The sequence below is a fragment of the Aegilops tauschii genome, chromosome 3 (assembly GCF_002575655.3).
Source record: "Aegilops tauschii subsp. strangulata cultivar AL8/78 chromosome 3, Aet v6.0, whole genome shotgun sequence".
NCBI lineage: Eukaryota > Viridiplantae > Streptophyta > Magnoliopsida > Poales > Poaceae > Aegilops > Aegilops tauschii.
In genome coordinates, this window is record NC_053037.3 from 51,398,100 (window position 1) to 51,461,031 (window position 62,932).

At 45.5% G+C, this 62,932-nt stretch overlaps 3 protein-coding genes and 4 non-coding genes across 7 annotated transcripts; 5 read left to right on the top strand and 2 right to left on the bottom strand.

The window, feature by feature from the left end:
* Window positions 1–13,949: 13,949 nt before the first annotated feature.
* Window positions 13,950–15,669, top strand: LOC109777595 (uncharacterized). The gene is made up of 2 exons (XM_020336211.4): window positions 13,950–14,882; window positions 15,197–15,669. Exons 1-2 carry the CDS (start codon window positions 14,205–14,207, stop codon window positions 15,497–15,499), a joined length of 981 nt encoding a protein of 326 aa, XP_020191800.1. The 5' UTR covers window positions 13,950–14,204; the 3' UTR covers window positions 15,500–15,669.
* Window positions 15,670–15,850: 181 nt separating this feature from the next.
* TRNAC-GCA (transfer RNA cysteine (anticodon GCA)) lies at window positions 15,851–15,922 on the top strand. Its single transcript has one exon. It is a non-coding gene; the product is annotated as a tRNA-Cys (tRNA).
* A 21,766-nt stretch (window positions 15,923–37,688) lies between these two features.
* On the top strand, window positions 37,689–37,760 carry TRNAC-GCA (transfer RNA cysteine (anticodon GCA)). Its single transcript has one exon. It is a non-coding gene; the product is annotated as a tRNA-Cys (tRNA).
* Window positions 37,761–39,606: 1,846 nt separating this feature from the next.
* On the top strand, window positions 39,607–39,678 carry TRNAC-GCA (transfer RNA cysteine (anticodon GCA)). The gene has a single exon. It is a non-coding gene; the product is annotated as a tRNA-Cys (tRNA).
* A 6,023-nt stretch (window positions 39,679–45,701) lies between these two features.
* TRNAC-GCA (transfer RNA cysteine (anticodon GCA)) lies at window positions 45,702–45,773 on the top strand. Its single transcript has one exon. It is a non-coding gene; the product is annotated as a tRNA-Cys (tRNA).
* A 1,034-nt stretch (window positions 45,774–46,807) lies between these two features.
* On the bottom strand, window positions 46,808–50,583 carry LOC109756938 (rhamnogalacturonan I rhamnosyltransferase 1). Its single transcript, XM_020315777.4, has 8 exons — window positions 49,981–50,583; window positions 49,196–49,263; window positions 49,016–49,104; window positions 48,632–48,794; window positions 48,244–48,533; window positions 47,961–48,165; window positions 47,720–47,877; window positions 46,808–47,554 (listed from the first exon to the last, which is right to left on the bottom strand). The coding sequence occupies exons 1-8, from the start codon at window positions 50,225–50,227 to the stop codon at window positions 47,302–47,304; spliced, it is 1,473 nt and encodes a 490-aa protein (XP_020171366.1). The 5' UTR covers window positions 50,228–50,583; the 3' UTR covers window positions 46,808–47,301.
* A 6,483-nt stretch (window positions 50,584–57,066) lies between these two features.
* Window positions 57,067–60,996, bottom strand: LOC109756937 (autophagy-related protein 18d). Its single transcript, XM_020315776.4, has 5 exons — window positions 60,797–60,996; window positions 59,023–59,900; window positions 58,580–58,838; window positions 57,909–58,032; window positions 57,067–57,538 (listed from the first exon to the last, which is right to left on the bottom strand). The coding sequence occupies exons 2-5, from the start codon at window positions 59,782–59,784 to the stop codon at window positions 57,430–57,432; spliced, it is 1,254 nt and encodes a 417-aa protein (XP_020171365.1). The 5' UTR covers window positions 59,785–59,900; window positions 60,797–60,996; the 3' UTR covers window positions 57,067–57,429.
* Between the last annotated feature and the right edge of the window lie 1,936 nt (window positions 60,997–62,932).

Below are 62,932 nucleotides of genomic sequence, written 5' to 3' on the forward strand. Positions count from 1 at the left end.
AAAATGGAATACAAATAGTTTCTATATAGGAATCATATCATCCAAAATTCATGTGTTTTTCTTTTGTTACCGACGGGGCCTAATTTTAAGGGCATCTTCAATGCCGACCCTCAAACTGTCCGCAACCGTCTGGACCGCGTGATTTGGACATGTTTTGTCATCCAATGTGATACTGTATCAGTCTGTCGACCGGTCTGAACCGTTGCCACGCAAGCGTCCGACAAACCTGGCCCACCCCCCCCCCCCCCCCCCCCGCACGTGCGCTTTCCCGCCTGAAGCCAGCTACTAGCATTCATGCCGCTCCGCACTGATGTCGGCCCACTGGGAGCGTTACCTCTCCTGGCGCCGACATTGAAGTTGCTCGCCGGCTGAGGGCGCCCCCCAGGCCGCATCCCCAGTGTTCGTGCCTGTTCGATGCTGGAGAGGCATTTACTGGACGGGACGTGAGGTATATCTACGGTGTCGTTCAATGCCCGTTCGCCCGTCGACAACCATTGAACAGACTCACCGGCCAAGGAACCAATTCCGACGCCCGCGCATTGACGCACCCGGACGCTTGGCCTCATCGGAAACCGCTATTTAAAGGAGGCCACACCAAGCTCACAACACACCACAACACTTCCGCTCCACATCTTTCTCCCGTGCGCGACATCCGCCATTATCGCGTTCAGGAAAGCTCTGTGGGAGGGCCTCTCGATGGAGCAGAAGCACGAGGTGGCCGCCTGGCAGCGCCGCCATCCCAGGAGGATCGAGGCCAGCATGCCGGCCAGCTCCCCTGAGGTCTCCGACGACGACCCCACGATGGAGACAGGCTCCGACGATGACACGACGCTAGAGCCCGCACCGGTGAATGCCGGCTGGACCACGGAGCAGGCGCATGCGCACTTCAAAAGGAACAACGGGACAACATGTTCCTCCTCGAGAAGCACCAGCTGGCAAAGGGCCAAATCTACGGCGAGCGCGCGAGTGAGGAGGCCGTGGCGGCCATGGCCACGGTGAACCCGATTCTGTCGCCGAGCAGCGGGCACTCTATGAGGCCGCCCGTGCTCAAGCAGCCGCTCACAACGCCGAGGCGGCGCAGTTGGACACGGAGGCGGCACTGGTGATTGAGGATGAGAACGCCGCCAGTTGGGTGTCCTGCACACCGCTGTCAAACTTTCAGGGGCGCGTGTGGCAAGAGGACAGTGTCGGACCGTCCATGTCCATCGTCGACCTGACTTCCACCAGCGACGGACAGGTTGTGGATTCCAACGAGAAGGAGTAGAGCATGGTAGGCGGCGGGGCCCCGAGTCCCAAGTGGGCCGGCCCGTCTCCCATATTCTACTCTTTCTCACCAGCAACCGCACATTCACTTCACAGGCCTTGCAGCCGCCGCTCATGAACACGGTAGATGAAGGACGTGGTCGCCGAAAAGGGAACAACAAGGACTTGGACGACAGGCGAGCGCCATTGTACCTCTTGAGCATGCGTTGCCTTGAAGAGGAAAGGATGATGCAAGAAAGTAGCGTATGTATTTCCCTCAGTTTTTGAGAACCAAGGTATCAATCCAGTAGAAGGCCACACACAAGTCTCTCGTACCTACACAAACAAATAAGAACCTTGCAACCAACGCGATAAAGGGGTTGTCAATCCCTACACAGCCACTTGCAAAAGTGAGATCTGATAGAGATGATAAGATAATATTTTTGGTATTTTTATGATAAAGATTAAAAAGTAAAGATTGCAAAATAAACGGCGACAGAAATAGCTAGTTGATGGGAGATTAATATGATGGAAAATAGACCCGGGGGCCATATGTTTCACTAGTGGCTTCTCTCAAAATAGCATAAGTATTACGGTGGGTGAACAAATTACTGTCGAGCAATAGATAGAAAAGTGCTTAGTTATGAGAATATCTAGGCATGATCATGTATATAGGCATCACGTCCGCGCAAGTAGACCGAAACGATTCTGCATCTACTACTATTACTCCACACATCGACCGCTATCCAGCATGCATCTAGAGTATTAAGTCCATAAGAACAGAGTAACGCATTAGGCAAGATGACATGATGTAGAGGGATAAACTCAAGCAATATGATATAAACCCCATCTTTTTATCCTCGATGGCAACAATACAATACGTGCCTTGCTGCCCCTGCTGTCACTGGGAAAGGACACCGCAAGATTGAACCCAAAGCTAAGCGCTTCTCCTGTTGCAAGAAAGATCAATCTAGTAGGCCAAAGCAAACTGATAATTCGAAGAGACTTGCAAAGATAACCAATCATACATAAAAGAATTCATAGAAGATTCAAATATTGTTCATAGATAATCTTGATCATAAACCCACAATTCATTGGATCTCGACAAACACACCACAAAAAGAGTTACATCGGATAGATCTCCAAGAAGATCGAGGAGAACTTTGTATTGAGATCCAAAGAGAGAGAAGAAGCCATCTAGCTAATAACTATGGACCCGAAGGTCTGAGGTAAACTACTCACACATCATCGGAGAGGCTATGGTGTTGATGTAGAAGCCCTCCGTGATCGATTCCCCCTTCGGCGGAGCGCCGGAAAAGGCCCCAAGATGGGATCTCATGGGTACAGGAGGTTGCGGCGGTGGAAATAGGGTTTCGTGGTGCTCCTGGATGTTTTCGGGGTACATGGGTGTATATATAGGAGTAAGAAGTAGGTCGGTGGACCTGCAAGGGGCCCATGAGGGTGGGGGCGTGCCGGGGGGGGGGGGGGGGCAGGCGCGCCTCCCTGCCTTGTGGCCTCCTCGCTTCTTTCTTGATGTCCACTCCAAGTCCTCTGGATCACGTTTGTTCCGAAAATCCCTCTCCCTAAGGTTTCATTCCGTTTGGATTCTGTTTGATATTCCTTTTCTGCAAAACACTGAAATAGGCAAAAAAAACAGCAAGTTGCATCGGGCCTTGGGTTCGTAGGTTAGTCCCAAAAATAATATTAAATTTTATAATAAAGCCCATTAAACATCCAAAACAGATAATATAATAGCATGGAACAATCAAAAATTATAGATACGTTGGAGACGTATCAAGCATCCCCAAGCTTAATTCCTGCTCGTCCTCGAGTAGATAAATGATAAAAACAGAATTTTTGATGTGGAATGCTACCTAGCATATTTCTGAATGTAATTTTCTTTATTGTGGCATGAATGTTCAGATCCGAAAGATTCAAGATAAAAGTTTAACATTGACATAAAAATAATAATACTTCAAGCATACTAACTAAGCAATCATGTCTTCTCAAGATAACCAAAGAAAGTTCATCCCTACAAAATCATATAGTTTGGTCATGCTCCATTTTCGTCACACGAGAATGCTCTAATCATGCACAACCCCGATGACAAGCCAAGCAATTGTTTCATACTTTAGTAATCCCAAACTTTTTTCAACTTTCACGCAATACATGAGCGTGAGCCATGGATATAGCACTATGGGTGGAATAGAATATAATGATGGGGGTTATGTGGAGAAGACAAAAAAGGAGAAAGTCTCACAATGATCCAGCTAATCAACGGGCTAGGGAGATGCCCATCAATTTATGTCAATGCAAGGAGTAGGGATTGCCATGCAACGGATGCACTAGAGCTATAAATGTATAAAAGCTCAACAAAAGAAACTAAGTGGGTCTGCATCCAACTTGCTTGCTCACGAAGACCTAGGGCATTTGAGGAAGCCCATTGTTGGAATATACAAGCCAAGTTCTATAATGAAAAATTCCCACTAGTATCTGAAAATGACAAAACAAGAGACTCTCTATCATAAAGATCATAGTGCTACTTTGAAGCACAAGTGTGGAAAAAGGATAGTAGCATTGTCCCTTTTTATTTCTTTTTATTTCTTTTTTTTGGGCCCCCTTTTTTTATTTGGCCTTTTTTTTGGGACAATGCTCTATTAATGATGATCATCACACTTCTATTTATTTATAACTCAATGATTACAACTCGATTCTAGAACAAAATATGACTCTATATGAATGCCTCCGGCGGTGTACCGGGATGGGCAATGAATCAAGAGTGACATGTATGCAATAATATGCATGGTGGCCTTGCCACAAATACGATGTCAACTACATGATCATGCAAGGCAATATGACAATGATGAAGCGCGTCATAATAAATGAAACGGTGGAAATTTGCATGGCAATATATCTCGGAATGGCTATGGAAATGCCATAATAGGTAGGTATGATGGCTGTTTTGAGGAAGATATAAGGAGGTTTATGTGTGATAGAGCGTATCGTATCACGGGGTTTGGATGCACCGGCGAAGTTTGCACCAACTCTCAAGGTGAGAAAGGGCAATGCACGGTACCGAAGAGGCTAGCAATGATGGAAAGGTGAGAGTGCGTATAATCCATGGACTCAATATTAGTCATAAAGAACTCACATACTTATTGCAAAAATCTACAAGTCATCAAAAACCAAGCACTACGCGCATGCTCCTAGGGGGATAGATTGGTAGGAAAAGACCATCGCTCGTCCCCGACCGCCACTCATAAGGATGACAATCAAAGAACACCTCATGTTTCAAATTTGTTACACAACGTTTACCATACGTGCATGCTACGGGACTTGCAAACTTCAACACAAGTATTTCTCAAATTCACAACTACTCAACTAGCACAAATTTAATATCACTATCTCCATATCTCAAAACAATCATCAAGTATCAAACTTCTCTTGGTATTCAATGCACTTATATGAAAGTTTTTATTATATCCATCTTGGATGCCAATCATATTAGGACTAATTTTATAGCCAAAGCAAATAACCATGTTGTTCCAAAAGACTCTCAAAATAATATAAGTGAGGCATGAGAGATCAATAATTTCTATAAAATAAAACCACCACCGTGCTCTAAAAGATATAAGTGAAGCACTAGAGCAAAATTATTTAGCTCAAAAGATATAAGTGAAGCACATAGAGTATTCTAATAAATTCCAATTCATGCGTGTCTCTCCCAAAAGGTTTGTACAGCAAGGATGATTGTGGTTTACTAAAAAGCAAAGACTCAAATCATACAAGACGCTCCAAGAAAAACACATATCATGTGATGAATAAAAATATAGCATCAAGTAAAGTTACCGATAGATGAAGACGAAAAAGGGGATGCCTTCCGGGGCATCCCGAAGCTTAGGCTTTTGGTTGTCCTTGGATTTTACCTTGGGGTGACTTGGGCATCCCCAACCTTAGGCTCTTGCCACTCCTTGTTCCATAATCCATCAAATCTTTACCCAAAAACTTGAAAACTTCACAACACAAAACTCAACAGAAAATCTCATGAGCTCCGTTAGCAAAAGAAAACAAACCACCACTTCAAGGTACTGTAATAAACTCATTCTTTATTTACATTGGTGTTAACCTACTGTATTCCAACTTCTCTATGATTCATAACCTCCGATACTAGCTATAGATTCATCATAATAAGCAAACAACACACGAAAAACAGAATCTGTCAAAAACAGAACAGTCTGTAGTAATCTGTATCAAACGTATTCTTCTGGAACTCGAAAAATTCTGAAATAAACTTATGGACGTGAGTAATTTATCTATTAATCATCTGCAAAAAGAATCAACTAAATAGCACTCTCCAGTAAAAAGCTGTAGCAAATCTCGTGAGCGCTAAAGTTTCTGTTTTTTACAGCAAGATCAAAAAAACTTCACCCAAGTCTTCCCAAAGGTTCTACTTGGCACAAACACTAATTAAAACATGAAAACACATCTAACCAGAGGCTATATCAAATACTTATTACTAAACAGAACCAAAAAGCAAGAAAAAAAATAAAATTGGGTTGCCTCCCAACAAGCGCTATCGTTTAACGCCCCTAGCTAGGCATAAAGGCAAGTATAGATCTAGGTATTATCATCTTTGGCATGCAATCCATAAGTGGCTCTCATAATAGATTCATAAGGTAATTTTATTTTCTTTCTAGGAAAGTGTTTCATGCCTTTCAGAAATTCTAATATTCCCTTCTTTCATATCAATAATTGCACCAATCGTTTTAAGGAAAGGTCTACCAAGAATAATAGGACATGAAGGATTGCAATCTATATCAAGGACAATGAAATATACGGGCACATAATTCCTATTTGCAACAATAAGAACATCATTAATTCTTCCCATAGTTTTCTTAATGGTGAAATCCGTAAGGTGCAAGTTTAAAGAACAATCATCAAATTCACGGAAACCTAACACATCACACAAAGTTTTTGAAATCGTGGAAACACTAGCAACCAAATCACACAAAGCATAGAATTCATGATCTTTAATTTTAATTTTAATAGTAGGTTCCCACTCATCATAAAGTTTTCTAGGGATAGAAACTTCTAATTCAAGCTTTTCTTCATAAGATTGCATTAGAGCATCAACGATATGTTTGGTAAAAGCTTTATTTTGACTATAAGCATGCGGAGAATTTAGCACGGATTGCAACAAGGAAATACAATCTATTAAAGAACAATTATCATAATTAAATTCCTTGAAATCCAAAATAGTGGGTTCATTGCTATGTAAAGTTTTGACCTCTTCAATCCCACTTTTACCAATTTTTGCATCAAGATCTAAAAACTCCGAATCATTGGGACGCCTTTTAACTAAAGTTGACTCATCTCTGTTGGGGAACGTAGTAATAATTCAAAATTTTCCTACGTATCACCAAGATCAATCTAGGAGATGCTAGCAACGAGAGAGAGGGAGTGCATCTTCATACCCTTGAAGATCGCTAAACGGAAGCGTTACAAGAACGCGGTTGATGGGGTCGTACTCGCGGCGATTCAAATCGCGGAAGATCCGATCTAGCGCCGAACGGACGGCGCCTCCGCGTTCAACACACGTACAGCCCGGGGACGTCTCCTCCTTCTTGATCCATCAAGGGGAGAGGAGAAGTTGAGGAAGGACTCCGGCAGCACGACGGCGTGGTGGTGGAGCTTGTGGTATTCCTGCTGGGCTTCGCCAAGCTCTACGGAGGAGAAGGAAGAGTTGGAGGAGGGAGGGGCTGCGCCAGGGAAGGGGTGCGGCTGCCCTCTCTCTCCCTCACTATATATAGGGGGAAGGGGGTGGAGGAGGCGCCCTAGGTTTCCCTAGGGGAGGGGTGGCGGCCACAGGGGAAACCCTAGATGGGTTTGGGCGCCCCCACCCCTAGGAAACTTGCCCCCCAAGCCGGGAGGGGCGGCTGCCCTAGGGGAGGCGCCGCCACCTCTCCAAGTTACGTGAGAGGGGTTGGGAGGGGCGCACAGCCCCTTAGTGGGCTGGTGTGCCCCCTCCCCTTGGCCCATAAGGCCCCCCAACGCTTGCCGGGGCCTCCGAAACACCTTTCGGTCACGCTGGTCGTCACCCGGTACTCCCAGAACAATTCCGGACTCCAATACCCTTCGTCCAATATATCGATCTTCACCTCCGGACCATTCCGGAGTTCCTCGTCACGTCCGGGATCTCATCCGGGACTCCGAACAACCTTCGGTAACCACATAGTATTTCCCATAACAACTCTAGCGTCACCGAACCTTAAGTGTGTAGACCCTACGGGTTCGGGAACCATGCAGACATGACCGAGACAACCTCCGGCCAATAACCAATAGCGGGATCTGGATACCCATATTGGCTCCCACATGTTCCATGATGATCTCATCAGATGAACCACGATGTTGGGGATTCAATCAATCCCATATACAATTCCCTTTGTCTATCGGTATGTTACTTGCCCGAGATTCGATCGTCGGTATCCCCATACCTCGTTCAATCTCGTTACCGGCAAGTCTCTTTACTCGTTACGTAACGCATGATCCCGCGACTAACTCCTTAGTCACATTGAGCTCATTATGATGATGCATTACCGAGTGGGCCCGGAGATACCTCCCCGTCATACGGAGTGACAAATCCCAGTCTCGATTCGTGCCAACTCAACAGATACTTTCGGAGATACCTGTAGTGCACCTTTATAGCCACCCAGTTACGTTGTGACGTTTGGTACACCCAAAGCATTCCTACGGTATCCGGGAGTTGCACAATCTCATGGTCTAAGGAAATGATACTTGACATTAGAAAAGCTCTTAGCAAACGAACTACACGATCTTGTGCTATGCTTAGGATTGGGTCTTGTCCATCACATCATTCTCCTAATGATGTGATCCCGTTATCAGTGACATCCAATGTCCATGGTTAGGAAACCATAACCATCTATTGATCAACGAGCTAGTCAACTAGAGGCTTATTAGGGACATGTTGTGGTCTATGTATTCACACATGTATTACGGTTTCCAGTTAATACAATTATAGCATGAACAATAGACAATTATCATGAACAAGGAAATACAATAATAACAATTTTATTATTGCCTCTAGGGCATATTTCCAACAATCTCCAGTCCCATCATTATCAACATTCATATTGCAAAACAAAGATTTAATAGGAGACACATCAATCACTTTTAGATCTTCATCCCTATTATCATAAAAACTAGAAGAACACGCTTTTACAAAGCAATCTTTCTTAGCACGCATCCTAGCGGTTCTTTGTTTGCACTCATCAATGGAAATTCTCATAGCTTTGAGAGACTCATTGATATCATGCTTAGGTGGAATAGATCTAACTTTCAAAGAATCAACATCAAGAGAAATTCTATCCACGTTCCTAGCCAATTCATCAATCTTAGGCAATTTTTCTTCAAGCAAAGCATTGAAATTATTTTGAGAAATCATAAATTCTTTAACACTAGTCTCGAAATCAGAGGGCGTCTTATTAAAATTTCCATACGAGTTGTTGTAGGAATTACTATAATTATTAGAGGAATTACTAGGGTACGGCCTAGGATTAAAGTTTCCTCTATTAGCGTTGTTACCAAAATTGTTCCTACCAACAAAATTCACATCCATAGATTCATTATTATTCTCAATCAAAGTAGACAAAGGCATACCATTGGGATCAGAAGAAACACTCTTATTAGACAACAATTTCATAAGTTCATCCATCTTTCCACTCAAAACATTAATCTCTTCAATTGCATGCACCTTTTTACTAGTAGATCTTTCAGTGTGCCATTGAGAATAATTAACCATAATATTATCTAGGAGTTTAGTAGCTTCTCCTAAGGTGATTTCCATAAAAGTGCCTCCCGCGGCCGAATCTAAAAGATTTCTAGAAGCAAAATTCAATCCGGGATAAAACTTTTGTATAATCATCCATAAATTCAAACCATGTGTAGGGCAATTACGTATCATTAATTTCATCCTCTCCCAAGCTTGTGCAACATGTTCATGATCAAGTTGCTTAAAATTCATAATATCGTTTCTAAGAGAGATGATCTTAACGGGAGGAAAATACTTAGAGATAAAAGCATCTTTGCACTTATTCCATGAATCAATACTATTTTTAGGCAAAGACGAAAACCAAGTTTTAGCACGATCTCTAAGTAAAAAGGAAATAGCTTCAATTTAACAATATCATTATCCACATCTTTCTTCTTTTGCATATCACATAAATCAAGAAAGCTGTTTAGATGGGTAGCGGCATCTTCACTAGGAAGGCCGGCGAATTGATCTTTCATGACAAGATTCAACAAAGCAGCATTGATTTCACAAGATTCAGCATCGGTAATAGGAGCAATCGGGGTGCTAAGAAAATCATTGGTGTTGGTATAGAAAAAGTCACACAATTTAGTATTATCTTGAGCCATCGTGACAAGCAAGCAGTACAACACAAAAGCACACAAGAAGCGAGCGAAAAAGAGGCGAACGGAAAGAGAGGGCGAATAAAATGACAAGGGTGAAGTGGGGGAGAGGAAAACGAGAGACGAATGTCAAATAATGTAATGCGAGGGATAAGAGTTTGTGATGGGTACTTGGCATGTCTTGACTTGTGCGTAGACTCCCCGGCAACGGCGCCAGAAATCCTTCTTGCTACCTCTTGAACATGCGTTGGTTTTCCCTTGAAGAGGAAAGGGTGATGCAGCAAAGTAGCGTAAGTATTTCCCTCAGTTTTTGAGAACCAAGGTATCAATCCAGTAGGAGGCCACACGCAAGTCCCTCGTACCTACACAAACAAATAAGAAACTTGCAACCAACGCGATAAAGGGGTTGTCAATCCCTTCATGGCCACTCGCAAAAGTGAGATCTGGTAGAGATGATAAGATAATATTTTTGGTATTTTTATGATAAAGATTAAAAGTAAAGATTGCAAAATAAACGGCGACAGAAATAGCTAGTTGATGGGAGATTAATATGATGGAAAATAGACCCGGGGGCCATAGGTTTCACTAGTGGCTTCTCTCAAAATAGTATAAGTATTACGGTGGGTGAACAAATTACTGTCGAGCAATTGATAGAAAAGTGCTTAGTTATGAGAATATCTAGGCATGATCATGTATATAGGCATCACGTCCGCGACAAGTAGACCGAAACGATTCTGCATCTACTACTATTACTCCACACATCGACCGCTATCCAACATGCATATAAAGTATTAAGTTCATAAGAACAGAGTAACGCATTAGGCAAGATGACATGATGTAGAGGGATAAAATCACGCAATATGATATAAACCCCATCTTTTTATCCTTGATGGCAACAATACAATACGTGCCTTGCTGCCTCTGCTGTCACTGGGAAAGGACACCGCAAGATTGAACCCAAAGCTAAGCGCTTCTCTCATTGCAAGAAAGATCAATCTAGTAGGTCAAACCAAACTGATAATTCGAAAACACTTGCAAAGATAACCACTAATACATAAAAGAATTCATAGAAGATTCAAATATTGTTCATAGATAATCTTGATCATAAACCCACAATTCATCGGATCTCGACAAACACACCGCAAAAAGAGTTACATCGCATAGATCTCCAAGAAGATCGAGGAGAACTTTGTATTGAGATCCAAAGAGAGAGAAGAAGACATCTAGCTAATAACTATGGACCCGAAGGTCTGAGGTAAACTACTCACACATCATCGGAGAGGCTATGGTGTTGATGTAGAAGCCCTCCATGATCGATTCCCCCTCCGGCGGAGCGCCGGAAAAGGCCCCAAGATGGGATCTCATGGGTACAGAAGGTTACGGCGGTGGAAATAGGGTTTCATGGTGCTCCTGGATGTTTTCGGGGTACATGGTTATATATAGGAGGAAGAAGTAGGTCGGTGGAGCTGCGAGGGGCCCACGAGGGTGGGGGGCGCGCCCGGGGGGCAGACGCGCCTCCCTGCCTCGTGGCCTCCTCGCTTCTTTCTTGACGTCCACTCCAAGTCCTCTGGATCACGTTTGTTCCGAAAATCACTCTCCCGAAGGTTTCATTACGTTTGGATTCCGTTTGATATTCCTTTTTTGCGAAACACTGAAATAGGCAAAAAAACAGCAATTTGCACTGGGCCTTGGGTTAGTAGGTTAGTCCCAAAAATAATATAAAAGTGTATAATAAAGCCCATTAAACATCCAAAACAGATAATATAACAGCATGGAACAATAAAAAATTATAGATACGTTGGAGACGTATCAAGCATCCCCAAGCTTAATTCCTGCTCGTCCTCGAGTAGGTAAATGATAAAAACAGAATTTTTGATGTGGAATGCTACCTAGCATATTTCTCAATGTAATTTTATTTATTGTGGCATAAATGTTCAAATCCGAGAGATTCAAGATAAAAGTTTAATATTGACATAAAAATAATAATATTTTAAGCATACTAACTAAGCAATCATGTCTTCTCAAAATAACATGGCCAAAGAAAGTTCATCCCTACAAAATCATATAGTTTGGTCATGCTCCATTTTCGTCACACAAGAATGCTCTCATCATGCACAACCCCGATGACAAGCCAAGCAATTGTTTCATACTTTAGTAATCTTAAACTTTTTTCAACTTTCACGCAATACATGAGCGTGAGCCATGGATATAGCACTATGGGTGGAATAGAATATAATGATAGGGGTTATGTGGAGAAGACAAAAAAGGAGAAAGTCTCACATTGACGCGGCTAATCAACGGGCTAGGGAGATGCCCATCAATTGATGTCAATGGAAGGAGTAGGGATTGCCATGCAATGGATGCACTAGAGCTATAAATGTATGAAAGCTCAACAAAAGAAACTAAGTGGGTGTGCATCCAACTTGCTTGCTCACGAAAACCTAGGGCATTTGAGGAAGCCCATTTTTGAATATACAAGCCAAGTTCTATAATGAAAAATTCCCAGTAGTATCTGAAAATGACAAAACAAGAGACTCTCTATCATAAAGATCATGGTGCTACTTTGAAGCTCAAGTGTGGAAAAAGGATGGTAGCATTGTCCCTTTTTATTTATTTTTATTTCTTTTTTTTTGGCCCCCTTTTTTTATTTGGCCTTTCTCTTTTTTTATTTGGGACAATGCTCTATTAATGATGATCATCACACTTCTATTTATTTACAACTCAATGATTACAACTCGATACTAGAACAAAATATGACTCTATATGAATGCCTCCGGCGGTGTAATGGGATGGGCAATGAATCAAGAGTGACATGTATGAAATAATATGCATGGTGGCCTTGCCACAAATACGATGTCAACTACATGATCATTCAAGGCAATATGACAATGATGAAGCGCGTCATAATAAACGAAACGGTGGAAAATTGCATGACAATATATCTCGGAATGGCTATGGAAATGCCATAATAGGTAGGTATGGTGACTGTTTTGAGGAAGATATAAGGAGGTTTATGTGTGGTAGAGTGTATCGTATCACGGGGTTTGGATGCACCGGCGAAGTTTGCACCAACTCTCAAGGTGAGAAAGGGCTATCACGGTACCGAAGAGGCTAGCAATGATGGAAAGGTGAGAGTGCGTATAATCCATGAACTCGACATTAGTCATAAAGAACTCACATACTTATTGTAAAAAATCTACAAGTCATCAAAAACCAAGCACTACGCGCATGCACCTAGGGGGATAGATTGGTAGGAAAAGACCATTGCTCGTCCCCGACCGCCATTCATAAGGATGACAATCAAAGAACACCTCATGTTTCAAATTTGTTACACAACGTTTACCATACGTGCATGCTACGGGACTTGCAAACTTCAACACAAGTATTTCTCAAATTCACAACTACTCAACTAGCACAACTTTAATATCACTATCTCCATATCTCAAAACAATCATCAAGTATCAAACTTCTCTTAGTATTCAATGCACTTATATGAAAGTTTAAATTATATCCATCTTGGATGCCAATCATATTAGGACTAATTTTATAGTCAAAGCAAATTACCATGCTGTTCTAAAAGACTCTCAAAATAATATTAGGACTAATTTCTTGACGTCCACTCCAAGTTCTCTGGATCACGTTTGTTCCGAAAATCAATCTCCCGAAGGTTTCATTCCGTTTGGATTCCGTTTGATATTTCTTTTCTGCAAAACACTGAAATAGGCAAAAAAACAGCAATTTGCACTGGGCCTTGGGTTAGTAGGTTAGTCCCAAAAATAATATAAAAGTGTATAATAAAGTCCATCAAACATCCAAAATAGATAATATAATAGCATGGAACAAATAAAAATTATAGATACGTTGGAGACTTATCACGCCGTTGTACGCTAGGTTTGGGGCCGGTCCTTTTCTCTAATGATGTCTGAAATATAATAAATGAGCTTCGGTTTGTATGAAAATCATCCGGTTTGCATATAATTCGTCTAAAACCTGGCTTGAAATGTATGCGTATAGCTTTGAATGGCCGACCCCCGGACTGGTCTCCTCATCCGCGCTGTTCACTTTGTGGGGCAGCGTTGGAGGATGCCCTAAAGAAATATCGAACCGGCGGATGATCGCGTGGCAGGCGAGGAAAAACCAGTCAATTTTGTAGAAGATTGACCCAAGATTACATCCAATTTCGTACTAAAAAAAAGCAGAGCATTCCATGGTCACTCCTCCATACTCTGCATCCCCATCTGAGTCGCATTCTAGTCAGCTTTTCTCTCCCAACTCTCTCTAGAAGCAGCAGAAACGATCCAGTCGACACACTTGAACCAACCATGCTTGCATGCTCACCTACCTCTACCTGGAATAACATCACAAAGTACACTAGTAGTTAAGCAACAAAACCTAATACTACTATTGGACGGGAACAAGCAGACACACAGACTATAAGACGCACGTCGAGGCAGACAGACATCGCAGAAGAAGCAGAGCTTGACAGAGCTGAGCAGAGCGAGAGAGAGACAGACAGACACATAGAGAGAGCAATGGGGTTCGGCGTGGTGTCCCTCCTCAACGCGGTGTTCCGCCGGGCCTTCACCTCGGCCGGCCTCCGGCCAAGCTCCGTCGCCGTCGACGCCGACACCACGCTCCACTTCTGGGCGCACCCCTCCCTCCTCTCCTCCCCCGACGCCGAATCCAAGCAGCAGCGGGGGCGGCGGCCGGTGGTGGTGCTGATCCACGGCTTCGGCCCGGACCCGACGTGGCAGTGGGCGGCGCAGGCGGGCCCGCTGTCCAAGCACTTCGACCTCATCGTGCCCACGCTGCTCTTCTTCGGCGCGTCCACCACGCGGGCCCCGGGCCGCTCCGACGCGTTCCAGGCGGCCGCCATCGCCCAGCTCCTCGCCAGCGACAGCCTCGTCGGCGGGGAGGGGCGCGTCGTGCACGTGGTGGGCACCAGCTACGGCGGGCTGGTGGCGTACCACCTGGCGCGGGCGCTGCAGCAGGGAGGAGGGGCGTGGACGGTGGGGAAGGTGGCGGTGTGCAGCTCGGACCTGGCCAAGGGGCCCGAGGACGACCGGGCGCTGGCGGCCAAGGGCGGCGTGGCGGACGTGACGGAGCTGATGGTGCCGGCGGACACCAAGGCGCTGCGGCGGCTGATGGACATCTGCGCCCACGGCCCGCCCAAGTACCTCCCCGAGTGCCTCGCCCGCGACCTCCTCCGGGTACGTACGAACTCCCACGTCACACTGAGGCCATGCATACGTGATACGTGGGTAACACTTCAATTGGAAAGGTAGGAGTAGTGTGCATCATTCGCCGCCATGATTAAAAAGCTAAGAAAATGATGGATCGCCCCAACGATTTGGTGGCGAATCACATCTGCCACCGACCGATCAGTTGGTGGAGAATGTGCGTGTGTGACACAGCAAGCATGCATGTAGCCACGATAAAATATCAAGTTAGAGTAGGGGTACTAGTACTAGATTGCAACTAATTGATTAACAATTAACCAAAGTACGTACGCTTTATTGTGCAGAAGTGCTTCGCCGTCCAGAGAGAGGGGAAGATCGAGCTGATCAAGGGGATCGCCTCCGGGCACGGCTTCCAGATCACCCCTCTCCCTCAGGAGGTGCTGATCGTGTGGGGCGAGTTCGACCAGATCTTCCCGGTGGCCAAGGCGCACAAGGTGAAGGAGAAGCTCGGCGAGAAGGCGACGGTGAGGATCATCCCCAACACGGGCCACCTGCCGCAGCAGGAGGACTCCAAGCTCTTCAACCAGATCCTCCTCGACTTCCTCCTCCCTCCGCCTTCCTCCTCCAATGGCAACGCCGCCAAATAGTAGTAGCTAGCTAGAGAGGCTGCCGCTTGATTTCATGCAGGTGTGTCACGTATGTGGTGTAAGTGGCACTGTGGCAGCACTGCCGCTTGATCGGTACGAGACTCTTTCGTCTTTATTTTACTTTGAAATGAGAGGATCAGTACGTATTGACAGTTTGAGTGTCATGCATATATCCGCCGGCATCTGGTCTTCTCTCATTTCATGTCGAGTTCTTCTTGGGTTGGACTTGGAGCACGTGATTTCGAACATACGTTGCACGTTGGCCGTAGTTAAGTAAGCTCAGGTGTGGTGTAAAAGATTATCCGCTACTTATCCAGTGACTAGAGTGACGTAAGAAACTTTTCATCAAATGGGTCCATAGCTCAGTGGTAGAGCAATTGACTGCAGATCAATAGGTCACCGGTTCGAACCCGGTTGGGCCCTCTTGTTTCTGTATTTTTTTGTTCTTTTTTTTTCAAGGCCGCCGAACCAAGGGGTAAACTTAAAATCGGTAAAAAAAATCTGTGTGTGAGACTCGTATAACATTTTCTTCACGGCCCAACTCCCCACCCACCCACCCACACAAAGCACTCATGAATTTAGCACATACGATTTCATTCATGGACGATTTCCCGGCCCAACCAGTTTATTTCACAGATAGGGACGGAAAATTGGTCACACTACGACTTAGTACATATAGAACATTAAAACTTAACTAAACATATAACTAAACTACACTAGTAGAAAAGAGGGCTTTTGTCCCGGTTGGTAAGGGCCTTTAGTCCCGGTTTTTGAACCGGGACTAAAGGGTCGTTACTAATGCCTCCCCCCTTTAGTCCCGGTTCTTACACGAACCGGGACTAAAGGCTGTCCACGTGGATGCAGCCTGGAGCTCCACCTTTAGTCCCGGTTGGTGTTACCAACCGGGACTAAAGAAAATTTTATGATTTTTTTATTGAAAAAAATTTTTGCGAATTTTTTTTTTTATTTTCAAATTTCTGAATTATTTTAACCTCTAATCTCTAATCACCACTCCTCATCACTGCTCAATTTATCCTCTAATCTCTAATCACCACCCCTCATCACTGCTCAATTTATCCTCTAATCTCTAATCACCCCTCATCATTCCAAATCATCTAACTTCCCGGACGGTCACCCATCCTCTCACTACTCCAGCCTGACCACGCTTAACTTCCGGGTTCTATTCTCCCTCGTTTCCAAGTATGCACTTGTTGTTTTCCTGACAATAGTAAGATGTCAATTCTATTAACCCTCAGGAATTTAGCTTGAGCATGAAGTGACACATTTCACTGTTTGAGTTTGAAACTATTGTTTTAAAAAACAATAATTATTTAGTAACACTAATATTTCTGGAATAATTAGTTCGACCATTGTTTGACCACTGTTTGACCACAGTTTGACCAGATTTGACCAAAATTCAAAAAAACTGAAATAATTATTTAGTAACACTAATATTCTAGAATAATTAGTTTGACCATTGTTTGACCATAGTTTGACCACAATTTCAAAAAAAATTGAATTTTTTTGCCTCTCCAGATCTTAAAAGCCCCGTATCTTTTTTCTGTTAGGTTTTTGAGGATTTTGAAAATGTTTAACGAGGTTCCCCCGGTTAAATTCGGATGTAACTTTTCGAGTGGATGATTTTTCATATTAAAAACTTTTTCATCCGAGTTCGTATGCAAAAGTTATGCCCATTGTTACAAATTCTGGAGAGATTTTGCAAATAAAGTCGAAATTCATATTTGTTAATTTTCCCAACAACTAGACCACATATCACATGGGAAACTTATTTTATTTTATTTTTTTGACATTTCCATCATTTTCTTTTGTTTTTTCTAAAACTGAAAAGGCGGTCCGGGGGGGGTAGAGTTTGATGGGCCCTTTAGTACCGGTTCGTGCCATGAACCGGTACTAATGCCTCAAAGTCCATTAGTACCGGTTGGTGGCACCAACCAGGACTAAAGGACTAACCTTTAGTCCCGATTGGTGCCACCAACCGGTACTAATGGGCATCGCACCCTTTAGTCCCGGTTCGTGGCACCAACCGGGACTAAAGGGCCCAGGTGAACCGGGACTAATGCCTTAGCCGCACGAACCGGGACCAATGCTCACATTAGTCCCGGTTCGTGACTGAACCGGGACTAATGTGAATATTGCCCTGTGACGAAAGCCCTGTTTTGTACTAGTGCTAGTTGTTGAAACGATAATGGCAGCGGGACTAGCCGACGCTGAACGATGCGGCATTGGCCACCTCAGTCTCACGGAAGCGAGCCAAAGTGGCCTCGTCCCATGCTGGACTTGCGCGGGCGAGGACATTGTGGGCCAGGATGGAGCGGAAATAGGGCAGGGCGGCCTCATCCCATTCCGTCCATGCTTCGTTCCAGCATCCATCTTCCCAACAACCACCAAAGCACGGTTGAAGTTGGCCCTGAAGGAAATATGCCCTAGAGGCAATAATAAAGTTATTATTTATTTCCTTATATCATGATAAATGTTTATTATTCATGCTAGAATTGTATTAACCGGAAACATAATACATGTGTGAATACATAAACAAACAGAGTGTCACTAGTATGCCTCTACTTGACTAGCTCGTTAATTAAAGATGGTTATGTTTCCTAACCATAGACATGAGTTGTCATTTGATTAACGGGATCACATCATTAGGAGAATGATGTGATTGACTTGACCCATTCCGTTAGCTTAGCACTTGATCGTTTAGTATGTTGCTATTGCTTTCTTCATGACTTATACATGTTCCTATGACTATGAGATTATGAACCTCCCGTTTATCGGAGGAACACTTTGTCTGCTACCAAACGTCACAACGTAACTGGGTGATTATAAAGGTGCTCTACAGGTGTCTCCGAAAGGTACTTGTTGGGTTGGCGTATTTCGAGATTAGGATTTGTCACTCCGATTGTCGGAGAGGTATCTCTGGGCCCACTCGGTAATGCACATACTATAAGCCTTGCAAGCATTGTAACTAATGAGTTAGTTGTGGGATGATGTATTACGGAACGAGTAAAGAGACTTGCCGGTAACGAGATTGAACTAGGTATTGAGATACCGACGATCGAATCTCGGGCAAGTAACATACCGATGACAAAGGGAACAACGTATGTTGTTATGCGGTTTGACCGATAAAGATCTTCGTAGAATATGTGGGAGCCAATATGAGCATCCAGGTTCCGCTATTGGTTATTGACCGGAGACGTGTCTCGGTCATGTCTACATTGTTCTCGAACCCGTAGGGTCCGCACGCTTAAAGTTCAATGACGGTTATATTATGAGTTTATGTGTTTTGATGTACCAAAGGTAGTTAGGAGTCCCGAATGAGATCGGGGACATGACGAGGAGTCTCGAAATGGTCGAGACGTAAAGATCGATATATTGGACGACTATATTCGGACATCGGAAAGGTTCCGAGTGATTCGGGTATTTTTCGGAGTACCGGAGAGTTACGGGAATTCGCCGGGGAGTATATGGGCCTTATTGGGCTTTAGGGGAAACAGAGAGGAGAGGCTGCGCGCCCCCCCCCCCCCAAGGCCTGGTCCAAATTGGACTAGGGGGAGGGGCTGCGCCCCCTCCTTCCTTCTCTTCCCTCTCCCCTTTCCTTGACTCCTACTCCTACTACTTGGAAGGGGGGAATCCTACTCCCGGTGGGAGTAGGACTCCTCCTAGGGCGCGCCATAGAGAGGGCCGGCCCCTCCCCTCCTCCACTCCTTTATATACGGGGAGGGGGCACCCCTTGGAGACACAACAATTGATCATTGATCTTTTAGCCGTGTGTGATGCCCCCCTCCACCATAATCCACCTCCGTCATATCGTAGCGGTGCTTAGGCGAAGCCCTGCGTCGGTAGAACATCATCATCGTCACCACGCCGTCGTGCTGACGGAACTCTCCCACAAAGCTCGGCTAGATCGGAGTTCGAGGGACGTCATTGAGTTGAACGTGTGCTGAACTTGGAGGTGTCGTGCGTTCGATACTTGATCGGTCGGATCGTGAAGACGTACGACTACATCAACCGCGTTGTGCTAACACTTCCGCTTTCGGTCTAGGAGGGTACGTGGACACACTCTCCCCTCTCGTTGCTATGCATCACCGTGATCTTGTGTGTGCGTAGGAAATTTTTGAAATTACTACGTTCCCCAACAGTGGCATCCGAGCCTGGTTTTATGCGTTGATGTTATATGCACGAGTAGAACACAAGTGAGTTGTGGGCGATACAAGTCATACTGCTTACCAGCATGTCACACTTTGGTTCGGCGGTATTGTTGGATGAAGCGGCCCGGACCGACATTACGCGTACGCTTACGCGAGACTGGTTTTACCGCCGTGCTATGCACACAGGTGACTAGCGGGTGTCAGTTTCTCCAACTTTAATTGAACCGAGTGTGGCTACGCCCGGTCCTTAAGAAGGTTAAAACAGCACTAACTTGACGAACTATCGTCGTGGTTTTGATGTGTAGGTAAGAACGGTTCTTACTCAACCCGTAGCAGCCACGTAAAACTTGCAACAACAAAGTAGAGGACGTCTAACTTGTTTTTGCAGGGCATGTTGTGATGTGATATGTGAAGGAAATATGCCCTAGAGGCAATAATAAAGTATTATATATTTCCTTATATCATGATAAATGTTTATTATTCATGCTAGAATTGTATTAACCGAAAAAATAATACATGTGTGAATACATAGACAAACAGAGTGTCACTAGTATGCCTCTACTTGACTAGCTCGTTAATCAAAGATGGTTATGTTTCCTAGCCATAGACATGAGTTGTCATTTGATTAACGAGATCACCTCATTAGGAGAATGACGTGATTGACTTGACCCATTCCGTTAGCTTAGCACTCGATCGTTTAGTATGTTGCTATTGCTTTCTTCATGACTTATACATGTTCCTATGACTATGAGATTATGCAACTCCCGTTTACCTGAGGAACACTTTGTGTGCTACCAAACGTCACAACGTAAATGGGTGATTATAAAGGTGCTCTACAGGTGTCTCCAAAGGTACTTGTTGGGTTGGCGTATTTCGAGATTAGGATTTGTCACTCCGATTGTCGGAGAGGTATCTCTGGGCCCACTCGGTAATGCACATACTATAAGCCTTGCAAGCATTGTGACTAATGAGTTAGCTGCGGGATGCTGTATTACGAAACGAGTAAAGAGACTTGCCGGTAACGAGATTGAACTAGGTATCGAGATACCGACGATCAAATCTCGGGCAAGTAACATACCGGTGACAAAGGGAACAACGTATGTTGTTATGCGGTCTGACCGATAAAGATCTTCGTAGAATATGTGGGAGCCAATATGGGCATCCAGGTCCCGCTATTGGTTATTGACCGGAGACGTGTCTCGGTCATGTCTACATAGTTCTCGAACCCGTAGGGTCCGCACGCTTAACGTTACGATGACAGTTTTATTGAGTTTTGATGTACCGAAGGAGTTCGGAGTCCCGGATGAGATCGGGGATATGACGAGGAGTCTCGAAATGGTCGAGACGTAAAAATCGATATATTGGACGACTATATTCGGACTTCGGAAAGGTTCCGAGTGATTCGGATATTTTTCGGAGTACCGGGGAGTTACGGGAATTCGTATTGGGCCTTAATGGGCCATACGGGAAAGGAGAGAAAGGCCTCAAAAGGTGGCCGCACCCCTCCCCATGGTCTCGTCCGAATTGGACTAGGGAAGGGGGGCGCACCCTTCCTTCTTTCTCCTTCCCCCTTCCCTTCTCCTACTCCCACAAGGAAAGGAGGAGTCCTACTCCCGGTGGGAGTAGGACTCCCCCCTATGGCGCGCCTCTCCCCTTGGCCGGCTGCCTCCCCCTTGCTCCTTTATATACGGGGGCAGGGGGGCACCCCAGAGACACAACAATTGATCCTTGAGATCTCTTAGCCGTGTGCGGTGCCCCCCTCCACCATATTACACCTCGATAATACCGTTGCGGAGCTTAGGCGAAGCCCTGCGTCGGTGGAACATCATCATTGTCACCACGCCATCGTGCTGACGAAACTCTCCCTCAACACTCGGCTGGATCGGAGTTCGAGGGACGTCATCGAGCTAAACGTGTGTACAACTCGGAGGTGCCGTACGTTTGGTACTTGATCGGTCGGATCGTGAAGACGTACGACTACATCAACCGCGTTGTGATAACGCTTCCGCTGTCGGTCTACGAGGGTACGTGGACAACACTCTCCCCTCTCGTTGCTATGCATCACCATGATCTTGCGTGTGCATAGGAAATTTTTTGAAATTACTACGTTCCCCATCAATATGGTCAAGAAATGATGCTATACTTTATTATATGAGATGATCATGTTTTGTAACCGAGTTATCGGCAACTGGCAGGAGCCATATGGTTGTCGCTTTATTGTATGCAATGCAATCGCCCTGTAATTGCTTTATTTTATCACTAAGCGGTAGCGATAGTCATAGAAGCAATAGTTGGCGAGACGATAACGATGCTACGATGGAGATCAAGGTGTCGCGCCGGTGACGATGGTGATCATGACGGTGCTTCAGAGATGGAGATCACAAGCACAAGATGATGATGGCCATATCATATCACTTATATTGATTGCATGTGATGTTTATCTTTTATGCATCTTATCTTGCTTTGATTGACGGTAACATTATAAGATGATCTCTCACTAAATTTCAAGATAAAAGTGTTATCCCTGAGTATGCACCGTTGCCAAAGTTCGTCGTGCCCAGACACCACGTGATGATCGGGTGTGATAAGCTCTACGTCCATCTACAACGGGTGCAAGCCAGTTTTGCACACGCAGAATACTCAGGTTAAACTTGACGAGCCTAGCATATGCAGATATGGCCTCGGAACACTGAGACCGAAAGGTCGAGCGTGAATCATATAGTAGATATGATCAACATAGTGATGTTCACCATTGAAAGCTACTCCATTTCTCGTGATGATCGGTCATGGTTTAGTTGATATGGATCACGTGATCACTTAGATGATTAGAGGGATGTCTATCTAAGTGGGAGTTCTTAAGTAATATGATTAATTGAACTTTAATTTATCATGAACTTAGTCCTGGTAGTATTAGCATATCTATGTTGTAGATCAATAGCTCGCGATGTAGCCCCCCCGTTTATTTTGATATGATTCCTAGAACAAACTAAGTTGAAAGATGATAGTAGCAATGATGTGGACTTGTTCCATGATCCGAGGATTTTCCTCATTGTTGCATAGAAGAATTATGTCCTTGATGCACCGCTAGGTGACAGACCTATTGCAGGAGCAGATGCAGACGTTATGAACATTTTGACAAAAGCTCGGTATGATGACTACTTAATAGTTTAGTGCACCATGCTTTACGGCTTAGAACCGGGACTTCAAAAATGTTTTGAACGCCACGGAGCATATAAGATGTTCCAAGAGTTGAAATTGGTATTTCATACTCATGCCCGTGTCGAGAGGTATGAGACCTCTGACCGTACTTTGCCTACAAGATGAAGGAGAATAGCTCAACCAGTGAGCATGTGCTTAGATTGTGTGGGTACAACAATTGCTTGAATCAAGTGGGAGTTAATCTTCCAGATAAGATAGTAATTGACAGAATTCTCTAGTCACTATCACCAAGTTACTAGAACTTCGTGATGAACTATAATATGCAAGCGATGACGAAAGTAATTCCCGAGCTCTTCGCGATGCTGAAATCGATGAAGGTAGAAATCAAGAAAGAGCATCAAGTGTTGATGGTTAACAAGACCACTAGTTTCAAGTAAAGGGACAAAGGGAAGAAAGGGGAACTTCAAGAAGAACGGCAAGCAAGTTGCTGCTCAAGTGAAAAAGCCCAAGTCTAGACCTAAGCCTGAAACTGAGTGCTTCTACTGCAAAGGGACTGGTCTGTTGGGAATCGTAGCATAATTTAAAATTTTCCTACACTCACCAAGATGCATCTATGGAGTATACTAGCAACGAGGGGAAAGGAGTGCATCTACATACCCTTGTAGATCGCGAGCAGAAGCGTTCCAATGAACGTGGATGACGGAGTCGTACTCGCCGTGATCCAAATCACCGATGACCGAGTGCCGAACGGACGGCACCTCCGCGTTCAACACACGTACGGTGCAGCGACGTCTCCTCCTTCTTGATCCAGCAAGGGGGAAGGAGAGGTTGATGGAGATCCAGCAGCACAACGGCGTGGTGGTGGATGTAGCGGGTCTCGGCAGGGCTTCGCCGAGCTTCTGCGAGACGGAGAGGTGTAGCAGGGGAGGGGGGAGGCGCCCAAGGCTGTAGTTGTTGCTGCCCTCCCTCCCCCCCCTTTATATAGGCCCCCTGGGAGGGGGGGGCGCCGGCCGGGATCCCATCTAGGGTGGGGGCGGCGGCCATGGGGGGTGCCTTGCCCCCCAAGGCAAGTGGGAAGCCCCCCCACCCTAGGGTTCCCAACCCTAGGCGCATGGGGGGAGGCCCATGGGGGGGCGCCCAGCCCACTAGGGGCTGGTTCCCTTCCCACTTCAGCCCACGGGGCCCTCCGGGATAGGTGGCCCCACTCGGTGGACCCCTGGGACCCTTCCGGTGGTCCCGGTACAATACCGGTAACCCCCGAAACTTTCCCGGTGGCCGAAACTTGACTTCCTATATATAATTCTTCACCTCCGGACCATTCCGGAACCTCTCGTGACGTCCGGGATCTCAGCCGGGACTCCGAACAACTTTTGGGTTTCCGCATACACATATCTCTACAACCCTAGCGTCACCGAACCTTAAGTGTGTAGACCCTACGGGTTCGGGAGACATGCAGACATGACCGAGACGCCTCTCCGGTCAATAACCAACAGCGGGATCTGGATACCCATGTTGGCTCCCACATGTTCCACGATGATCTCATCGGATGAACCACGGTGTCGAGGATTCAATCAATCCCGTATGCAATACCCTTTGTCAATCGGTATGTTACTTGCCCGAGATTTGATCGTCGGTATCCCAATACCTTGTTCAATCTCGTTACCGGCAAGTCTCTTTACTCGTACCGCAATGCATGATCCCGTGACTAACGCCTTAGTCACATTGAGCTCATTATGATGATGCATTACCGAGTGGGCCCAGAGATACCTCTCCGTCACACGGAGTGACAAATCCCAGTCTCGATCCGTGCCAACCCAACAGACACTTTCGGAGATACCCGTAGTGCACCTTTATAGTCACCCAGTTACGTTGTGACGTTTGGCACACCCAAAGCACTCCTACGGTATCCGGGAGTTGCACGATCTCATGGTCTAAGGAAAAGATACTTGACATTGGAAAAGCTCTAGCAAACGAAACTACACGATCTTTTATGCTATGCTTAGGATTGGGTCCTGTCCATCACATCATTCTCCTAATGATGTGATCCCGTTATCAATGACATCCAATGTCCATAGTCAGGAAACCATGACTATCTGTTGATCAACGAGCTAGTCAACTAGAGGCTTACTAGGGACACGTTGTGGTCTATGTATTCACACATGTATTACGATTTTCGGACAATACAATTATAGCATGAATAATAGACAATTACCATGATCAAAGAAATATAATAATAACCATTTATTATTGCCTCTAGGGCATATTTCCAACAGTCTCCCACTTGCACTAGAGTCAATAATCTAGTTACATTGTGATGAATCGAACACCCATTGCGTCCTGGTGTTGATCATGTTTTGCTCTAGGGAGAGGTTTAGTCAATGGATCTGCTACATTCAGGTCCGTATGTACTTTACAAATATCTATGTCTCCAGTTTGAACACTTTCACGAATATAGTCGAAGCGACGCTTGATGTGCCTGGTCTTCCTGTGAAACCTGGGCTCCTTCGCAAGGGCAATAGCTCCAGTGTTGTCACAGAAGAGAGTCATCGGGCCCGACGCATTGGGAATCACCCCTAGGTCGGTAATGAACTCCTTCATCCAGACTGCTTCCTGTGCTGCCTCCGAGGCTGCCATGTACTCCGCTTCACATGTAGATCCCGCCACGATGCTTTGCTTGCAACTGCACCAGCTTATTGCTCCTCCATTCAAAATATACACGTATCCGGTATGTGACTTCGAGTCATCCAGATCTGTGTCGAAGCTAGCGTCGACGTAACCCTTTACGACGAGCTCTTCGTCACCTCCATAAACGAGAAACATATCCTTAGTCCTCTTCAGGTACTTCAGGATATTCTTGACCGTTGTCCAGTGTTCCATGCCGGGATTACTTTGGTACCTTCCTACCAAACTTACGGCAAGGTTTACATCAGGTCTGGTACACAGCATGGCATACATAATAGACCCTATGGCCGAGGCATAGGGGATGACACATCTTTTCTATATCTTCTGCCGTGGTCGGGCATTGAGCCGTGCTCAATTGCACACCTTGCAATACAGGCAAGAACCCCTTCTTGGACTGATCCATATTGAACTTCTTCAATATCTTGTCAAGGTATGTACTCTGTGAAAGACCAATGAGGCGTCTCGATCTATCTCTATAGATCTTGATGCCTAATATATAAGCAGCTTCTCCAAGGTCCTTCATTGAAAAACACTTATTCAAATAGGCCTTTATACTTTCCAAGAATTCTATATCATTTCCCATCAATAGTATGTCATCCACATATAATATGAGAAATGCTACAGAGCTCCCACTCACTTTCTTGTAAACACAGGCTTCTCCATAAGTCTGTGTAAACCCAAACGCTTTGATCATCTCATCAAAGCGAATGTTCCAACTCCGAGATGCTTGCACCAGCCCATAAATTGAGCGCTGGAGCTTGCATACTTTGTTCGCATTCTTAGGATCGACAAAACCTTCCGGCTGCATCATATACAACTCTTCTTAAGGAAGCCGTTAAGGAATGCCGTTTTGACGCCCATCTGCCATATCTCATAATCATAGTATGCGGCAATTGCTAACATGATTCGGACGGACTTCAGCTTCGCTACCGGTGAGAAAGTCTCATCGTAGTCAACCCCTTGAACTTGTCGATAACCCTTAGCGACAAGTCGAGCTTTGTAGATGGTCACATTACCATCCGCGTCTGTCTTCTTCTTAAAGATCCATTTGTTTTCTATGGCTCACCGCTCATCGGGCAAGTCAGTCAAAGTCCACACTTTGTTTTCATACATGGATTCTATCTCGGATTTCATGGCTTCTAGCCATTTGTCGGAATCCGGGCCCGCCATCGCTTCTTCATAGTTCGAAGGTTCACCGTTGTCTAACAACATGATTTCCAGGACAGGGTTGCCGTACCACTCTGGTGCGGAACGTGTCCTTGTGGACCTACGACGTTCAGTAACTTGATCTGAAGCTTCATGATCATCATCATTAACTTCCTCCCCAGTCGGTGTAGGCACCACAGGAACATTTTCCCGCGCTGCGCTACTTTCCGGTTCGGAAGGGGTGACTATCACCTCATCAAGTTCCACTTTCCTCCCACTCAATTCTTTCGAGAGAAACTCCTTCTCTAGAAAGGACCCGTTCTTGGCAACGAAGATCTTGCCTTCGGATCTGAGGTAGAAGGTATACCCAATAGTTTCCTTAGGGTATCCTATGAAGACGCATTTTTCCGACTTGGGTTCGAGCTTTTCAGGTTGAAGTTTCTTGACATAAGCATCGCATCCCCAAACTTTTAGAAACGACAGCTTAGGTTTCTTCCCAAACCATAATTCATACGGTGTCGTCTCAACGGATTTCGACGAAGCCCTATTTAAAGTGAATGCGGCAGTCTCTAAAGCATAGCCCCAAAATGAGAGCGGTAAATCGGTAAGAGACATCATAGATCGCACCATATCCAATAGAGTGCGATTACGACGTTCGGACACACCATTTCTCTGAGGTGTTCCAGGCGGCGTGAGTTGTGAAACTATTCCACATTTCCTTAAGTGTGTACCAAATTCGTGACTTAAATATTCTCCACCACGATCTGATCGTAAGAATTTTATTTTCCTGTCACGTTGATTCTCAACTTCACTCTGAAATTCCTTGAACTTTTCAAAGGTTTCAGACTTGTGTTTCATTAGGTAGACATACCCATATCTACTTAAATCATCAGTGAGAGTGAGAACATAACGATATCCTCCGCGAGCCTCAACACTCATTGGACCACACACATCGGTATGTATGATTTCCAATAAGTTGGTTGCTCGCTCCATTGTTCCGGAGAACGGAGTCTTGGTCATCTTACCCATGAGGCATGGTTCGCACGTGTCAAATGATTCGTAATCAAGAGACTCCAAAAGTCCATCTGCATGGAGCTTCTTCATGCGCTTGACACCAATGTGACCAAGGCGGCAGTGCCACAAGTATGTGGGACTATCGTTATCAACTTTACATCTTTTGGTATTCACACTATGAACATGTGTAACATCACGTTCGAGATTCATCAAAAATAAACCATTGACCAGCGGGGCATGACCATAAAACATATCTCTCAAATAAATAGAACAACCATTATTCTCGGATTTAAATGAGTAGCCATCTCGAATTAAGCGAGATCCAGATACAATGTTCATGCTCAAAGCTGGCACTAAATAACAATTATTGAGGTTTAAAACTAATCCCGTGGGTAGATGCAGAGGTAGCGTGCCGACGGCGATCACATCGACCTTGGAACCATTCCCGACGCGCATCGTCACCTCGTCCTTCGCCAGTCTCCGTTTATTCCGTAGTTCCTGCTTTGAGTTACAAATATGAGCAACCGCACCGGTATCAAATACCCAGGAGCTACTATGAGTACTCGTAAGGTACACATCAATTACATGTATATCACATATACCTTTGGTGTTGCCGGCCTTCTTCTTGTCCGCTAAGTATTTGGGGCAGTTCCGCTTACAGTGACCACTTCCCTTGCAATAAAAGCACTCAGTCTCGGGCTTGGGTCCATTCTTTGACTTCTTCCCGGTAACTGGTTTACCGGGCGCGGCAACTCCCTTGCCGTCCTTCTTGAAGTTCTTCTTACCCTTGCCCTTCTTGAACTTAGTGGTTTTATTCACCATCAACACTTGATGTTCTTTTCTGATCTCTACCTCAGCTGATTTCAGCATTGAATACACCTCAGGAATGGTCTTTTCCATCCCCTGCATATTGAAGTTCATCACAAAGCTCTTGTAGCTTGGTGGAAGCGACTGGAGGATTCTGTCAATGACCGCGTCATCCGGGAGATTGACTCCCAGCTGAGACAAGCGGTTATGCAACCCAGACATTCTGAGTATGTGCTCACTAACAGAACTATTCTCCTCCATTTTACAGCTGAAGAACTTGTCGGAGACATCATATCTCTCGACCCAGGCATGAGCTTGGAAAACCAATTTCAGCTCCTCGAACATCTCATATGCTCCATGTTTCTCAAAATGCTTTTGGAGACCCGGTTCTAAGCTATAAAGCATGCCGCACTGAACGAGGGAGTAATCATCAGCACGCTGCTGCCAAGCGTTCATAACGTCTTGGTTTTGTGGGATTGGTGCTTCACCTAGCGGTGCTTCTAGGACATAATCTTTCTTGGCTACTATGAGGATGATCCTCAGGTTCCGGACCCAGTCCGTATAGTTGCTGCCATCATCTTTCAGCTTGGTTTTCTCTAGGAACGCGTTGAAATTGAGGACAACATTGGCCATTTGATCTACAAGACATAGTGTAAAGATTTTAGACTAAGTTCATGATAATTAAGTTCATATAATCAAATTATTTAATGAACTCCCACTCAGATAGACATCCCTCTAGTCATCTAAGTGAAACATGATCCGAGTTAACTAGGCCGTGTCCGATCATCACGTGAGACGGACTAGTCAAGATCGGTGAACATCTCCATGTTGATCGTATCTTCTATACGACTCATGCTCGACCTTTCGGTCCTCCGTGTTCCGAGGCAATGTCTGTACATGCTAGGCTCGTCAAGTCAACCTAAGTGTATTGCGTGTGTTCCGAGGCCATGTCTGTACATGCTAGGCTCGTCAACACCCGTTGTATGCGAACGTTAGAATCTATCACACCCGATCATCATGTGGTGCTTCGAAACAACGAACCTTCGCAACGGTGCACAGTTAGGGTGAACACTTTCTTGAAATTATTATAAGGGATCATCTTACTTACTACCGTCATTCTAAGCAAATAAGATGCAAAAACATGATAAACATCACATGCAATCAAATACTGACATGATATGGCCAATATCATTATGCTCCTTTGATCTCCATCTTCGGGGCACCATGATCATCTTCGTCACTGGCATGACACCATGATCTCCATCATTGTGTCTTCATGAAGTCGTCACGCCAACGATTACTTCTACTTCTATGGCTAACGCGTTTAGCAACAAAGTAAAGTAAATTACATGGCGTTATTCAATGACACGCAGGTCATACAAAATAATAAAGACAACTCCTATGGCTCCTGCCGGTTGTCATGCTCATCGACATGCAAGTCGTGATTCCTATTACAAGAATATGATCAATCTCATACATCACATATATCATTCATCACATCTTCTGGCCATATCACATCACATAGCACTTGCTGCAAAAACAAGTTAGACGTCCTCTAATTGTTGTTGCAAGTTTTTACGTGGTTTGTAGGTTTCTAGCAAGAACGTTTTCTTACCTACGTATGACCACAACGTGATTTGCCAATTTCTATTTACCCTTCATAAGGACCCTTTTCATCGAATCCGTTCCGACTAAAGTAGGAGAGACAGACACCGGCTAGCCACCTTATGCAACTAGTGCATGTCAATCGGTGGAACCTGTCTCACGTAAGCGTACGTGTAAGGTCGGTCCGGGCCGCTTCATCCTACAATGCCGCCGAAACAAGAAACGACTAGTAGCGGCAAGAAGAATTGGCAAACTCAACGCCCACAACTGCTTTGTGTTCTACTCGTGCATAGTAACTACGCATAGGCCTGGCTCATGATGCCACTGTTGGGAATCGTAGCATAATTTAAAATTTTCCTACGCTCACCAAGATGCATCTATGGAGTATACTAGCAACGAGGGGAAAGGAGTGCATCTACATACCCTTGTAGATCGCGAGCGGAAGCGTTCCAATGAACGTGGATGACGGAGTCGTACTCGCCGTGATCCAAATCACCGATGACCGAGTGCCGAACGGACGGCACCTCCGCGTTCAACACACGTACGGTGCAGCGACGTCTCCTCCTTCTTGATCCAGCAAGGGGGAAGGAGAGGTTGATGGAGATCCAGCAGCACGACGGCGTGGTGGTGGATGTAGCGGGTCTCGGCAGGGCTTCGCCGAGCTTCTGCGAGACGGAGAGGTGTAGCAGGGGAGGAGGGAGGCGCCCAAGGCTGTAGTTGTTGCTGCCCTCCCTCCCCCCTTTATATAGGCCCCCTGGGAGGGGGGGCGCCGGCCAGGATCCCATCTAGGGTGGGGGCGGCGGCCAAGGGGGGTGCCTTGCCCCCCAAGGCAAGTGGGAAGCCCCCCCACCCTAGGGTTCCCAACCCTAGGCACATGGGGGGAGGCCCATGGGGGGGCGCCCAGCCCACTAGGGGCTGGTTCCCTTCCCACTTCAGCCCACGGGGCCCTCCGGGATAGGTGGCCCCACCCGGTGGACCCCCGGGACCCTTCCGGTGGTCCCGGTACAATACCGGTAACCCCCGAAACTTTCCCGGTGGCCGAAACTTGACTTCCTATATATAATTCTTCACCTCCGGACCATTCCGGAACCTCTCGTGACGTCTGGGATCTCATCCGGGACTCCGAACAACTTTCGGGTTTCCGCATACACATATCTCTACAACCCTAGCGTCACCGAACCTTAAGTGTGTAGACCCTACGGGTTCGGGAGACATGCAGACATGACCGAGACGCCTCTCCGGTCAATAACCAACAGCGGGATCTGGATACCCATGTTGGCTCCCACATGTTCCACGATGATCTCATCGGATGAACCACGGTGTCGAGGATTCAATCAATCCCGTATGCAATACCCTTTGTCAATCGGTATGTTACTTGCCCGAGATTCGATCGTCGGTATCCCAATACCTTGTTCAATCTCGTTACCGGCAAGTCTCTTTACTCGTACCGCAATGCATGATCCCGTGACTAACGCCTTAGTCACATTGAGCTCATTATGATGATGCATTACCGAGTGGGCCCAGAGATACCTCTCCGTCACACGGAGTGACAAATCCCAGTCTCGATCCGTGCCAACCCAACAGACACTTTCGGAGATACCCGTAGTGCACCTTTATAGTCACCCAGTTACGTTGTGACGTTTGGCACACCCAAAGCACTCCTATGGTATCCGGGAGTTGCACGATCTCATGGTCTAAGGAAAAGATACTTGACATTGGAAAAGCTCTAGCAAACGAAACTACACGATCTTTTATGCTATGCTTAGGATTGGGTCCTGTCCATCACATCATTCTCCTAATGATGTGATCCCGTTATCAATGACATCCAATGTCCATAGTCAGGAAACCATGACTATCTGTTGATCAACGAGCTAGTCAACTAGAGGCTTACTAGGGACACGTTGTGGTCTATGTATTCACACATGTATTACGATTTCCGGACAATACAATTATAGCATGAATAATAGACAATTACCATGATCAAAGAAATATAATAATAACCATTTATTATTGCCTCTAGGGCATATTTCCAACATGGTCACTGGAAGCGGAACTGCCCCAAGTATTTGGTGGATAAGAAGGATGGCAAAGTGAACAAAGCTATATTTGATATACATGTTATTGATGTGTATTTTACTAGTGTTTATAGCAACCCCTCGGTATTTGATACTGGTTCAGTTGCTAAGAGTAGTAACTCGAAACAGGAGTTGCAGAATGAACAGAGACTAGTTAAGGGTGAAGTGACGATGTGTATTGGAAGTGGTTCCAAGATTGATATGATCATCATCGCACACTCCCTATACTTTCGGGATTAGTGTTGAACCTAACATAAATGTTATTTAGTGTTTGCGTTGAGCATAAATATGATTGGATCATGTTTATTTCAATACGGTTATTCATGTAAGTTAGAGAATAATTGTTGTTCTGTTTACATGAATAAAACCTTCTATGGTTATACACCCAATGAAAATGGTTTATTGGATCTCGATCGTAGTGATACACATTTTCATAATATTGAAGCCAAAATATGCAAAGTTAATAATGATAGTGCAACTTATTTGTGGCACTGCCGTTTAGGTCATAATGGTGTAAAGCGCATGAAGAAACTCCATGCTGGTGGACTTTTGGAATCACTTGATGCTTGTGAACCATGCCTCATGGGCAAGATGACTAAGACTCTGTTCTCCGGAACAATGGAGCAAGCAACTGACTTATTGGAAATAATACATACTGATGTATGCAATCCGATGAGTGTTGAGGCTCGCGGCGGGTATCGTTATTTTCTGACCTTCATAGATGATTTGAGCAGATATGGGTATATCTACTTGATGAAACACAAGTCTGAAACATTTGAAAAGTTCAAAGAATTTCAGAGGGAAGTGGAGAATCATCGTAACAAGAAAATAAAAGTTTCTACGATATGATTGCAGAGGTAAAATATTTGAGTTACGAGTTTGGCTTTCAGTTAAAACAATGTGAAATAGTCTCACTACTCACGCCACCTGGAACACCACAGTGTAATGGTGTGTCCGAACGTCATAACCATACTTTATTAGATATGATACGATCTATGATGTCTCTTACCGATTTACCACTATCGTTTTGGGGTTATGCATTAGAGACAGCTACATTCACGTTAAATAGGGCACTATCTAAATCCGTTGAGACGACACCGTATGAACTATGGTTTGGCAAGAAACCTAAGCTGTCGTTTCTTAAAAGTTTGAGGTTGCAATGCTTATGTGAAAAAGTTTCAACCTGATAAGCTCGAACCCAAATCGGAGAAGTGCGTCTTCATAGGATACCCAAAAGAAATGTTGGGTACACCTTCTATCACAGATCCGAAGGCAAGATATTCATTGCTGAGAATGGGTCCTTTCTAGAGAAGGAGTTTCTCTCGAAAGAAGTGAGTGGGAGGAAAGTAGAACTTGATGAGGTAACTGTACCTGCTCCCTTATTGGAAAGTAGTTCATCACAGAAATTTGTTCCTATGACTACTACACCAATTAGTGAGGAAGCTAATGATGATGATCATGTAACTTCAGATCAGGTTACTACCGAACCTCGTAGGTAAACCAGAGTGAGATCCGCACCAGAGTGATACGGTAATCCTGTTCTGGAGGTCATGTTACTTGACCATGACGAACCTACGAACTATAAGGAAGCGATGATGAGCCCAGATTCCGCGAAATGGCTTGAGGCCATGAAATCTGATATGAGATCCATGTATGAGAACAAAGTATGGACTTTAATTGACTTGCCCAATGATCGGCGAGCCATTGAGATTAAATGGATCTTCAAGAGGAAGATAGACGCTGATAGTAGTGTTACTATCTACAAAGCTAGAATTGTCACAAAAGGTTTTCAACAAGTTCAAGGTGTTGACTACGATGAGAGTTTCTCACTCGTATCTATGCTTAAGTCTGTCCGAATCATGTTAGCAATTGCCGCATTTTATGAAATCTGGCAAATGGATAAACAAAACTGCATTCCTTAATGAATTTATTAAAGAAGAGTTGTATATGATGCAACCGGAAGGTTTTGTCAATCCTAAAGGTGCTAACAAAATATGCAAGATAGCGATCCATCTATGGACTAGTGCAAGCATCTCGGAGTTGGCATATACGCTTTGATAAGTTGATCAAAGCATATAGTTTTATACAGACTTGCGGTGAAGCCTGTACTTACAAGAAAGTGAGTGAGAGCACTACAGCATTTCTGATAAGTATATGTGAATGACATATTGTTGACCGGAAATAATGTAGAACTATTCTGCAAAGCATAAAGGAGTGTTTGAAAGGAGTTTTTCAAAGAAAGACCTCGGTGAAGCTGCTTACATATTGAGCATCAAGATCTATAGAGATAGATCAAGACGCTTGATAAGTTTTTCAATGAGTACATACCTTGACAAGATTTTGAAGTAGTTCAAAATGGAACAGTCAAAGAAAGAGTTCTTGCCTGTGTTACAAGGTGTGAAATTGAGTAAGACTCAAAGCCCGACCACGGCAGAAGATAGAAAGAGAATGAAAGTCATTCCCTATGCCTTGGCCATAGGTTCTATAAAGTATGCCATGCTATGTGCCACATCTATTGTATACCCTACACTGATTTTGGCAAGGGAGTACAATAGTGATCTCGGAGTAGATCACTGGACAGCGGTCAAAATTATCCTTAGTGGAATAACGATATGTTTCTCGATTATGGAGGTGACAAAAAGGTTCGTCGTAAAGGGTTACGTCGATGCAAATTTTGACACTGATCCAGATGACTCTAAGTCTCAATCTGGATACATATTGAAAGTGGGAGCAATTAGCTAGAGTAGCTCTGTGCAGAGCATTGTTGACATAGAAATTAGCAAAATACAGACGGATCTGAATGTGGCAGACCCATTGACTAAACTTCTCTCACAAGAAAAGCATGATCACACCTTAGTACTCTTTGGGTGTTAATCACATAGCGATGTGAACTAGATTATTGACTCTAGTAAACCCTTTGGGTGTAGGTCACATGACGATGTGAACTATGGGTGTTAATCACATGGTGATGTGAACTATTGGTATTAAATCACATGGTGATGTGAACTAGATTATTGACTCTAGTGCAAGTGGGAGACTGAAGGAGATATGCCCTAGAGGCAATAATAAAGTTATTATTTATTTCCTTATATCATGATAAATGTTTATTATTCATGCTAGAATTGTATTAACCGGAAACATAATACATGTGTGAATACATAAACAAACAGAGTGTCACTAGTATGCCTCTACTTGACTAGCTCGTTAATTAAAGATGGTTATGTTTCCTAACCATAGACATGCGTTGTCATTTGATTAACGGGATCACATCATTAGGAGAATGATGTGATTGACTTGACCCATTCCGTTAGCTTAGCACTTGATCGTTTAGTATGTTGCTATTGCTTTCTTCATGACTTATACATGTTCCTATGACTATGAGATTATGCAACTCCCGTTTACCGGAGGAACACTTTGTGTGCTACCAAACGTCACAACGTAACTGGGTGATTATAAAGGTGCTCTACATGTGTCTTCGAAAGGTACTTGTTGGGTTGGCGTATTTCGAGATTAGGATTTGTCACTCCGATTGTCGGAGAGGTATATCTGGGCCCACTCAGTAATGCACATCACTATAAGCCTTGCAAGCATTGTAACTAATGAGTTAGTTGCGGGATGATGTATTACGGAACGAGTAAAGAGACTTGCCGGTAACGAGATTGAACTAGGTATTGAGATACCGACGATCGAATCTCGGGCAAGTAACATACCAATGACAAAGGGAACAACGTATGTTATTATGCGGTTTGACCGATAAAGATCTTCGTGGAATATGTGGGAGCCAATATGAGCATCCAGGTTCCGCTATTGGTTATTGACCGGAGACGTGTCTCGGTCATTTCTACATTGTTCTCGAACCCGTAGGGTCAGCACGCTTAAAGTTCGATGACGGTTATATTATGAGTTTATGTGTTTTGATGTACCGAAGGTAGTTCGGAGTCCCGGATGAGATCGGGGACATGACGAGGAGTCTCGAAATGGTTGAGACGTAAAGATCGATATATTGGACGACTATATTCGGACTCGGAAAGGTTCCGAGTGATTCGGATATTTTTCGGAGTACCGGAGAGTTACGGGAATTCGCCGGGGAGTATATGAGCCTTATTGGGCTTTAGGGGAAAGAGAGAGGAGAGGCTGCGCGCCCCCCAAGGTCTAGTCCGAATTGGACTAGGGGAGGGGCTGCGCCCCCTCCTTCCTTCTCTTCTCTCTCCCCTTTCCTTGACTCCTACCCCTACTACTTGGAAGGGGGGAATCCTACTCCCGGTGGGAGTAGGACTCCTCCTAGGGCGCGCCATAGAGATGGCCGGGCCCTCCCCTCCTCCACTCCTTTATATACGGGGAGGGGGCACCCCTTGGAGACACAACAATTGATCATTGATCTTTTAGCCGTGTGCGGTGCCCCCCTCCACCATAATCCACCTGCGTCATATCGTAGCGGTGCTTAGGCGAAGCCCTGCGTCGGTAGAACATCATCATCGTCACCACGCCGTCGTGCCGACGGAACTCTCCCTCAAAGCTCGGCTGGATCGGAGTTCGAGGGACGTCATCGAGTTGAACGTGTGCTGAACTCGGAGGTGACGTGCGTTCGGTACTTGATCGGTCGGATCGTGAAGACGTACGACTACATCAACCGTGTTGTGCTAACGCTTCCGCTTTCGGTCTACGAGGGTACATGGACACACTCTCCCCTCTCGTTGCTATGCATCACCATGATCTTACGCGTGCGTAGGAAATATTTGAAATTACTACGTTCCCGAACAGGCCCATCGAACAACTTAGTCGTACACCTGCTCCTGCTTGATGTGTGTGGCAATGGGCTTGCGATGAGCCATTGAGCAGAGTGGAGTGGTGGAGGGAGAGGCATCGTATAGCTGGCGGGCGCGCCCGCAGGAACGGGCGCCATTAATGCATAGTTGGGAAGAGAAATGGCAGAGAGTAGGTGTTAGAGGGCGCATTTATGGGTGAAAAACACAGCCACAACATTGGTATGGGCACGAAAGGGAGGGGAAGAACGGTATGAAAGTTTCCTTCCTCGTGGCCGGTTGGGTTTGGAGCTTGCTCCATATTAGCACTCCTAACCTTCAAATTTGAAGGTTTGTGGGCTCGATTTGGAACGACCTCCAAAAATTACGGAGATTGGAACTGCATTGTGACTCTGCTAGTCATATTTTTTTGGCTCTTGGTTGGTTGTCTCCGATAAAATCGGAGTGGCTTGCTCAGGGAGAGGTGACGATGATGACACCTTGTAGGCATCCTCGACAGTGTCTCTCTTTTCAGCGGTGTGTGTGGGTCGGTAGCCAGGTCAGTCGGAATGCCCTATCTTGGGGGCATGTTGTAACGATTTTCCGTAAATTAACCGAGAAAACTCTCTTTCTTTTTTAATAATAAATCGAGATCCTCTAGAGCAGACTTAAAAATAGAAAAAACGCACGCGCGTGCACACACCCCCCCCCCCCCCCCTCCCCATGCGGCGCACACACAATCTCACAAGGTCAGCTAATATGTTTATAATTGAACTTTTTTAATCAAATTGGGTCCATAGCTCAGTGGTAGAGCAATTGACTGCAGATCAATAGGTCATCGGTTCGAACCCGGTTGGGCCCTCCCTAATTCTCATTTTATTTTTATCACATAAACATTATATGGTCATGTGGTACTTTTTTTGTAGAATATAGGAGTATATTTTATTTTTTGTTTAAAGTGGAATCCAAAATGCATTTTGAAACACGCTTAATTTATTTTTTGTTCTAATCTCACTTCTTTAAATAAACATTATATGGTCATGTAGTATTCTTTTCGTAGAATATATCTTGTTTTCTATTTTTCTTTGAAGTTTCACTTCAAAATGCATCTGAAACACGCTTAATTCGTTATTAGAAATCCGGTCAATTAGAGCACGAGCAATGTAAGTTCAGTAAAAAATAAATACTACTACCTTCATTCCTAAATATAAGTCTTTTTAGATATTTCAATATGAACTATATACGGAGCAAAATGACTTTTTTTTAAAAAAAGGAGGTTAAGACCCCGGCCTCTGCATCAATCGATGCATGCAGCAAAATGAGTGAAAATACACTCTAAACTATGTCTATATATATCCGTATGTAGTACATATTGAAATATCTAAAAAGACTTATATTTAGGAACGGATGGAGTAGATTCATGTCTAAGAAAATAATTATGCGGCGATTAAGCCAATGGTAGGAGCATCTACGGGCGGGCATAAGTTGGAACCTGGTTCTAGTAAGAGAACCGAGTCTAGCCATTTTCCCGTAGCCCATGTAGTATTCTATACTTGTTTTAGCACAAGTTTCTTTGGTTGTGAGATTTCTTATCACTAGGTATTGACCAACGTTGGTCATGTTCTTGTGCTTCTTTTATCAGCGTTGAATGACTCCAACAACATTATGACTTTGACAGCTATCCTAGTGTAATTGCTTTTTTGGCGGAATATCCTAGTGTAATTGTTGAGGCAATAAAGTTAAGCATTCACTCGCAAAAAAAGTTAAAATACTAACAGTGTGCCTACAGTGCTCCGACCCTAGTCTTTGTTAGATCCATCGCTCGATGTGAGGGTCTTGGTATGTCTTTCTTGAATAAGCCGTGTTTTGTAAGTGTTTCGACTCGGTTTTCCTTATAAGCTGATCGAACTTTGCCTATCTTCAATGAATTGCACGAGCACCCTTGCCATACGAGGGAGGTTCCAAAAGGAACGCACAAAACCAAACTCTGCAACTAGGGCCTCTTTGATTCACAGGAATCTCAAAATGAAGAAATAGGGTGTCATATCCTCTTGTATCCTACAGGATAACAAAACTACAGGAATATGGATGAAAGAATGTTAGATGATAGCACATGGAAAACAAAGGAATTCTACCAAGGTTTGAGTGGATAGAAAATTTTCTCCAAACCTATGGAAAAATTGCTAAGGAGTCCAATTCTGCGAATCAAACGACCTCCGTTTGAAAAAAAATCTAAGTGTTAAATTCCTCCAGATTTTTAAAAAAAATTCTATTGAATCAAAGGAGCCCTTAGTACTCCTTTAGTTTTGTACCTAATCCAAAAGAAAACATCTCTCCAAGTTTTCCGACCAAACACAGAATGATGCCCAGGTGAACAAGTTTGGTCCACCGAGACTACATCAAACCAAATCTCTAGCAGAAAATGACTGGGACAATACTGCCACCGCACTGTGCCACCCACTCAGATAGGGATTTCAGATTAACCAAAAGAAAAGTTACACGAGATCAGCTGATACGTTTGTACTAATTGCAGGTCAATGTGTAGAGCAAGGACAGCAACCAGAACATCGGCGTTTGCTTATACGCACACTGTTCAGTAAAAGAAGAATACATTCCAGGAATTAGTTGCTGCAAAGAAGTAAAATCAATCATACTATCGTTGAGAACTTCACAATTACTAATAAGTAATTAATTAATTTTAACAAATTGGGTCCATAGCTCAGTGGTAGAGCAATTGACTGCAGATCAATAGGTCACTGGTTCGAACCCTGTTGGGCCCTTATTTTTGTTTCTCTTCTTTTATTTATTTTGATAACTCTCGCTTCTTCAAATAGACATGATAATGATCTTCTTTTTGTAGAGTATCTCTTGTTTTTTGTCTCAATTCTTCAAATGAACATGATATGGTCATGCGTTCATTCTTTTGGCCCGCGGCTCCTTAATATGTGTTGAACATGTGTACATGTACGTAGGTCCGGGTTCTGTATACAGTACCTGTAGTATTTGTCTCCCTCTGTATGTACCGGTCGCACCCCTTGCACCTATATATATGTGCCTAGTGCACGATCAATCAATTATCGATGCACCAAATCATTCTCTACATGGTATTTATCGCAAGTCGATCTTCCAGCTTCCGCTAACCCTAGCCGCCGCCTCGGGCCGCCGCCACCGCCGCCACCGCCGCCGCCGCCGCCACCACCCCTCCTCCCCGCGCGCCGCCTTCCCACCGCGCGCCTTCCCCTCCATGCCGCGCCGCCCCTTCCCGCCGCGCCGCCTACCTCCCGCCGCCTCCCTCCCCACGATCTCCTCGCCATGTCATCCAACGCCTCCACCTACTCCAACCCCTTCGCCGTCGACCCTGCCGAGATCCACGACATCAACGTTCATGCACGCGTCCCCGTGATCCTCGACGCCTCCAACTTCACGTACTTCGCGTGGAAGACGTACTTCACGCTGCTCTTCCGCGAGAACAATCTCGTGGATCACGTGGATGGCACCGTGGACTCTCGCGCCATGGTGGACGACGCCGAGTGGACCGCGATCGACGCCACGATCATCCGGTGGTTCTTCACCACCATCTCCAAGGACTTGTTCCACACCGTCGTGAGCGCCGGCGACGACGCCCGCGCCCTGTGGGTCAAGCTGAACGGCCTCTTCACCGACAACAAGCTTCAGCGCCGCGTTTTTTTGCAGCAGGAATTTTTTGACTGTCACCAGGATGAACAGTCCATTGATGACTACTGCCGCCGCCTGAAGACGTTGGCGGATGAGCTCCGTGACATTGGAGCCAAGGTGGACGACGACCTCCTCCTCAGCACGCTCACGGCCGGCCTCAACGAGGACTTCGGCAACGCCGCCTCTAACCTCACCTTGATGCCGGAGCCCTCCTTCCCCAAGTTTGTGGCGTACTTGAGGTTGGAGGAGCGCCGGATGAAGGGGGTCAAGAAGCGTGTGCAGCACCACGCCCTCGCCGCCGGCACCTCCCGCGGCGCCCCTCCACCGACCGCCCCACCCGCGCCGCGCCAGCAGCCGCCGCCACCAGCGCCTCTGGGGTACTTCCCCCTCCCGCCCGCGCCTCCCGCCCCTCCCGCTGCCCCCCAGCAGCCGGGTGGCGGGCGCCGCGGCAACCGCCGCGGGGGCGGCCGCAAGCAGCAACAGGCGCCGGGGGGGCCTCGTCAGCAGCAGCAGCAGGTGACTCCCCCATGGACGTACGGCACCAACCCGTGGACCGGCGTCGTCCACGCGTACTCCATGCCGGTCCCTCGGGCTTCGGCTCCGGGCATCCTTGGGCCCCGCCCGGCGGGTCACCAGGCCCTCTTCGCCGCGCAGAACGCCGCTCCCTACAGCGGCTATGGTGCCCCCCCCCCCCCCGCCGGCGCCCGCCTACGGGTCCACGCCGGCCTATGGCGCCGCCGCCGCGCGGGGGCTGCTCCCGCGCCGGCCTACGGAGGGTGCTACCCTCCTCAGGTGCCGCCGCCGTGGGACCCGGCCTTGCTCGCTGCACTGCACTCCGCCCCGTCACCGAGCTCCTATGGTGGCGGTGGTGACTGGTACATGGACTCGGGCGCCACTGCTCACATGACTGCTCATCCCGGTAACCTCACATCTGCCACTCCCGTTCATACTCCCACCCATATCACCGTTGGTAACGGTTCCTCCCTACCCATTACTCACGTCGGTCATATGTCTTTTCCTTCTACTTCCACTCCTATGCATATGTCTAATGTTCTTGTGTCTCCTGACTTAGTCACTAATCTTGTTTCCGTTCGTCGCCTTGCTCGTGAGAATCCTATAACTGTTGAATTTGACGATATCGGTTTTTCTGTGAAGGACGCCCGTACACGGATGGTGCTCCACCGATGTGATAGCCCGGACGAGCTTTATCCAGTGCATCCCTCCGGCGCCACCACCACCCGTCGCCCCGCCGCCTTCGCCACCAGTGTCGATCTTTGGCATGCCTGTCTCGGTCATCCCAACTCCACCATTATGCGTCAGATTCTTCAGAGTTTTTCCTTCTCATGTAATAAGGTCGACGATCACACTTGTGAGGCTTGCCGTCTTGGCAAGCACGTTCGTCTTCCCTTTAGCAAGTCTACAAACATTTCCACCTTTCCGTTTCAGTTATTGCATAGTGATGTTTGGACGTCCCCGGTTGCTAGCAACACGGGCTATTTATACTATTTGGTGATATTGGATAATTTTACTCATTATGTGTGGACCTTCCCTCTCCGTTGCAAGTCCGACGCTCTTGCCACACTCACCGCTTTTTATTCATATGTCACCATACAGTTCGGTCGTCCCATTCTCGCCTTGCAAACTGACAACGGCAAGGAGTTTGACAACGTTGCCGTCCGCAATTTACTTGCGTCCCACGGCACCATCTTCCGCCTCACCTGCCCCTACACGTCTCAGCAGAATGGTCGCGCCGAGCGCGTCCTTCGCACGCTTAATGACTGTGTCCGCACGTTGCTCTTCCACTCCTACGTGCATGCTCGGTTCTGGGCGGATGCGCTCGTGACCGCTAGCCTCCTCATTAACATTCGCCCCTGTCGTTCCCGCTGGAACTACACCCCTCACCAGCTCCTCTTCGGTGCGGTTCCATCTTATGATGGTCTTCGCATTTTCGGGTGTCTCTGTTATCCTAGCACCGCGTCCACTGCTCCTCACAAACTCGCGCCCCGTTCACTCCCTTGCATCTTCCTTGGCTATCCTCCCAACACCAAAGGTTACCGGTGCTATGATCCAGTCTCCCACCGCGTTTTCACTTCGCGGCATGTGTATTTTGATGAGCTCGTGTTCCCGTTTCAGCATGTACCATCACCTTCGGAGTCTTCTGGTGGACCACCCAGCTGCGCCCCGGGTTCGGCCCTGCCCGCGCTCCCCGCGCCGGCGGCCCCTGGCATTGCGGCCCCTGCAGCGGCCCCCGACGCAGCGGCCTCCTTGGTCGCCCCCGCCGGGGCCCCCCGTCGCCATGGCTCCCTCGTCGGCTCCCGTCGCCGCGGCCGCACCCCTCACCGGTGTGGTCACTCGGGCTCGGACTGCTACCTCGACGCCGTCCCCGCTCCCCACCTCCGCTCGCGCAGCCCTTCGGGATCCGAACTGGCTAGCTGCGATGCGTGAGGAGTTTGACGCCCTGCAGCGCAATCGTACGTGGCAGCTTGTCTCGCGGCCACCCCGTGCCAATGTCATCACTGGCAAGTGGGTCTTCCGCCACAAGACTCGCCCCGACGGTTCTCTCGAGCGCTACAAGGCGCGTTGGGTGGTGCGCGGCTTTCGCCAGCGCGCCGGCGTGGACTTCACCGACACCTTCGCCCCGGTCGTTAAACCGGGCACGATTCACGCTGTTCTCCAGCTTGCTGTTTCTCGCGCTTGGCCTGTCCACCAGCTCGATGTGTCTAATGCTTTCTTGCATGGCCATCTCGACGAGCAGGTGTTCTGTCAGCAGCCGACTGGTTTCGTCGACACCGACTATCCGGACCACGTGTGCTTGCTCTCCCGTTCTCTCTACCGGTTGAAGCAGGCACCTCGGGCCTAGTACCAGCGGATCGCGGCCTTCCTTCAGCAACAGGGGTTCCGGTCCACACGGTCCGATGCCTCCCTGTTTGTCTACCACCAGGGCCCCGCCACCGCGTATCTCCTACTGTACGTCGACGACATCATCCTGGCTGCGTCCTCGCCAGCGCTTCTTCAGCAGATCACAGCTCGCCTCGGCACAGAGTTCGCCCTCAAGGACTTGGGGGCTCTCCACTACTTCCTCAGCATTGAGGTAGTGCGCCGAGCTACTGGCTTCTTCCTGCACCAGCAGAAGTACGCCTACGAGCTTCTGGAGCGAGCGGGCATGCTTAACTGCAAGCCTGCTTCCACGCCTGTCGATACGAAGGCTAAGGTGTCCGCCGTCGAGGGCTCTCCGGCGTCCGACGCTCCCTTCTACCGCTCCATCGTCGGTGCGCTTCAGTACCTCACACTGACGCGTCCGGACATTCAGTATGCTGTCCAGCAGGTGTGCCTTCACATGCATGCTCCTCGTGACACCCATTGGGCTCTCGTGAAACGTATACTTCGGTACATACGTGGCACCACAGCCGTGGGTCTCACCCTGACGGCCTCGCCAGACACCAGCCTTGTCGCCTACTCCGACGCCAACTGGGCTGGGTGTCCCGACACTCGACGCTCCACTTTCGGCTACTGCGTCTACCTCGGACCCTCTCTGATTTCGTGGTCGTCTAAACGACAACCCACGGTCTCACGATCGAGCGCCGAGGCCGAGTATCGGGCCGTGGCTAACGCCGTCGCGGAGTGTTCCTGGCTACGACAGCTACTTCAGGAGTTGCTATGTGAGGTCACCAAGGTGACGCTCGTCTACTGTGATAACGTCTCCGCAGTGTACCTCGCTACCAACCCTGTCCATCACCGACGGACGAAGCACATTGAGCTCGACATCCACTTCGTCCGGGAGCACGTCGCACTTGGTCGTGTTCGTGTTCTCCATGTGCCCACCGATCAGCAGTTCGCCGATGTGATGACGAAGGGACTACCCACCTCGACTTTCGAGGGCTTTCGGTCCAGTCTTTGTGTCACCGGCGACGCTTCGACTGCGGGGGGGTGTTGAACATGTGTACATGTACGTAGGTCCGGGTTCTGTATGCAATACCTGTAGTATCTGATTCCCTCTGTATGTACGTGTATCTTAGGAGACAAGATACCGGTCGCACCCCTTGTACCTATATATATGTGTCTAGTGCACGATCAATCAATTATCGATGCACCAAATCATTCTCTACAATATGCATTCAAAACATGCTTCAATCATTATTGAAAATCCACTTGCGAGGAACCTTTTTGGAGTATATTAGAACATGTGCAATGTGAGTCAACTCCGTGGTAGAGCAATTGACTGCGGATCAATAGGTCACCGGTTCGAACCCGGTTGGGCCCTTGCAAAATCTAGCACTTTTCCCCTGCAAAAAAAAAAAACTCCAAGAAAAATAGTTCTAGACTCCGAACCAAAAAAATTAATGAATTGTGCAACAATCGAGCTGAAGGTAGAGATATCTAGGTTGGGCGAGTTGAAATCTAGTTCTGATCGTAGAACATTTAACTTTTTTTTTTTCATTAGCACCTGCATGATGAAATGGCTTCAGCACAAGTTCAGTTGCTCCTAAGATCTCTAAAGCACCAAATTTTGATTATGAAGGTTCCTCGCAGGGCAGGAAGATAAAGAAACATAAGAGCATGATGTTTCTTTATCTTCCTGTCAGTGTCGGAAGACTTTGAGTTACACTCATTAATTCAAATCAGATATCTAGCAGAAAATGACTGCGACGATACCAAAGCCGGAAGAAAAGACTAGACTGGAATACACTGGCCTAGGGATTTCAGAAGAACAAAAAATAAGCTGCACATAAGTTCAGCTGATTGGTCAATGTGCAGAAGGATGTGCTCTCTTATAGTACAGCAGCCACAGCATCGGCGTTCGCTTATATTCATATGAGCTGTTCAATAAAACAAGAATACACCCCCATGAATCAGTTGCTGGAAAGAAAGTAAAATCAATTAATCATAGTATTATCTTTGAGGGTTTGACCCTAATCCATAACAAGTAATGTTTGTCATTCCGTGTGAGCTGAAATTTCGTAATGGCTTCGGTGACTAGTACAAGAAAAACATCAGAGGAAACTACTCGTAAAAAATATTAACACTCGTGAACTTCGACTTACCCACGATCAGAGTCAGTGCCCTAAACAAAGAGAAGGGGGCGTGGAGGATGAATCGAAAGTGGAAACAAAAATGTTTTAAGCAAAAGGGGTCCATAGCTCAGTGGTAGAGCAATTGACTGCAGATCAATAGGTCACCGGTTCGAACCCGGTTGGGCCCTTGCATTGTTTTCATTTTTGTTCTTGCTTTCTTCAAATGAAAATAGCAATGATCTTACCCACCAACTTTATTCATCATTTTCATCTCTTATTGTCAACAACGATGCAGTATTTTTTATGAACAAGCTGGAAAAACATTTCATGGTCATACAATCTTCTTGTAGCAAATACCACTTACGTTCATAACACATATTTGAATTAAATAAGTCTCATCTAACTGACATTGTTATAAAAAAATCAATCAAGCATAAAAAAAAGGTTCTCACGAATCTCCACGTAAAAATGAAATAGCATAGGAGTTAGATAAGACTTTGTTAATTCTCATCAAACAAGTACTAGCAAATCTGTTTGAAATTCATCTGTTTTAAGTCAGCATTTGATGTATACTAGACTTATTTATCTCCCCCGCTGAAGACTTGTTGATTTTGTTACAGCACGTCGTCAGATGTTTTATAAGCAAGGACATATAAGAAGTGGAAAACCTAGCAGCGATCATCGAGAGATCCTGGCGCGATGAACTATGCCGTGTTGTGCTTACCTTATAGTCTACCGTTGAAAATTTAGCCGTAAAAGTAGTGAAAGATTTAAACAGACACTAAAAAGAGGAAACCAAGTTCAGACTTGTTCACAGAAAATACCAAACGATTCTAGAGCATTTTCTTTTCAAACCAAGCACAAGATGATCTCCATGCCAACATGTTTGTGCAGCCGCTTACACTAAACAAAATCTCTAGGACACATCACCAAAGTCCAAAACTTGCACGGACGAAACACGGCATTGGATTGCACCACTTATCTAGGGATTTCAGAGGAACAAAAAAGATAGATATGCATGAGATCAGCTGGTTCCTTTGCAGTTGCAGGTCAGCTGATTCCTTCACGGTTGCAGGTCAGATACCCAGAAGCAAGGACAACAGCCACATTGGCGAAGTTTGCATACAGTTCAACAAAGTAATAACACACTCAATGACCCAGTTGTTGGAAAGAAATAAAATGGATCATCTTATCTTGGAGCCCCTCCAGCTCCAGGTTAATGTTTATCAGAACATTTTCTGTATGACCTGAAATTTCATAATGGCTTTGGTAACCAGTACAAAAGAACATTGGAAGAAAACTCCTCATAGTCAAAATTAACACTCATGAACTTTGACATACCCATGATAAGAGTCAGAGCCCTAAACAAAGAGAAGGGGGCATGGAGAGTGAAATGAAACGGATTTTTCTTTTTTTGGATAAAAGAAAATGAAATACAACAATAACTGAAAGTGGCAATCGAGCAGAGCAGAATGGCTGCTCATGTGGCGTCTCTTCTCTCCGAACTCGGATGCCTTGAATTTCTTCCTCAGCTTTATTCTGTTATGGAATCTGGTTATAGACACTCGACGTGTAGGTCTGCTTGTACCTAAAGTGAATAATCAGTAGTAAGCAGGAGGAACTTGGGTCAGCTGTACAAAGTCATGGTGTCACCGGGTTAACGCTATGCTATCAGGTCAGCATCAATACTCATTTGCAATGCTTTTCCGGGTATCATCAGGAAACATCTCTTAATCTCCCCATGGAACTGGAACCGACGCATTCTTGGGGATTAGCATAGAAATAGTCCTCTTCCTTGGGCCGGCCAGGGATGGCTCTTCTGTCTGTGGGTTGGCCCATGCGATACTGGTGCGCCTCCTTTACAGCAGCAGAGAATTCATCCCAGGACAATGAACCTCCTTGGAAATGATCCAAAAGTTCAACAAGTTTTGTCCTGTCCAATAAGATGGTCTTGCGAAAGCCACTATACCTAAAACGGAACAGCCAAAAGGTTCATCAGCATAGCCCCAAAGTAGTTCTGTTGCCATTAGAAAGTAGACCAACTTATGTTTGTTTCTAATAATCAAAAGAGCACACAAACTCAAACATCTCTTAACTAATGTAAACATTAATGACATATTACGGAGAAGCCAACCTGCGGTGACCTTCGACAACTCTTGCCATATTTCCATCATAACTGGGGATGAAAACATTGCTTGCTATCGAAACCATGTAGTCCAGTGCTGCCATCTGGGTCGAATGGTTCTGGAATGGCCACAATTCATCGGAAGATAACAGTTTTTCCTTTCTAACCTATTATTAGACAAAGCTGAGAAAATGAACACTTGTCTCAGAGAACATTGTAAATGAAAATAGTAAAAGGAAGAAGCACTCACCAAATTCGGATAGGCAGCCTTAAGAGCAGCCAACCGTCTTTCACCACCATAGATTTCACCAGAGGCAATATATATCAACGTATCCTTTGAAAATCCTAGAGCTTTAAGCACTAGAGCAATTTCCTCAGGTGTGAGGGGGCAAAGTCCCTGAAGCCTCTTGGATTCAGAATCGATTTCCTTTTCTTTCCACCATGGATATGCATATCTATAGTTCATACGTGATCAGTTGGTCCCTACTGAAGCAGCACATCTATAACACCAAGTAGTAATGCAAAATACGAACCTCATTCTGGTCAGCTCCTCGGTTTCTTTATCAGAACAGCCATGCGTGCAGCCTGAAAATGAGAGCATGTCCATTTCATAACGCAAGTGAAGCACAACAAATTCCCCACTTCGCTGAAGGGTGGAGATAAGTTTTCTGCCGAGGGCCTCAATCTGTGGAGTGAATCTCAGAGCCTCAAAGTTGACACGGCAGCGCAGCATTTGGAGATGGACAGGAATGCCATTGTTTGATAGCCGGGCATCCGTTTTATTGAAATGGATCACCTTGTGCTTCCTTGCAAGAGGTAATACCTGCAGCAGAGAAGCTTTCAGGTCCACATGATTAATGAGATTTCCTAACTTTTTTATCACTGCTAAATGCAGCGTGCAGTAAGACAGACATTATTTACCCGCTTTAGGTAATACGTATCGTTTGACCAGCTGATAGGAGGCATCGAATAAAGTCTTCTCCTAGTTTTTAGCTGGAGTTTCAATGGTAGTGCTTTGACAATTTTTAGTTCGTCTCTTAACGAATTAATGAAGTGGTTCACATCAAATATATCTCCAAAATCACTGCAAAGTCAAAATAACAAACTTATTTTGTAATTAATCAACAAACAATCATGAACATATTTAACACGAAAAAAGATCCTATTTTACTCTTGAGATAAGGGGATGAATGACATTTACAATAGCACAAGATAATAGCACATGTTTACATGTTTCCAGAAGTAATTTTGGACAAACAGCTCGTGTTTGATGTCATAGAAACAATGTTATATGGAAAATTATACCTTGGATCAGCCCAGAAAGACCTTTTATCCAGTTCAGGGAGCACTAATGTTAGATTCAGACGGCGTGCTATGGTCACCATATCACATATCTGCAGCACACCATTTCATAAGAAAATTACAATCGCGGCATGTACCCAAACTACGGAGCAAAAAATAATCTATTCTAGCTAAGGTACAAACCCCGGCTCGCATTTGATTAAGGCCTCCGTTGCAAGTCACTAGCAGATAGCCATTGCTTCTATAGACTCCTGCATAAAAAAACAAGACCCTAATCAGCACCAATACGGCAGTGCCAACAAAAGGACTGAGACAACAAGATATGTCAAATGTCATTGTTTGGTGACTTTGTAACAAACGATGTCAGTGAGGCTGTATGCATCAATGAACAATGATGGAGGTAATAAAAGCTTCCATTATAAATAAATAAAAATGCATCACTGGATGGATGTTGCTTGCGTGTTGCGAAATACTCTGTATCATTTGTTAATTTTTAGCAACATAAAGCAGCAAAGGTTCATCTTAATCAGAGGCCGGAGCTAGCTCGGCACATCGAGAGGGCCTCACGATCGGATGTTCCAGTGATGTCATGCTCAAATCAGCTCTCAAGATAGAATATGAGCAGCACAGGAAAGGAAATGAAGATTGAGGTATGAACACACATTCAGGTCCAGGTTCAGAACAGCGTCTACTAAGAAGCGACCGCAAATTCAGAACGTTTGCAGTTGCAGCCCCAATGCAACCTGGAGATCCCAAGATTGCACAAAATTGGCCTCAGAGTCGCCATTTCGAGCTTGCAATCGAGCCGAATCGCCGGGAGAGACGGCGCCGTTGACCACCAAACTGCCGCGTTTGACTCGAGCTCCGCCCAAATCCGGGAACCACCAGCTCGCCCAGATCGCGCGGACTAAATTCCACGGAAGGGAAGGGAGCAAGAGGAAGAGGAGGAAGAAGAAGAGAGCACTTACTCCTGGGCACGAGCGCCGGAGGGGAGAGCCGCGCGGCGACCCGGTCCTCGCCGGCGAGCGCGGCCAGGCCGGCCGAGGCGCCCCCGGAGCCGGAGCCGCCCCAGCAGTCCGCGAAGACCCTGGGGCGCCAGAGGCCGGTGATGGACGCCAGCTGCAGGACCGCCGTCCACATCACCGCGCTGGCCACCGCCCGCATGGCCCACCGCCACACCCGCCTCCGCCGCGCCGCCGCCACCGCCACGACCATCTCCCCACCCCCTCCCCCGCCGCACGCACCGCTTCTTTCTCCCGACCCCTACGCCCTCGCCTCTCTCACCTCCACCTAACCGCCACCTAGTACCACGACCACTGCTGCTACCACCAGCGGCGGGAGGCGAAGGATTAGAGCGGGAGGCGACGGTGTTTATGGGGGGATTAACTACGCCGTCGGGAGCCAGTAATGGCCGCCGTGATTAGTTTAGAACGGCAGCCATTAATAGTCGTTGCAATTGCGAAAAGCTTCGAGCTTTTCGTAGGAAGAAGAGAAGAGATCGAGGAGGAAATGGGACAGAGAGAGAGAGAGAGAGAGGCGGGTAGGCAGGACGTTAGCATTTGGAGGATACCGGAGGGCCTCCTTCGGTTGGTGGTGGACTAGTGAGTGCTAACCCTGAAACGCGGCAATTAATATTCTAATTTGATTATTGAAAAAAATTCTTCGGCTCCTTCGAAATGATGAAATCTCTGAGATAGATAAGTAGAAATTTGATCATTAATTTGTGGTCAGCTAAAATATACATGGGAACTAATAAAACCAAGTCTTGGATAAGTACTTCTCAGAATAAATCCGCCTATTTTAATTTAGAAGTGTCTAATATAAAATTATAGATATACCTAAGATGCAACTTTGATCATTTATTCATACTACAATATTCCTAGTAAAATGCATAGGTTCTAATAAATTACGTACTACATATTGGTATTCCTTGATCATATGCAAGTACTTTTATTAAACATGACAATTAACCGATTAATTATTTTCAATATTTAATTGTTTATTAAAGTTGGCAACCAATTAATTGTTGTCAATCTTTCTTCGGTTGCTTCGAAATGCTTGAGATCATCAAAATGCAAATTTGATCATTAATTTGTTCTCCACAATATATCTATGGCATCTAATCAAAGTACAGATAAAGTAATTTTCAAGATAATTTTTCCTACTACTTAATTTGGAAGTATCTTATCTTTAATTTACAAGTAGTGGCCAAAATTGGAAAAGCTACATGTGTTCAACATGTGAGCTTTTAACCATTCTTTGGTCATTGCTCGTTAGGCGTATCCCCTTTTCCTTGTTGTTGTACAAACTACTCTCTCTGTTTCAAAATAAATGTCGTGGTTTTAGCTCAAGTGACGGAGGGAGCGTAAGTTCTATAGTCCATGATCCATACTAAAAAGCACAAACTAATTGGGCTATTTCTCATGCAAACCATCTGAAATTTTTAATCTACTCATACGTCTTAAAATAAGTGTCGTGGTTTGAGTTCAAATTTGAATTAAAACGATGATACTTATTTTGGAGTGGACGGGGTAGCTTTTATTGCTTATCCATTGATTATGGAGATATGTCGTACCTCTCTTAATCACTCGCATATTTATGTGCTATTAATTGTATGCATTATCTCATAATTAATTACTCTCATGGTATTTTGTTTTGCATACATGGGAATTCTTTATGTTCTTACAAAAATATTGCATTATATTTAAAAAGATTTTTCCAAGTCTTTGCTCCCAGCATGTGCATGTTACTTGAATTATTTTAGAAAATTATATTAGAATTTAATAAGAAATTTATTGTTGTGTGCATCAGTCCATGCAAAAGACCTGGGGGCTTTCCTCCTTTTTTGAAAAAGAATGAATTTAACAAGAAACATTGTGATGATTGATATATGCAAGTTCGTAATTTCTTGAGCTTATAATATGATTAATATTAAAAGCACACGCTTCTTGTAGTTTTATTCCGACATTTTAGATGGCAAAACATGTACATAGCCAAAAAAATCATGTTTCAGTTATATTAGTTCAACACACTTTGCATGTCCATGGTTGCTAGTATGTTAAGTTCGGTTAGTACCCTTTTATGTATATAGTTTTTTAATACCAATGTCATCGTCAGTGTACACATTTGGCCGTTACTTTTTGATTTGCATCATCATGGAAAATAAGATATAGCATATAATCATGTGAAAAAAACAATGTTAAAATCATCATAACACTTAACAGGAGGAACCACATGTACATCAATCGTTAACAAGCGTTAAGTTTGAAAACAAATGCAGGAGCTAAACCGTTTATCTCTGAACCCTAGCAAGAGGCGATCTAATAAAACTACATATTGGATATAAATACTTTCAAGATAAACTCAACTATTCAGTTTACAAGTGCCTAATCTATATACACCTAAGATTAAACTTTGATCATTGGTTTGTATTACATCCTCCATTCAATTTTATTAGCCCCCCTCTTATTTTGGGCTAAAGTTTGGCCTATAAAATTAACTAATAAAATGTGAACTATATGTCATGAAAATTATATCATGGAAAACCTTTTTGAAATACAAATTCAACATATAGTTTTTGTAGCATATACTTTATATTTATTAATAATATAGATGGTCAAATGGCTCAAAATACGAGAGGGCCCAATAAATCTGAATGGAGGGAGTACAGTACTCTTAGTAAAAAATTACACTCCCTCTGGAACTTAATATAAGATGGGTTTTGACAATGTCATAGACTCTAAGAACGTCTTATAAAAAGTTATAGAGGCAGTGCATTATAATAAATTAACGCATACTGCTCCTTGATCAAATACAATTAGTTTTCAAGTTAAACTTAGCTATTTAACTTTGATTGTATAATTTAAATACTTATAAAGATGTTGTTACACAATTTTTCTCCCTACTTCCTTGTTGCTTAACAACTATCTTCTACCTTTTTCAATGAATCGGGGCCCTAAGTACACGAATTTTAAAAAATATCAAATGTGTACTCTATGTCTCTATTAGAATATAAAAAGTATAATTTGGTTTTGGATGTTTCTTATGTGAATCATATGAAATCTTGAATTTAATTTAATTTTTATATGCCCACTGGTTGTGAAGAGATTTTGTGCCTCCCTTGATTATATGTTTGTGAAAATAAAATTTGATAAATCATCATAACATTTGACATGAGAAAATCTCTCCCAATGGTTTGTGGATTCCATTATATGGCTTTTTTTTGCGGGTGAATCCCATTATATGTTGAGTGAATGGGAAACACAAACATTGAAAATAAATTCTGAAAAACCATCATAACATTTGGCACGAGAAAAGTGTATGTGCATCGCTCATCAATGAGCGTTGAAGTTTTCTTTTAACACAGTACAGACGCAGACTCTCATATACGCACATACACTGACCCCTACGAACCCACGCACACCCTACTGAAGGAAATATGCCCTAGAGGCAATAATAAAGTTGTTATTTATATTTCCTTATATCATGATAAATGTTTATTATTCATGCTAGAATTGTATTAACCGGAAACTTAATACATGTATGAATACATAGACAAACAGAGTGTCACTAGTATGCCTCTACTTTGACTAGCTCGTTAATCAAAGATGGTTAAGTTTCCTAGCCATAGACATGTGTTGTCATTTGATGAACGGGGTCACATCATTAGAGAATGATGTGATTGACTTGACCCATCCGTTAGCTTAGCACTATGATCGTTTAGTTTATTGCTATTGCTTTCTTCATGACTTATACATGTTCCTATGACTATGAGATTATGCAACTCCCGAATACCGAAGGAACACTTAGTGTGCTATCAAACATCACAACGTAACTGGGTGATTATAAAGATGCTCTACAGGTGTCTCCGATGGTGTTTGTTGGGTTGGCATAGATCGAGATTAGGATTTGTCACTCCGTGTTTCGGAGAGGTATCTCTGGGCCCTCTCGGTAATGCACATCACTATAAGCCTTGCAAGCAATGTGACTAATGAGTTAGTTGCAGGATGATGCATTACGAAACGAGTAAAGAGACTTGCCGGTAACGACATTGAACTAGGTATTGAGATACCGACGATCGAATCTCGGGCAAGTAACATACCGATGACAAAGAGAACAACGTATGTTGTTATGCGGTTTGACCGATAAAGATCTTCGTAGAATATGTAGGAACCAATATGAGCATCCAGGTTCCGCTATTGGTTATTGACCGGAAGTGAGTCTCGGTCATGTCTACATAGTTCTTAAACCCGTAGGGTCCGCACGCTTAACGTTCGATGACGATCGGTATTATGAGTTTATGTGTTTTGATGTACCGAAGGTTGTTCGGAGTCCCGGATGTGGTCACGGACATGACGAGGAGTCTCGAAATGCTCGAGACATAAAGATCGATATATTGGAAGGCTATGTTTGGACACCGAAAAGGTTTCGGATGAGTTCGGGCATTTTCCGGAGTACCGGGAGGTTACCGGAACCCCCGGGGAGTTAATGGGCCTTAATGGGCCATGGTGGAAGAGAGGAGGAGGCAGCCAAGGTGCCCCCCCAAGCGCAATCTGAATTGGGAGGGGGGCCGGGCCCCCTTTCCTTCTCTCCCTCTCCCTCTTCCTTCTTCTCTTACTCCAACTAGGGAAGGGGGGAAACCTACTCCTATTGGGAGTAGGACTCCCCCCCCCTTGGGCGCGCCATAGAGAGGGCCGGCCCTTCCCTCCTCCACTCCTTTATATACGGGGGAGGGGGGCACCCCATAGACACACAAGTTGATTGTTTAGCCGTGTGCGGTGCCCCCCTCCACAGATTTCCACTCGGTCATATCGTTGTAGTGCTTAGGTGAAGCCCTGCGTCGGTAACTTCATCAACACCGTCATCACGCCGTCGTGCTGACGAAACTCTGCCTCGACCTCAGCTGGATCTAGAGTTCGTGGGACGTCACCGAGCTGAACGTGTGCAGATCGCGGAGGTGTCGTACGTTCGGTGCTAGGATCGGTCGGATTGTGAAGACGTACAACTACATCAACCACGTTGTCATAACGCTTCCGCTTTCGGTCTACGAGGGTACGTAGACAACACTCTCCCCTCTCGTTGCTATGCATCACTTAGATAGATCTTGCGCGGTCGTAGGAAATTTTTGAAATTACTGCGTTCCTCAACACCTACCCCTATAAGCACCTCCGAGAGACTGGGTCGGCAAATCATCTTAAGATTGACGAACTCGCCACAGACGTCTTCGTAGTCGACGGAAACGTCTCCTCCCACTAAACGTACATCACTGAAGGCCTGGAATTAATACAGAAAAATGCAACCACCAATGCCATGTTTAAGACTTAAACCCTGGTGGGTTGGTTCCATCACAAGAAACCTAACCATGTGTGCTACGCAGAGCATTGAAGTTTTAGTCCAGCCACATGCTAGAATGATCAGCTTATAGAAATACTACAAGACCGTCTGATCCATTTTATTTGGAAGGAGATACATGAAAGTTGTGTCACAATTTCTTTCTTTCTTTTTTGCAGTCACAAATTTTATTTTATTTTGCACTGGTTCTGTCACGATTTCTTTCCCAGCATCCAAACAATTACTCTTTATAGATGTTTGTATAATTATTACACCTTTATGTGAGATCAAAACGGTATTGAACAGCTTAGAACAAATGAATGCCCTTATCATCATCACCATCATGGCCATTATTATTTGAAGATATTAATATCTTCTTTGTGTCGGTTGTGCTTGTACGTCACGAATCACATGGCTGATTGCCTCGTCTGGAGCCGAAGAAGTCAACGAATCAGACAAGTGGGACTAAGCTACATCCGGCTGCCATTTGTAGGTACGTTTTGGCCCAGGAAAAACAAGAGAATCCCGGGGAAATCCGACTCTTTGAAAGGCATGCTAATAATTAAACTAAATTCATTGCAACTCAAACATAAATAAACTACTTTCTTCTTTTCGGTTTATAGGGCTTATCTCAAAATTTTAGATTTCTCATTTTATAAGGTTGGTCATAGTGGGAGTAACTTAGGTAGTAACATAGCGCACTTCAAGGAAATTTTGCTTATGTGGCAAGCAATTGATGAGAGGTAGCGCTCCCCAAGACAAGATGAGTCTACAATAGTCTCAATTTAATGGTTCCCTACCACGGGTTCAGATTTTAAGGTGCATTAAATCATTGTATGCAAGTATTAAGAGAAAATTAACCACTGCATGGACTTCGTGCATGCATGCATTGCAACTAATGCATTGGTAAACATAATTTTTTGATGAAAACGAGTGCATTAATTGAGTATTTTTGCAAACTACAAAAATTATTCCACCACTCACCATCTACCTTGGTTGATGAGATTTTGAATTGAGCCCTATAAACCAGAAAGGAGGTAGTATATTCATGCCGAACGGCGCAGCAGATCAATGGCAACTTTTGCGAAAAACAAAACATCGACCCAAACATGCTGCAAATATTTTCTGCGAATCCATGACATCACTCCTACAATATGATAGAAAGTTCTTTGGTTCCCTCCTCCGTTCATGCGTTCCAAGCGGGGCCTTTTTTTACGCGCTGAAACTCCGGCCGGATTACCCAAATCATTCGGGCGAAAGCAATGGCGTGACAAATGGCCCTAAGACCACGCGCTGCGTGTTGCTCGAATCTTTGTCTCCTTCGTGTACACTAGTCATCTGCGCTGGAATAAACAGTTCGCACAGACAAAGAAGAGGAAATATGATGAATTGATGATGAGATGGGCACATCAAGAGGACGACACGAGATCAGAGACGCGCAACCACTGGGAATGGACGCGACGGAGACGGACTACCCTGCGGTCCTGGTGGCTTTCTATAATCAGATCAGATCGACGAGAGCGACCAAGAGCACCTGGTCAGATGTTGCTTTCAACTAAAGTTTATATGTACGTACTTGATCAAACACGCCAAGCACAAGAACCACGCCTAACAAACCCATGCTATAAATATATTAGAACACATACATATATGCTATTGGCATTCGTCTAAACTTTCTTTAGAAGATGGCAGGATCCACAATGGCATCCATCAGATCATCAGTGCATTGCACGCCAAGGTAGCACTCACACTGATAAATCTATTGGCAAGAGAATGTGTTATGCCAACAACTGTTTCAGCTCTGGTTGCAGACAAGGTCATATTTGCATTCCTTCCTGATTATACACACATACATACATATCAATGGATGCTCTTGTTCATAAAGTCGAATAAACAATGCAATTTGGACATCTGCAGCAAAATGGGCAGGCAGGTTGCGGTTGCAGCCGGACACCCCCGGAGCTCCTTATTCCGGCGACCGGCCTAGAGCTTTGCCGGCGAGGAGGAGGACGGTTATATACAATGGACAGAGCACGACCTTCTATGTATGTACATGTCGTCATGGCGGTGCGGCAGGGTCACGCGGTTTAAGCGGTCAATGTCCTCAGGGGAGGGTAGTCGGTCTTGAGAAACCGCGAGTATTCCTTCTGCGTCATCTGTCCGCCGTTTACTTGGTCAAAGATGCACCTGTAGAAGCTGCAAACGGCAAAAGTCGACATAGTTAGTGTTGAGAGTTTGAACAAATACAAGAGCAAGATGCTAGCACGGTTACTTGCTTGAGAAGAACAAAAATCTGCTGAGGCAAATACTACTGAAACAGCTTTAGCCTGTAACAAGAACTGTCATTGTTTTGCTACCGACTGGTGTAATTTTCTGTAGCTAAATATAAACGATTGATCGGACATTCAGAAGTGAGAATCAGACGTGTATTGACAGCAAAGGTTGGCCGAATTATATGTGCTACAGGTATATGGCAAACAAAAAACACCATACGTGCATGTATACATTTGCTGAAATGATAAATCTTGCAATAAATATTTAATCCATCGAGGTGACTGATGAGTACCTGCCATCCAGGCCAACCATCATTACAGTGTTTTGAGCGCCGAAAGCTACGATGTAACGTGTGACTTCCGGTAAATGGAACTGAGCAAATGACCACTCTGAGCTGAAGTACTTCGGCAGAATCCCTAGAGAAATGCAGCAACAATATGTTAATGCCTTGACTAACTGAATTCTCTGGGATGCCAACCCATTATTCTGAACATGCATACAAACTGATCCAACTGGTTATGAAGTGAATCACAAGTACGTGATAAATGATAAGTAAAACACGTGATCTTGACCCCTTGCTGCTGGAATTGGGTTTTGTTTGCTGTTTTCTTTTCTCTCATAGAAATAGCAGAGCAGCAGTTTGCCTGTTTAATGTTTTGAGATCACTATTTATTTCACATCATTTTACGAAATTGACAATAATGTTAATTATTCTATCCTGAGCTAACTTTTCCACATTAGCTAGACTATTCATCACATCATTCATAAGCAGCATGCAAAATTGCAGAATGTTGTGCATCCATTAGTCCTCTGTGAATTGCTAATTGTAATGAGCATTAGGCAAATGGAGTACACCATATGTAAGTTTTTGTTAAGTTAGCCCTTCATTATGCCAAAAGCTACACAGAACTCTCAAGACCAGATTGAGCAATCAAATAGTGCGAGCAGAAGTACCATACTAACCTTTCATGAAAGACAGTGATGAGCTTGCATTGGATCCAGTGTTTGTTTGTATAAGAGGATCCATAGAGGTAGAAGAATTCTGGTGATCCATCCGTGGAGCTTCAAGGGTACGCTGATCATTACTTGAATCTTCACCCGCAACCCTGACTTTTAGACTGAATATATGAACCGTTCCTTTGTCGCTGGACACTGCCAACCATTGCACATTTGGTGACAGTGCAATGCTATATATCTCGGCTTTATCAAGACCTCTGCGCACCTGCATACCATTTAAACATAAAGATAGTTACATGCCCATGCTAACCATCAATGAATTACATATACTACAAAAAGACTTGTGGAGCCAGCTAAAAGAAGATCTGTGAGGTACGGAGATAAATATGTCTGCTATTTATTCGCAAAAGAATGGGATGTCATCAAAGAGCAACTGAAACATTACTCACCTCTTGCAGGCGAGTGCCATCCATTGTGTTAAATATTCTGATTAGAGTGCCCTTCATACTTGCCGTTGCCAGTAAGAGACCATCCATAGTTAAGGCCATGCAAGAAATGTGTGAATCATGGGCCGTAATCATCTTTGTCACCTTTAGCCCAAAATGCTCTACCCGAACATGTCCCTGACTCAGCCCAGGACAGGCCAGCACTGAAGTATTGGAATGATGAGAGAGGCAGCAGAGTCCTTTAGGATTTGGCAGGGTCTCTATCTGATGGAGCATCTTCAGATCTGTAAAGTTATAAACATATATCTTTGTCTCGAGGACAATCACAATGTTATCTTTCCCCAATTTTACGGCCCGGACATCAGAGCGGAAGGTAAACTCCCCAATACAACGGCTCTGGTGATCATCCCAGATCATCACCTTGTTGGGCGGATAATGCATATTGGAGCCGCCACCTACAAGAGCAAGGATGTTGCAGCGGAACAGCATCTCAACTATCCCAAACCCACCACTCTTCAGATCCCTCCTGAAAGTCTCCTTGAAAGGGTCGCAGTTAAAGATTCTGAAGCCATTGCTTGTGCCGGCAGCGAAGCAACCACAATCCTGATTCCAAGAAACCGACAACAGCCTAACCTCCTGGTCACCGCTGCTACCTGCCTCAGCCTTGCTCGTAGGCACCGACAGTGGCCATGTGTGAGGGGACTCGTACGTCATAATTTTCTCTGGGGGATGTAAACCCCGCGATGTGGATACTTGTGAGCTCATATACAAGCCAGACACAACAAATGAATCGATTCCAAACGCAATGAGGTCAGCTACGCCAAAGGTTGTCGATGTTTAAGCGACAGCGACAACACGCACAGGTTAAATTATCGGAGATCCTGCAACAAAGAGAAAACATCAGCAAAAGGCAACTAAAACAAAAACATCTTGCACTGAATGTAGTGAACAAACCATTCAAACTACCTTCCAAACAAAAACAGTAATCGTTCAAACAAGTGATACAGATCTAGGTACAATGTCAGCATTTAACACTGTCGAGGATGTGCATATGTACAACAGTCTGATATTATCCTGGGATTATATAGGGGTGTCACACACTGAACCATGGCGCTTAAAAGTTGCTACAAAATAAGCGACTGAATTGCTGGATTATCATATTACCGGACAGTTCTGCTCCGCCCCATCTCAAACAACCTAGGACCCCAAATCAACTATATTACCGACACATATCCTCTTGCCACGAATTGTTACCGATAAATTGTAAATGGTGAGAATCTCAGCTCAAACACGCGGGATTCAAACAATTTCGGGTTTCAACCTGTTACTAGAGTGTGAGATCGGCATTGATTTGCTAAGAGATTGTAACACTCGACCGCCCAATTCTACCCAGAAGCTGCTGCCCCACCTATGACTATCGACTACAGCCAAATCAGCAACCGCTCCGATCCGCTCTAATCAGAACTCCAAATTCCGGCTAAAATCCCTGGTATTCGCGTCCCGTCAGCGCGCCACCGGAACCGCAGGGCCATGGTATCCATCCAGTGGGAGGAGCCAATCGATGCACCACCTCCCGATCAATCAACCAGCCCGGGTGGCTTCCTGCGCAAGGGAAGATCCCAATCCCCAAATCGACATCCGCGGGACGTCCCCAGAACCACGGAAACCAAATCGGCACGGCACGGTGCGCAGGGCAAGGGAGATCCAGGTCTCCGGGTTCCGCGGAGGACGCTGCTAGAGAGAGGGAGGAGGAGGGGGGAGGGGCGGATGGCGGTACCTCTGGCGGGCGCGGGTGGCGACGCCGGGACGCGCGGGGGGAGGGGGGACGACGAGGCCGGCCGCGACGGGTGCGCGCGGTGGAGGGGAGGAGACGGCAAGCGAGGACGGAGGAAGGCCGAGTCGGCAAGGAAAGGCGCTTTCTTTCTCCTCTTTTTTTCCTCTTTCGGGATTTTGGGATAGGGGGCAGAATTTTTCTCCGGGAGAGAAAGAAAAGGATCGGAGTTAATTAATGGAAGATGCAGCTTCTTCCACGGAAAGGATATTATTACTATCGTGTCAGCGTGAAGTGCAATTAAGCTTACTCGGACTTGATCCAATCTTATTATTGATCTGCGGTCAGTCAACTTGTACATGCAGCATCAAACTTTTTGAAAGTCAGGAACTGGTTCGAGCATCTTGTCCCCGGAACCTGGGTCCTAACCGTCAGCAGCCCCCCTCCCTCGGTCCCTCACGCCACCGCCGTAGGACACCGGGCTCCTCGAGCGGTAGCTTCCCCTCATATTCACCTCCCCTGGCGATACAAAAGCTTGGCCTAGCATCCTGCAATGCGACGATGCGGAGGGGATGCGGCGGCTCTTCCTCTAAGGCGCAAGCCCGACTTTGAGAGAGGTAAGGGCGATGGTGTGGTCACTTTGAGAGAGGTAAGGGCTTTGGAGGGAACCTGGATCTTCCATGGCAAGTTGCAAGGCTCCATGACCGTATGTCTGGGACTCGGGTCTGGATGTCGCGGGCTGACGGGCCTGCGATACCTCATTCCCTATAGGTCTCGTTGAAGGCGGCGCTAGACATGGTGGAGCAGTCTGGTTCGAGTTGGGGGGAAGTTGGGACTGCCGAAGAAAGTTTGGTTTCGGGTGAAGTCGGAGCCAACGACGGTGGCGCCTATGGTGTCAAGTTTACAGTTCTCAGTTCCCCTCCCCTTGGGGTGCTTCAAGGGAAAACCCAAGTCTAGGTCTACCCGGACCAGGTGGTGGCAATGCCGATGTCATGTTCCCTCTCGAGGGCATCGTCTTGGAGCAGGACCTGGTTGTAGGAATTGTTGGCCAGTAGGTGTTCATGCTGGTTGTTTATGTGGTAGTCGTCATTCATAAATTGTGTGGCAATGCTTGTGTGCATGAGCGATGTCGAGGTTGAGGCAAGTCTGCGATGGTCTGCTCTTCAACGTGTCTATGGCATTGCCACAGTTTGTTCTTTGCAGTAAGTCGGAGTTGTGGCGACGGGATCCCTACAACGGCAATGACAAGCGACGGGTGGCCCGCATGGTCATCTCCTTTTTTGCAGGGGATATTAGAGAGCTTTATTAGATAAAATCGTTCACATCATAGTCAGCCAACAGGCTGCTGATCAGGAAGCTAGGGGTACTGTCAAGCCAGCTCTCAGTCACTTCAATTGTGCAAGCATGCTTAGCATAAAGGTGAGTAGGGCCGTTCGCTGATCTGGATACATGTTCAATTACAAAAAGAGATAAAGTGCTAGCTAGCTCTCCAATTTCTACTAAGATTGGTGCCATGACTGCACGCGAGTCATGGCGATTGGTCCAGAGGTTAACCACCTCCAAACAATCCATCTCGAGGACGACGCTCGTAAAGCCCCTCAGCCTGGCGAAGATGACACCGTCTCGCACTGCCATCGCCTCCGCGATGAGAGGATCCGTCACACCTGGGTATGGTTTGCTCCAAGCTCCAAGGAAGGATCTTGGCGATCTTGCCACGCCGCCTCCTCCACCTTTCCCTTCCTCGCGCCGAACAGCAGCATTAGTGTTGATTTTCACGAGGTCGGCCTCAGGGGGCGCCAACTATGTCCTGGTAACACAAAAACCTGGCACCGAGGGACATCCAGAAGTGCAAGTGCCTCCCTGGTCTTCCGGACTGAATTAGCCAGATCCAGTTTATCTTCCCCATGCGTCAGCTTGTTCCTTGAAGGAATTGGTGGCTAGTAGGTGTTCACGCTCGTTGTTTATGTGGTAATCATCGTTCGTAAATTGTGTGGCAATGCCTATGTGCATGAGCGATGTCGAGGTTTTAGGCAGGTCTGCGATGGTCGCCTCTTCAACGTGTCTATGGTATTGCCACGGTTTGTTCGTTGCAGTAAGTCGGAGTTGCGGCGACAGGATCCCTACAACGGCGATGACAAGCGA

Coding starts and splice junctions, on each gene's coding strand:
- LOC109777595 (XM_020336211.4), top strand. CDS start 14,205: ATGGGGTTCGGCGTGGTGTCCCTCCTCAACGCGGTGTTCCGCCGGGCC. Junction 14,883..15,196: donor TCGCCCGCGACCTCCTCCGG/GTACGTACGAAC, acceptor TTTATTGTGCAG/AAGTGCTTCGCCGTCCAGAG.
- LOC109756937 (XM_020315776.4), bottom strand. CDS start 59,784: ATGAGCTCACAAGTATCCACATCGCGGGGTTTACATCCCCCAGAGAAA. Junction 58,839..59,022: donor ATGGCACTCGCCTGCAAGAG/GTGAGTAATGTT, acceptor AATGGTATGCAG/GTGCGCAGAGGTCTTGATAA. Junction 58,033..58,579: donor ATCACTGTCTTTCATGAAAG/GTTAGTATGGTA, acceptor GCATTTCTCTAG/GGATTCTGCCGAAGTACTTC.
- LOC109756938 (XM_020315777.4), bottom strand. CDS start 50,227: ATGGTCGTGGCGGTGGCGGCGGCGCGGCGGAGGCGGGTGTGGCGGTGG. Junction 49,105..49,195: donor TTAATCAAATGCGAGCCGGG/GTTTGTACCTTA, acceptor GGTGTGCTGCAG/ATATGTGATATGGTGACCAT. Junction 47,555..47,719: donor GTTGTCGAAGGTCACCGCAG/GTTGGCTTCTCC, acceptor GTTCCGTTTTAG/GTATAGTGGCTTTCGCAAGA.